This window comes from Bos javanicus, chromosome 29 (assembly GCF_032452875.1).
Source record: "Bos javanicus breed banteng chromosome 29, ARS-OSU_banteng_1.0, whole genome shotgun sequence".
Lineage (NCBI taxonomy): Eukaryota > Metazoa > Chordata > Mammalia > Artiodactyla > Bovidae > Bos > Bos javanicus.
The window spans coordinates 49,888,245-49,948,545 of NC_083896.1; the positions used below are offsets into that span (position 1 = coordinate 49,888,245).

The window sequence follows — 60,301 nt, forward strand, 5'->3', positions numbered from 1 at the left end:
GCACCGGGCACCGCCTGCCCAGGGCAGAGGATACCGGGGTCCTCCCCACTGCATCAGGAACCCCCTCCCTGGCTGGTAGCCCCCCAAATAGGGCTGCGTGGTTGTGGGTGTGGAGACAGATGCGGCCGCGAGGCGGCGGTGCAGGCGCCAACATCACCGCCCGTGGCCGCTGTGCCTGAGGTCTGATTACAGCCAAAAGTGGGAGTCTGCCCACGGTAAAGTCTAGAGTTTTCTCACATAAATCTGACGGTTCACCCATGGCTAAGGCTGGGATTTTTTCAAAGAAATCTGGGGGTTCACCCATGGTCAAAGCTGGAATTTTTCCACTTAAATCTGGGGTACACACAAGGTCAAGGCTGGAGTTTTCCCATGTAAATCTGGGGGCACACCCATAGCAATGGTTGGAGTTTTCCCACATAAATCTGGGGGTCCACCCACGGTCAAAGCTGGAAGTTCCCCATGTAACTCTGTGGGCTCACCCATGGTTAAAGCTAGAGTTTTCCTAAGTAAATCTGGGGGTACACATATGGTCAAGGCTGGAGTTTTCCCACATAAATCTGGGGGTTCACACAGCAAAGGCTGGCTGTCAGGCATGGCAGGGATCTAGGAGAGCAGGGTCATCCCAAGGCCCTAACTGAGGTGGACTCAGAACTGGAGAGCTCTGGGTCCCTTGCTGGGGCGTGCCCCCCACCCCATGGCCCCAGCACTGTAGACTTGGTGGCCAAACCCTCCGGATTGCTGGTTCCCAAAGCCCCCCTGAGGCCGAGGTGCTTGCCCCAGGGATGAGGTGGCTGGGGGGTTCAAGGCTCTGGTCTTTGTCTGGACTCTGGATGTGAGCCGCGGGCTGCGACTGCCGGGGAGGCTGTCGGGCTCATGGCCCCGGTGCGCCTGCGAGCGCAGAGGACAGCGGCACGCCTGGCCCCGACGTGGGGTCGACCATGGCGGGACAAGATGGGGCTCCCCGGCCACGCTGGGGACCCTGCCCCGCACAGGGCGCTGTGCTCACAGCAGGCTCCATCGGCCAGATGGCCCTCGAGCGGGAGAGTTGGCTTCCACCGGCCGGTGAGACCCGGGGAACTTCCCTCGGCCTCCCGGAGCCCCGAGCCCCGCATCCCGCACCCCCGCACCCCCAGCTCCGGAACCACGGCGTGGTCTCAGCCACAGAGGCGGCAGGAGGCAACTCTGAAGTCGCACGGGGCATCCGGCGGCTCCCGCCCGGACCTCCGTCCGGGGCAGCGTGTGCCCCTGGGGGTTGGGCGGCAGCCGCCTGCGGGGACACAGTGTTGAGGGGGGGGCTCTCGGGAACAATGCCAGAGCCTCCCCACCGGATGCCAAAGGAGGGGTGCGGGGACGGCTCTCTTTGGAGAATTCCAGGACGGGCGAGGTACGTGCGCTGGACCGTCCCGGGTCGGGGCGGGCCTCGCGGGGGCCCCAACACGGTCCCCGTGCCGATTGGCTGGCCGGGCAGGGGCGGGAATGCTGGGCGGGGCCGCCTCCAGTTAGAAAAAGCCCGGGCTAGGGCCCGAAGAGCAGGGTGTGGGAGGGGGGTGGTGGGAGGGATGGGGGGGCACGGGGGAAACTGGGGGAACTGGGGAAACGGGGGGAACTGGGGAAACGGGGACGCGGAGGGGTAACCGGGGGAAGACGGGGAAGTGGGGTGCAGGGAAGTTTGCGTGGGGTGGGCCAAGGATCACCTTGGACATCTGGAGCCTGGCAGGAGCGGACTCACAGAGGGGCTGGCTTGGGGAGGGCCGCGGGGCGCCCGGGAGCCTTTTGGGGATCATTTTTTGCTCCCGGGCGCCCCGCAGGCCGGGCAACATCTGCGTGGGAGGGTGAAAGACCCAAGCTAGCAGCGCGGAGAAGAAGAGGGGGGAGCCAGGCATTCATCCCGGTCAATTTTGGTTTCAGATCGTGGCGACTGGTGGACAGGGGTCTTGACAGAGGCTCGCCCTGGGGCTGGGGCAGCGGAGGCGTAGCTGGCAGCCGTGGGCAGGTGAAGACAGCGCTCTGCCGGCCAGGTGAGTCCCCTTCTCCTCGCTGGTCCTTGCTCTCCTGGTCTCCTGCAGAAGGAGGTTCTGGGGAGCGCGGGCCAGCGAGGTGGAGAGGCTGGCCTCCCGGCAGAGCAGGACGCAGGCTGGTCAGGCAGCACAGGTGATATCGTCTCAGGGGAGCTGAGACAGGGCGGGCTGGGGGCCGCGGGATGGGGTGCCGCGGGCTGCCCCAGGTGGCAAGGGCATTTCCAGAGAGCCAGGCGGGAGCTTAGCAGGCAGGGCTGCCAGCACGTGTAGGGGGCACTCAGGCCCCCGGGGCGAGCAGGACAGGGTGGGGACTCAGGACAGAGGGGTTCCCAGCCGCCACTTCACCCACTGTAATTCACTTAGTAGTAGGTCACAGGAGCGGCTCCGGCCAGGCGTTCTCAGGCCTGAGCCAGAGCCTCGAGGGCCGGAGAATGAGAGAGAAGGCAGCGCAGTGCGCGGGCAACCGCGGCGGGATGTCATCTGGGGGGCGGTGGCCGCGAGACAGGCCCGGAGAGATACCTGCAGCAGGGAGGCTGCGCGGGCCCAGCCCGTGGACGCCAGCCCCACGCGGCACTGCGGCCCGGGAGCCACGCGGGAGGGCCCCAGTGCACTTGGGGACGCTGGGGACACTTGACCCGAACCGCTGGCCCTTGGGATGGGCATGAGAGATAGAACAGCACCCAGGGGAGTCAAGGACACGGGCGAGACCAGGCTAGGTGGGGCGGGTGGGGGGGCGTGAATGTGCACTCTCGGGGGAAGGGAGGCCAGGGCACAGGCAGGGGCGAGGGGCCAGAGCCGGGCACCGAGCCAGTGGGAGGGGCATTGGACTTCGAGCTCGTGGCCAAGGCGGGCCTCTGCGGGCGATGACGGAGCGGGATCGGTGCCTCTGAGCTCGGAACGGAGACGGAGGTGAGTGTCCAGCCCGCTGCCCTCCTGATGCCCTTGGCCACCTCTGCCCACCCAGTCAGCGCCCCCCACCTCTCTCTCTCTGCCCACAGCCACGTCTCCAGTGGGGTGTTGGTGCCTGCCAGCCATGGAGGCCGGGCGGCCAGGACGCGCACAGAGGGATATGATATGGTCCGGTGTGATGGAGAGAGCAGGCGGGACCGTCCAGCCTCCCAGGTGAGTGCAGATGCGGGCGGTGCCCCCACCCGGGGCCCGCTGACCCGCACTGAGCCTCATAGACGCCTCTCTCCCGTAGGACACTGGCCCCGCGGGGAGCCCGGATATCGACGTTCCTTTAGTCTCCTGACGGAGCAGACACACCACTGCTGCTCTTCAGACACCCAGAACCCTCAAGATGACAAGGTGAGAGGGCCCGCCACATGCAGGGTGGCGGGGCGCATGGGCCCCAGAGGTGGGCGCTCACGCTCTCCCTCCCCGCAGAGATGGTGCTACCCAGCTCATGCCTGGGACTTGGAACACGGACTTCTTCAAGTCTTCTAGCTCTGACTCAAGAATATGCTGCATTTTGGAACCACTACACACCCTAACTCAGGAATCAGCTCTGGAAGGTACTGTCCCCCGCGAAGTGCCCCCGCCCCGCCCCCCGGCCCAGCCTGCCCCGCCCTCACGCCTTCTCTCTGTCCGCAGGTTGACCTAAAGGAACGGACGACCCACACCACCGGAAGAGCGGCCCCCGCGGCGACACCCACCCCGGCCCGGCGACTCCATCTCTGCGGCCCCCCCCTGCCTCAGCCCCGAGACCACCGACAGCCTCCCTCCCTCCTTTTCCTCCTTTTCTGACTCTATTTTCTGATCTTCTCTCTGCTATCCTTTGCTCAGGAGACTCAGAGCCTCCAGAGTCCCGTTCTCCCCGTCCCCCTTGAATCAATTTGCACTAAAAGTCGTTTGCACTGGTTGGGGCTCTGGAGCCAGCCCTGGTCTCTGAGCGTGTGTAAGCGCGCGTGTGTGCACACTGCTGAATGTGTAGGCCTCCTTGGCCCGTGCCCCCACCCAGCACCCTTCCCACACTTGCGGGTGCCTGGGAGGGGGCCCGAGTGGGGGGGCCCGCGTGTGAGGGGCCCCGCCCGCCCGCACCGAGTCTGGAGGCTCCGAACATCAGGAGCACACACCAAGCATGAACGTGTGTCCATCTTGCCTAGTGTCCCTCCCTGCCAGGGCCTCCTCAGATGCCCTGGACTCATCAATAAACTCAGTTACAGGAATTCGTCTCAGGAGTCTTGCATTTGGGATGAACGGGGAGGGGGGGCTGGGGGGGAAATGGGGCGGGGGAACACGGGAAGGCACGGAGGGCTGCACACAGCGTGGGGGCAAACCATGGGCGGGGCCACGTGGAGGGGAGGGGGCGGCCTGGAGCCGGAACACAGAGTGGGGGGCTGCGGACACGAGGGGGGCGGGGCTCCTGTGGGAGGGGCGGCTGAGGGGGCCGGGACATAAGGAACCAGGCAAGCACCACGTGGGGGCTGGGGTGAGGGGCAGGGGGAACAAAGCGGGCCGTCAGCCCTGAGAGAGCCCCTCCCGCTCACGACGCCCAGGCCGCTCTGAGCTGCCGGGCAGAACCCCAAGGCCTGGTCTAGGAGGCTGCTTTCTAGAATCGTCCCAGGAGAGTGGGCTTGACGTGGGATCAGGCGAGCCACAGTACTGGCAGGAGGCGGGCCCCGCCTCCAGGAAGCCCACCGCCCCCACTCTCGTCCCCAGCCCTGCGCACTGGGCCGCGGCACAGCACAGCGGCCCCCCCACGTTCTCTGCTGTGGTGGAGCGGGGAGGGGGTGCTCAGGAGGCCACAGGCAGGAGATCCGTGGAATCTGCTCGGCTGCAGTGGGGGGCAGAGCGGGGCTGGGGGGTGAGCACGCATCAGGCGGGCGACAGTGGGGTGCGTAGGAAGGGGTGAGGGTGACAGGGAAGAGGGGGTGCACAGAAAGAGCCTGCCTGGGGCTGCGTCCTGCTGGCGTCTGGCCTTGGGGGTGCGCCTGGGGTGACGGGCAGCCCCCATCTGCTGTCCGGGTGTGAGGCAGCAGCGGGCTGGGGCCGCCCCTCTGCCTCTGACCCCCTACCCCCACCCCAGGCTTCCCAGCTCCTGGGCGCCAGGCGCAACGCTGGGAACCCTTGGAAGGAGGGCTGGGTCCTTGGCCCCTTCCCGTGCTCAGGGCAGTCAGGAAATGCCTTGCGGGCCGACTGACCGAGAGGAGATAGCAGAGGCCTGGGAGACCCCCAACGCGTGCCTTTCCCAGCGTCCGGGCGGCCGGCCCTTGGCTGCCCTGGCTCCAGCCCCAAGAGTCGCCCCCACCCCCACGCACTGCCCCCCCCCCCGGCTCCGTATCTGGCCTCTCGGGGCCCAGCTCCCCCCGAGGGGAGACGTGCAAATTCCAGGGCCGCAAGGGCGGACGGTCCCAGAGCAACCGGGCGGGTGGTCGGCATGGTGCACTGGGATGAAGGCGTTTCATGATGTGCTCGCCCATGGCGCATGTGGGGGGCTCCTGAGAGCCTCCTGCCACCTACCCCCGGGGGCTTTCATGGGCCCAAGCCTGCAGCTCGTGGGCAAGACCTGTCCCTCCCTGGGCCCATGGCCCGCTGGACTTGCCCCCGTGGGTTTTGCCAGCAGGACAAAGAAATCCATCCTTGTAGTCTCTGAGAGCCAGTCTCCCCTGGAGCTCTGCAGAGCTGGCCTCAGAAGACAAAACCCAGTCTCCTGGGGCTGGAGGTGGTGTAGTGGGCGCCACAAGCGGCCGCAGGGGCCTCGAGAGTGACGGGCCGTGGCAGGGGTGAGCAGGGGGACCGGGGCTCTGAGCCCCTCCTGCTCACACCCGCTCTTCTGCTCCAGGCTCCCCCGGATCCTGAGGCTCAGCTGGGGGTGCAGGCGCTCCTCGCCAGGCCTGCCCAGGGAAACAACCCAGGCCCTCAGGACCTGCCCGACCCCGCCTCGTCCACCCGCCTCCTGCCCCGCAGACACCAGGCAGTGTCCACGCTGGCCGCCCCCCCCCCCGCCTACCCCACCGCCCCTGCTCTGCTTCCAGGCTGGTTGCCTGAGCAGCGACGAGGAGGCCCTGCAGGGGTGCGGGCAGCATGTGGGGAGGCCCGGGGTGGGCCTGGGGCCCTGCCGGGGCTGGAGAGCCGGTGGCCAGCGCAGCTCCCCTCTGGGGAGCGAGGACCCCAGGTTGAAATGTGTTTACCTCTGGCCCAGCCCCGCTTCCTGCCTTAGAGAAGGGGCCCAGAGGGGGCTGTGAGGCAAGCCGGGCCCCCACCCAAAGCCACCTTCAGATGCCCCTGCGCCGAGGTGGGTCCCCAGGCAAATAAGGGCTTGGATTCCATGCCCAAGCCTCGCAGGGGCCTCACACCTAGGCCAACCCGCAGTCACGCTGCTATGGCGCATTCAGGCTGAGCAGCCGTCCAGCCTCTGGCCTACGGAAAACAGGATTTCACACGTCTGTGTGCCCATGCTTCCGTGTCCACGCATGTGTCCGTGTGTCTGTGGTCGACATGTACGCCCGTGTGTGTCCCTGTGTGTGTGTGTTCGTCTCAGCACGTCCCTGTGGGCCTGTGTACCCGGCTCAGCTGTCTAGCTGTGTGCTCTCAGCATATATAGGCTTAACTGGCTGCCTCTCCGGGCTGTGTGTCCGCAGGTCTCTGGATACAACATGAGTGAGGAGGGTCTCTGCTTGGGGTTGTTAACCAGGCCGGTCACGGTGGAGGGGCCCTGTCCAGTTAGGGGTGCTCTGTGGGGCCTACTGGCTTTTGCTTGGCCCTGCTGCATATGTAGGCTTGAGCTGGGCCCAGATTTCATGACCTCTGGGCCCACCTTCAGGCCGAGATTGTGGACTCTGGGGTGGGGTGGGGCCGGCCCTCCTTGTAGCCCTGAAAGGTGACAGGAGAATCTCCAGTGGTCTAAGAAGTGACACCCTACCAGAGCCAACGTCACATCTGGGGCCAGTGGACAGGTGTCCTGGGAGGCTCGGTGAGTAGGGTGGGCCTGCCACATGGCTTTGTCCCAGCCTGGACTCCAGGCTGCTCCAAGTGCAGGCGCAGCAGACACGGGCCTGGGCTGGCGGCTGGCAGGGCGATGCTCCTGGGGTGAGGGGGCCAGGAGGCTTGGCCCCTGCTCAGCCCCAGGACCGCATACCCGGCCTGGGCTCGGAGCCCTTTTCTGCAGCTCCTCCTGTGTTTGGGTCTCTCCATGTGTTGTACATTTGGAAAGACCCTGATGCTGGGAAAGACTGAGGGCAGGAGGAGAAGGGGACGACAGAGGATGAGATGGCTGGATGGGGTTTGGGTGGACTCCGGGAGTTGGTGATGGACAGGGAGGCCTGGCGTGCTGCTGTTCATGGAGTCGCAAAGAGTGGGACACGACTGAGCGACTGAACTAAAGTGAACTGATGCGTTGCACGGACAAGCCCCCAAGCCAGGGGCCCCAGCAGAGATTGCGTGACTCTGGAAAGGGCAGACAGAGGCGCTAGAAGGCGTGTGGTCAGCTCAGGCCTCCCCTGAGTCCATGGTGACCATGCTGGGCCGCAGCCCGGGCCACTTGCCCGCCTCCCTTCCCGGCCCCTCTCCCCGCACCTCTCCCAGACTGTGCCTGGTGACACGGCTGGCCCTTGGCCAGGGGTTGGGGGGGACCAGGGGGCCCCTTCCTGGAAGCCCACCTGCAGGCCGGCTTGCTGGGAAGGGCCCCTCCCCGCGGCCCCCCGCCCGCGCCGTTTCCTGGAAGCGGTCACTGAGGGTATTCTGTTCCTTGTCAGCACCATGTTGCATGAAGCAGACACCGTGCTCCAGCACGGAACACCTGGCCGGACACGAGCGGGCAGCTGGGGCTGCGGGGAGCGATGGGGGCCTGGGGCCGGGCCAGTGGGCCGTCCCAGCGCCCCCCGGCGGGGCCGTCCTGGGGGCCACGATGCTGCGGGCGCAGAGCTGAGGAGGGGGCAGGGGTGCAGGGGTCGGCAGGCCGCGGGTTCCCACGCTCTGCAGAGGCCTCAGCAGGCATGGAAGGCCTGCCAGGAGAGCCTGAGGGGGCGGAGGAGCGGGGTCAGGAAGCGGGGCCAGAGCGGTCACCCTGAACCGGGTAGGAAGAGGCCCCCGGAGGGAGGGGAGGAAGGGGAGGACAGCAGGCTGGGAAAAGCGCTCCTGGGGACAAGGAACCAGGAGGGGCCAGACGGGTGGGTGCCAGGAACAGGGCGGTCATGGCCGTGAGGGGACTCTGGGGACCCTGAGTCGCCAGGGGGCTGGGCCAGGCCTGGGCGAGCTGTGTGCCGGGGGCGCGGGGCTCACCTGACGGGCTGCGAGCAGGGTGGGGGGCCTAGGCAGGGCTGCGGGACTGGGCTGGGGACATGGAGCAGGCATAGACGTTCCCGAGAGATGCTACAGAGTGTGGTCTCGGGGCCCGTGACCTGCAGGGAGCTCCAGAAGATGGAGGAGGGTCCATGGGGTCAGGGGCGCTGCAGGGGCAGGGGGGGCTCAGGGCCTCAGATCCGAGGACAGAGCAGACTCAGGACACGGGCGTCCCCACACTTCCCCGCCCTCCCGGGCATCTCTCACATGTGGGCAGGAGACAAGGCTCGGGGGAGAAGAGCATCCCTTGGGTTTATTCAGGTGGCTTTCAGACTCTGCCCCATGCGTGGCGGGGCCCACGGGGTGCAGAGCAGCGCACACAGAGCCCTGGGGGCGCCCTGCTGGCCGGGAGTGACATCACCTCTATGCCAACACCGAGGAGTCGACAGCTTCCCGCCGGGCTTTATGGAGCGGGACCTGACTGGCCCGGGCCTCCACCCACGCCCCACGACACACACACACTGGCCCACTGTTCTGGGGTCTGGGGTCTGGGGGCCCCCAGGGCTCCACAGGGCTGCCTGTTCCTGCATCCGCTCCCCAGACCTTGGTGCTCCCCAGCAGAGAGCATGAGGGAGAGTGTGGCCTGGCCTCCACCTTCACCTCCCTCTGTCCAGAGAGACCTCTTAGATGGGCCTCAGGCCCAGCGTGGCACAGCGGGCTCCAGTGGGCCCCTTCCAACACCGGCTGGGCCCCCACAGACCTCAGAGAAGCCAGAAGGGACCAGCCTTTCCCGGCCCCTAGCTCTGATGGACACCCAGCCTCAGACTGGGGGCCCCGAGGGGAGGGGGGAGAGCCACCATGGGGACAGCCGGCCCACCCAGCTTACTGACGCCCCTGCAAGTGAGACCTCTGGGGCCTCCTCTGGGGTCAGGGGGCTGGCCGGCCCTCTGCAGCCAAGACCCCCGTCTCCGGGAAAGTGTGGGTTTGGCCCGGGACACAGGCAGGGCAGCGCCTGGCCCAGAACCCTTGTGTGTGACAGGACCCCTCAACAGAGGGGAGGCAGACTCTGCCAGGTTAGGGGACCCTAGAAGGCCTGGGGTCTGGAGGCCTGGCCTCAGAAACAGGCCAGACTTCCTCCATTCCAGGCCCCCGGCTGCCACACCGCCATGCAGGCCTGCGAAGGGCTTGGATTTAAAGCTTTTGCTCCACTAAGGTTACTCTTTCTTTCCCAAAGGTTTCTGGGACCCAGACAGGATGAGTTGGCCTAGCGTGGCTAGAGAAAGCCAGGCAGGAGGGCCCTCCCAATCCCAAGAGCCTGGTGGCCTGGGGCAGGCCCTGGAGCCCCCAGTCTGGGGTGGTGGACAGATGGGTGGGTGAGTGGCTGAGCGAGGCCGAGAAGGTGGGGGATGAGCAGGGAAGGGCTGGCGGGCGATAGGACGGCTCCGGGGCTCTCACCACCCAGGCCCAGCTCCACTCAGCAGCTTCCAGCCCCCGCCTCTCTGCCGTGTGCCCCCCGCCCCCCATCCCCGCCCACGGCCCTTCCTGAGACTGACCCTGAGCCCAGGGCTCACAGCCTGAATCCGTCTGTCCCTGCAGGCCCGCTGAGGGCCAGGGGCCTACAGCCTCTGCCCCCCGTTGGCCCGTCCGAGGGTGAACGACCTCACCTGGGACGTGGGGGCAGAGGGCATGTGTTCCAAGAGAGGCCCCCGAGGGGCACATGGCTGTTTGCAGGTCGGGAGGTGTCTGAGATAAAGCGGCTGTTTTTCCAGTGGGCTCGGAGCCAGAGGGGGCCGTGGGGCCGCCCCAGCCAAGGCCAGGCCGCTGCCTCAGGCGCCCCTCTGTGTGGAGCCCCGGGGGGAGCAGGAAGGGGTGGTTGCACAAGCGGGCCCACGCTTGCCAACCAGGGGGACCAGTCCTGCCTCCCCCAGCAGCAGCCAGGCCTTCCCCCGGCTCCCAGGAAGCCCCCGCCCCGCAGCCGGCTAAGAGGGTCTCAGAGTATTAGCCTCCCACATGTGGGAGCCTGTCATGCGACGACTTAATTAAGGACAAATTTCACGGGTCCTGGATTTGGTGGGCACGGCCCCTGCCCACCGGGGCTGACACCCCAGGCCAGGGGAGGGGGCTGAAAGGGCTGGGGAGTGGGAGGCTCCAGGCCCGCAGGAGGGAGGCCGGGACGCTGGGATTAAGGGCTGACATGATGTGCCTGTCACGGATAAGTGCTTGTGTAGAGGAGGGGCGGTGGGGGGCTGGGTGGGAAGCGGGCAGGAGGGGTCTGCAGGAAATGGGCTCAAGAGCCAACCCTGCCCACCCGGCCGGCCGGCCTGGGAACCTCTGGAGTGGCAAGAAGGCCTCGGGTCTGGAAGCAGACCCCCACCACAGGCCTCCACAGCCATCATGCGGGGGCCCGGGGAGCCACCCACACTTCCGCTCCGAGCCGAGCGTGGGGCCCAGCCGAGCCAGCCGGACGCCGTGCTTAGCCCTCCCGGGGGAGGCTGGGGCTGGTAGGAAGAGGCCGGCCGGAGGGCCGCGGCTGCCCAGCCTGGAGGGAGCCCACGGGTCAGGACGGGCCCCAGACGTCCCCGCTCCCTCGCCATCCATCACGGAGCTGTCACCCAGGAACGTGCTCCAGACGCGCTCCCCTCGGGAGGAGGCCCCAGGCAGGCTCCGGTCCCCCGCCCGCCCCCTCAGCACACACCCGCGCTCTGTGAACACGGTGCCCCCTTCCCAGCCTGGGCCCGTGACCCTGCTCTCATCGTGGACATGGGCCCCCGCACAGTCCCAGCCTTCCCCCAAGGAGCCCTGGCCTCCTCCTGCTCGCTGGCGGCCTTGGTGGTGGTGGGGAGGCGCCCACAGATCCAGACCGTGTTCCCCAAGCCTCGAGAGCAGGCAGCCAGTCCAGCCTGAGCCAAGAGCAAACAGCCCACCATGTCCAAAATGGCAGTACTGTTGCTCAGGGTGTGCCCGCTGCTCTCGGGCCGGCCAGCCTGGGGAACAGCCCCTGAGCCCTGCCTCCCCCGGGCTGGGTCAGCTCGGGGGGCGGCAGAGGCCCAGGGTTGGTCCCACACAGAGCAGCCTCTCCCCAGGATCTCTGCCCAGAAACAAAGTAAGCCAGGGTTGAGGATGGAGGGGGAGAGGCCCAAGGGGGTGCTGGGCAACGTCTCCGAACTGGGGGGTTTCCTTGAAAAGGGGATGCCCCCAGCTGACCCTCAGCCCCTGCGACCTGGCCCCTGGTGGACAGAAGCTGCCAGCCTGCTGGGGGCGGCTGTGGGTCTGGTTTGCAGTCTCCCTAGGCCCTCACCCCTGGCACACCACACACAGTCTCCCTCTTTTTCAACACTTGCCCTCGGCAGACAACCAGCTTGGGCAGCCCGACCCTCCCTCAGCCAGCCCCGTGAGAGCACCCACTCAGCCTGGCCCGAGTCCTCTGTCCCCTCTGGGTCTGGTCACTCCAGACCAGGGGCACCCCATGAGGGATAGACCCAGCCCCTGCCCACCCCTGCCCACTGGGTGGAGGTGCTACTGGGTGGTCTGGGGAGACTTCCTGGGAGAGGGGCCGGGGGTCCCAGACTCAGGGTGACTCTGGTCTCCAGATGCCAGTTAGGAGTGTGCTTTGGCCTGCGGCCCCCGCCGCCAGAACCTCAGGCAGGCCTCGGGGAACGGTGTCTGCACTAACAGGAAGCTTCTCCTGCACACCAACTGCTGCCTTGGATTCCACAGGGAGGGGAGAGGACCCTGCACCCCACAGACCCTGAGGGGACCAGCAGGACGTGGACCTTGTTTGGACCCCACCTCTGGCTTTGTGTGCACTTGTGGGTGGGGGGGTCATCGCAGGCCCGGAGGGACAAACTCCAGCAGGAAGACAGCCCAGGAGTGTGAGCGCGTGAGAGGGGCCTGGGGGTGGACGGGGAGCAGAGGAGAAACCTCCTGGAAGGTCAAAGGCTCCCACGGCCGTGCCGAGAGAGGCGGGCTCTGTGTCATCCCACCACCCGCGGCCCACTCCCCGGCCCTGGCAGAGGGGGCGGGTCGGGCGGGCGAGGAGCGCGTGGTCCCTGGGTGCAGCCCCCAGACAAAGTCCTGGGCACTGACCTCCGAGCTCAAACAGGGCCGGTGGGGCCAGGCCCACCCCGGACGGACAGGCGGTCAGGGTCAGCACGTCCGCAGCGGAGGGAAGCGTGCAAAGTTGCTCTGGGGGTGGACAGGCAGCCTGTCGGCCACCTGGCCTCCCATGTCCCTCATGCTGCGTCTAGCCCAAGGGTCTCCTGGCGTGGGGTGGGGGTCTCCTGCTGCCCGTGCCCCCAGAACAGCCCAGCTTCACGCTGTCACAGCAGTGTGGTGTCTGGGGGACACGGTGGGCCACGCCCCTCGACTCTTACCCAGGAGGACCCTCTCTTTCTGAGGCCTACTGCTCTGCTCAGCAGGGGCCCTGGGTTCCGTCCGGTGGGGAGGGCCTTGCAGCCGGGTTCCCAGCTCCCTGGGGTGCGGGGGAGGCACATAGCATCTCCATGCGGCATCGGGGCCATGAGGCCCCCCAGTAAGTGCCACCCCAGGCAGCTTCCACAGGGGGTGCACAGCCTGCGAGCAGGCCGAGGTGGGCCCATGCACCAAAGCCGGCTCCCTTTTCCCCCGGCCTGTCCAGCCAGGGGGAGAAGCGGGTGTGTGTGGGAGAGGCAAGTGAGCACCGTTTCTAGACGCCGCAGGGCCACGGCAGGATTCCAAGCCATCAGGCCGGCGGGGGTCCACACGCCCCCCAGACTGACAACCCAGGGCTTGCTCACAGCTGCCCAGCGTGTCACAGCATGACCGTCCTGTGGGCAGTGGGCAGCGGGCAGGTGAGAGAGATGTGACGCCCAGAGGTCATGGTTTGGCCTAGGTTCAGATGACCCTGGGAAGGTGGTAGCTGGCATGGCTTCCAGGAGGAGAAAGTGTGGTTGCCCTAGCAGAGGCTGTGCTTGGCAGGGGGTGTGGTGGAGGGCAGCCCCCAGGAAGCCCAGAGCCTTCAGGTTCTGGAGCTCAGGAAGGAGCCTCCTACCCCCATTCACTGAAAATCCAAGAGCAGAGGTGGCAGCGGGTGGGGATCTGGGCCCCCCAGAGCCCGGGGCGTGTAGGTAACACAGAGGTGTCAGGCCTCCGGGAACCCCAGGCAGCCCCTGGGCAGTGAGACTAGCTGGGCCTGCCTGGACCCGCCCTGGGACGAGGGAGACCCCCCTCTTTCCTGGCCACCTCCCCAGCCCTGGGTGCCCACGGGGGCACCCAGCCTCTGGAGCCGTCTGTATGGTCAGGGAGGCCCCACCCTGGTGGGCCTTCTCAGTGGCAGGGCCCGTTCCGGGAGGCGGGGGGGCCAACCTGGCTGGAAGACCCTGGCCACCTGGACCCCCGGACGCTGCCTGCCTGCTGCTGCTCCCTAGGGACCTGGGGCAATCAGAGAAACGCTAGCAACACTGTTTATTTTCAAATGACACTTTTTAAGAAAAACAGCCTCACCCAAATGCTTGGCCCCGAGTCTGGAATGCGAGAGACCAACAGCTGTCCCCCCTCCCCAGCCCTCCGGGTGGGGGCAGGGGCGGGGGCCGTCCTGGGGGATGCCGTGTGCGCGCGGGCACGGCGTGGAGCCGGCCCTGGGCCCCGGCCCTCCTCAGGCTCCCGTGCCCTCGTGGCCCCGACGCCCCTGTAGACCCAGCAGGGTGAGCTTGTCTTGGCCAGCCCACAGGCCCCAGCGCCCCAGGCCCGGAGCTCTCAGACACTCGCTCCAGCTCCTGTGTGCTCACATCCCACGCCCGGGGGAGCTGCAAGCTTCCAGTCCTGCTGGGCTCCCAGCCTGTGTCCACCACGGCCTGCAGCCTGACACAACCCTCTCTGCCCTCCAAGCCCGCACCTCCAGGAAGCCCCCGGGAAGAGCTCAGGAGGGCCTGTTCCCGGTGGGTAACTGGCAAATCCTTAGCCCCACAACCCGCCGCCTGCAGCAAGGCCCTGCCCACAGGCCCTCAGGCAGAGGCTGACCAGTCGGGCACACTGGGGCCCCGCTGGCTCCACGGCTCCCATCCTCGATGATTTCCAGGAGCCCCTCCCCAGCTGGCCCTTGTCCCCCAGGTGTGATCTCCACCCATAGGCCATGGGCTGGTCTGGAGTCCCACTGGGTGGCAGCGACTCAGTGAGGTGGCCCAGGGCCTGGGGCTGCTCCTGACCGGTGCTGAGTCCCTCCTGGAACCTGCTTTCCAAATCTGGCTTCCGTGAGGCCCTCTGGCCCTTTCCGCCCTGCAGCGCCCAGCTCTTCCAGAGGATGCCCATGGTCTGGGGAGGGGTCCAGGGTGCTAGAGGGAGGCCCATGGAGCTGCCAAGGCTCCCTGGCAACCAGCCTTCCCTCCCCGGGGAGGAGACTGGCCCCTGGGTCCCCAACAACCCACCGCAGAGGGGCGGAGGCGCCCAGCTCTGCCCTAAACCATGGCTTCCGGCCTTGCAGCCCACAAGGCACTAAAGGCCAGCAGGTCCTGGGACATCAAAGGCCCCGGGAAGCTCATTGTATTGAATTAAGTATAAATGAGCCCGAGGCATGTGGCTTGCATTTCCCACAATTACCCTGCCCTGGGAGGGCTGCTGGGCTGGGGCAGGCTGGACCGGCTGGTGCCCGGGAACCCGCCCGCAGGGCCCCACTGCGGCCCCTTGCCCCTGGGGGACGCCCAGGACGGGGCATAAAGAAGCCCTGTAATGCGGACTCCATTTTGACCCATGAAGAGAGAGGACCAAAGGCCAGGATGGGTTGGGGGGGGCCCCACACTCTGGGGCCTCTGCCCACACAGGTGGGCAGCACGAAACCTCCGCCGGGCCTGGTGCCCTCTGAGCCCAGGCTGGCCTCTGGGGTCGCCTCACACTGAGTTTCCCACCCTTGTCTGAGCACAGCGACCAGTGTGCCCTGCACTCAGGGCCACGGGGGACAGAGCGGGAACCCCTCCTGCTCCCCTTGGGGGAGCGGGCAGGCAGGCAGGCGCCGGGATACGGGGGCAGGGCCTTTTCCCAGGCACCTCTGGAGAACCGAGCAGCCGGGAGGGGTGGGCAGGGAGAGGAGGCCAGTGAGGACACAGGAGGGGGCCCGGGAGTCAGTGACCCAGGGGATTGTCTGCCGGGTCTCTGCAAAGCTGGCTGAGCAAACGCCAGAGCCAGGGGTCAGGGGTCAGGGAGACGTGGCTGGCGGCCCCTGCGGGCCCCCTCTCCCTTTTCTGGAAAAAGCTTGTTTTCCAGGTCAAAATCCAACTCCGGATCCGCCCCCTCAGGGTCGGATGTTCCGGGCGGCCTGGTGGTCCTGGCGCCCTGCTCCTCCCCTCTCCCCATCCCCTGGGCCTGCAATCCGCGTGGTCACTGGTCCTGGGGGCCCTCTGTCCCCAGGAGAGGAGCCCGCCTCTGCCTGCGGGGGCGGTGTGGTTTTCTGCGGCTCTAGGGCTGCAGATTAGCTCAGGCCTGGCGGGGGGCAGCTGGAATCTCACATCCCAGTGCTGCCTCCGTGGCCCAGGGACGATCTGGTTTATGTAGGGTCATCAAAGCCCTGGCCGCCATGCTTGGTTCACTCTAGAGGGAAGGGGCGCCTCCCTGAGACCCCCGAGAGGGGACGGGGCTGGTCCAGGCAAGCCGATGAAGCTGGTGCCGGCCAGCAGGGGGGGGCGCGGGTGATGGAGGAGGTGCCCCAAGCCCCCCGGGGCCCCCACGAGCAGCTGCTGGGCTTAGCCAAGGCCCCACTCCCCCTGGTGTGAATATCCACCACAATTAATCACGGAGGGCTTAGCCCAGGGCTGGCCGAACCTGTCAGCCGGCTCCAAGCGGCAGGGCCAGCTGCTGTTCCAAGGGTTCCCAGGGGCCAGACCCACCAGACAGCGGCCTTAGCTCCCCCCTCTTACCGGAGGGGCGCCCCCACTGAGGGCCCAAACTGGGGGGGCTCCAGCCCTTGAGGAGAGGGCTGGAGAGGAGACAGAGCTGGTGAAGGAGGCGGTCAGCGGGGTTCAGCCTTGCCTGCCAAGGACCCCACGCCCCGAACGCCCAGGGCCCGTCTCAAGCCAGGGCAGCCTGCGGGAGCAGACCAGGTCCAGGGTCCAGCCCCAGCAGCCTGGGGTCGAAGGTGTCCGATGAGATGCCAGCAGGAGGGGGCCAGCTGAGGGATGGGGACAGCTGCCCCCTTGGCTCGCCCACATGGACGGGCCGCCTTCTCCCGCCGGAGCCCCGGCCGCCCCATCCGTCATAGCCCACCCAGGACTGCGTCCACCCCCCTCCTCCTCCTAATCCCCCGGCCGGCATCTTCCCAGTGCTCCAAGCAGTTGGACACATTTTCCAAATTCTCGGGCCACTGATGCTTCCTCCTCAAATTCCTCACCCCCCCCCCCCCCACCCCCGCCATGGGAAAGGCCGCGGTGCCCGGACACTTGCTCATCTTGGCCCAGGGAGGGGGAGGAGCAGCTGGCCGGGTCCGGCAGCTGTGAGGTGCGGGGGTGCCAAGGAGAAGAGCCCAGATTACGGGGGCGTCATGGGAAAGCTGCAAGGAGATGCTCCCCAGACCCCTCCTGCCCGCAGCCCCGTTCCGCTCCTTCACAGGATTTCTGGCCTCCGCGTGGCCCCTGAGGGAGGCAGATGGGGCTCCTACAGGAACCACTGCGTCCAGCTGGCCACAGGCTCTGCCCCGAGCGTCCATCCGCCTGGGCAGAGCTACCTGGCTCAGGGCACGGGGACCAGCCCTGACTCCCACTCGTGGGACCCGGGATGGGCCAGCCAGCCCTGACACAGCCTGCAGGCAGGCTCCACAGACGGGGCCCTGGATGCGTGGAGGGGGCCTCCCGTGGGGCCAGGCGCCCTCCTGGAAGGGGTAGCACATGGTCTGGGTCACAGGTGTGCACAGGGCAGGCACTGCTGGGGGCTGTGACCACCCCCCAACTCAGGCCCAGCTCAAGGGTTCCGGGGCCCGGAGGACATATTTGCACAGGCACAGCTGGCAGTGATGTGCCCGACCCTGCAGCCCAGGGTGGGCTCCCTGCCGACGACAGGGGAGCAGGAGGGGCCCGACTGCAGACCCCAGGCCTCCTCTTGCACGTTTTTCCAGGCCCGCCCTGGTCTCCATCAGCCCAAAGTTGCACAACAACTCTGGATCCATCTGAAGTTGCAAGGCCAGCACTTTTCTGCTGGACGGCGGCCCGGGGTGGGCTGCAGCAATGCTCAGGTCTCGGGCCGCAGGCAGCGGCCCCTACATGGGCCTGGACCCTGGGCCTCCCCCGGGCTGGCTGGCCCCCCCTCGCTCAGCTCCCAGCTCCTCCACCTCACAGCTCCATCTTGACCCTCTTCAGCAGCCATTTTCTAATTCTTCCTGTAATAAAAATCAGAATTCCATCTCCTGACTACTGGACAGAACCCTGAGGCAGTGTGGCATGGTGTCCACCTGGGCTGACTTCGACCTGCACCGGGCCACCTGAAATCTGCGTCCTGTGACCCCCTCGCCCTTGTTCGGGCAGGGAACCCTTTCCTCCTGCCTTTCTGAACTTCTCAGAGTGTCCCCCCCTCAACCCAGACTCTTTCCACATACACCCTGCAGGCCTAGTCAGTGCACCCAGATACTTTCCTGGAGGACAAATCCTCTATTTCCTGGGGGACGTGCAGAGGGAGCCCCGAGTGTGTCCCCACGTCCCACCCATCAGCGGCAGCTGCTGGCCTGGGCCCAGGCTGGGCCACTCTGAGCAGGCAGCGTGAGAGGAGACTCCCCGTGGGGTCAGGTGGAGCGGGTCCAGCGGCCCCAGGGCCAGGCCAGTGGGACACCCCCTTGCTGCTCAGGGGTGCTGCTCTCTGGGGAGGGTGGCGCCTACAGACAGTCCAGAGCGCATCTGTGTCACAGCCTCATGAGCGGTCTTTGCTTTATTGGGGTGAAATGTATGTAACAGAAGCTGTGCTGGGCTCATCTGTCAGGGCTGGGGTGGCGGCGGGAACCCTCCCGTGTCTGGGCAGCCATCACCACCGCTCTGGGCTCTTCCAGCAGCGCCTTGACTCACCTGGCCTGCTGGAACCTCACCCCGGGAGGCAGACAGGCAGGGAGGCCAGTCAGTGTCACCTCCTCAGGGGCCACGTGAGACAGAAATGTCAACTAGTCTCCCCTAGTCCCCAGGCTGGGTCATGGCGGCAGGACCCCAGGGGGATAGACCAGGGGGACATGGTGCAGGGGCCCACATCCGGAGGCAGGGGCCAAGCGACCCACTGCCGGATGAGGCTGGGGCCCGGCTGCCCACCTGCCGGCCAGAGGGTCGGCCACACGGCCCTGCCAGCAAAGGGGGGTCTCGCCTTGCAGCCGCTGGCTGTCATTAGCTGCTCCGGGGCGGGAGGTGGGCCCTGCAGCCAGCGAGGATCCAGGCTCGCAAGGGGCCACCTGGACCTCATTACCGTAAGTGGTCAGGTCTGAGAGTGGGGGGGGGACAGCCGGCCCCGCCCACACCCCTCCAAGCCCACACTGCAGCGGCTCTGTCATGGAGTAAAACAGAACCAGGCCCATCTCAGAGCCCCAGGAGGGTCCTGTGTGGGAGGCCGCGCCCAGCAGGGGACAGACCAGCATGGGCTGGAGGGGTGCGTTCGGGGGCGGTGAGCACAGACTCTGGCCCGACCCTTGGGGTCCCTTTGGCAGCCCGCCCCCACCCCCCAAGGACCTGCAGTATTCGGCAGTTTACGCCACCATCAACGTCCTGTTTCTGACAGGTGGGAGGGTGGGAAGGACCACAGTGCCCTTCCCGCCCACCTCACCCTGGGAAGGACCCTCCTGTCTCTCCCCCATCTCGCATCACTCCAGGAAGCCTCCAGCATGGGAGGGAGCCGGGAGAGTGCAGGGGGGACTCTGGGGCCCCCAGTCAGGCAACCCAAGACCCCAGCTCTGCAGCCGCAGGAATTACGAGTGCCCAGATCCCCTTGAGGTGAACTTCAGCTGACAGGAGATGCCTGGGTCCCAGGCGGGAAGGGGCCGGGGTCTGGGGAGGCTCGCAACTCCGGCACCCACGTGGAGCGGATATGCCCGGGAGGAAGGACCCTCAGGGCTGGGGACGGAGGGGCGGCCAAGCGAGGTCCTGGGAACTGGCTCAGAGGTGCACGCAGAGGGTCGCCACGCATCCCATCCCTCCGAAGGAGCCCTCCTGGCTGACGACAGGAATATGCAAGACGGGGCCACGGGGGCCTGCGGGCGTGGCGGTGAGGGCGTGGTGTGCCGTGGTGGGAGCGTGGCGTGGTGGGGGAAACGTGGCGTGGCAGTGGGAGCATGGCATGGCAGGGGGTGTGGCGAGACAAGGGGCGAGGCGTGGCAGATGGGGACGAGGCGTGGTGAGGCCGTGGTGCGTTGGGGCATGCCGTGCCATGGTGGGGGCGTGGCGCGGTGATGGGCGTGGCATGGCGGGTGGGGGCGTGGCGTGGCGGGGGGCGTGGCGTGGCGATGGGGGCGTGGCGTGGTGGGGGCGTGGCATGGTGGGGGGGCGTGGCGTGGCGATGGGGGCGTGGCGTGGTGGGGGCGTGGTGTGCCGTGGTGGGGGCGTGGCGGCCTCCGAGCCCGCTAGGAAGAGGGATGGGAGCGCGGCCGGGCTCCTGGCATCGCCACCTCCGTGTTTGTACCCACTGAGCAAATATCCACTAAATGAGACTCAAACAGGCACAGCCAAAGGAACGGCCGATTCTGTCCTTTCTTCTTAATCCCTTTGGCTTAGGGTTTCCCGGCCTGGACAGCCTGTCCGAGGGGAAGGCTGCCCAAGGGCACCCGGGCATCCGTCCGCGGACATTCAGGCAGTGACCAATCCCCGGCCGTCCTGGCATGCGCCCTGCATCGTGGGCCATTTCCCAGCCGGCCAGTGGGGAGAAGGCACTGTGGGTCCCTGGGTCTTGGTGAGATGGTCAAGGATGGACCTGTGATGGAGACCGGCGTGCAGCCATGTCCATGCGTGAAGAAGGCACTTGGGTTTGGACGGAGGACATCTTTGCCGTCCCTTCGGCCAAACCATGAAAAGCAACCCTCTCCCCCCATCCCCCAGCACCAAGCCGGAGACCACCTTGGGCTGGAGCCCAGCACGGCCACCGCCTCGTCTCGGCTATCCAGCTTGGGACAGGTCAGTTCCCAGATGTCCAGGCTGGAGCTAGTCCTTGAAGAGCCTCAGGTCCAGCCTGGCACAAGAGGGCCAGGTGAGGGCCTCTGTGGGCTCTAAGGATGTGACCGGGGGTGCTGGGGTGCCTGCTCTGGAGGGGGTGATGCCTCCCCTCGGCCATCGCTCCCTGAAGGAGAGTCCCAGAGTCCCACGTGGAGGCGGCCGCCCCTCTGCCAGCCCCCAGCTGGGACCCTGGCACCCAAGTATCCAGCCGTGGCCCCTGGGGGAGCTCAGCCCCACCCCGAATCAGGAAGTGTCCCCAGTCCCACGCAGCGTCAGCCTGTTTCCCCCCAGCCTGGCTTCCAGGAGGTAGGGAATGCAGCTGGTCCTCCAGAGGCTCCCTGGTCCCAGAAGGCTGGTCTATTCCACCCTCTCACACCCTGCTCCCACTGGACAAGTGGACCGCTGCCACAGGCCTTGCGTGGAGTCTAATCGGCCTCGGGGATAAGCAGACGCCATCAGGGAAAGGTCCCTGTGCCCCTCACCCTATTTCCTGAGTCCCCAACCCCACGGGGCTGGGGGCTCTGATTTAAGCAAATCATTAGCACCAGCTGAACAAAGGCGCGGGGGGTTGGGGCCCAGCCCTCCACCTTCGTCCTGCGCACCACCCCCCGCCCCCACTTGCTGCCCCGACTTGGGCCTTGAATGCCACAGTCCTGTGCATTTTGTGGGGTTTCTCCAGACAGCGTCCAGCCCCAGCTCCATGGACACAGACCGTCCCCTCAGGTGAGAGAACAGAGGCCCAGAGAGAAGGGGCCCGTGGCCTGGTGCGGTGGGGTCCGCAGTGGGCTGCAGGGCTGGGGCCCCGCTGGCCCTGAGGGCAGTGCTGTGCCACCCTGGTCAAGTGGAGGGTCCTGGGAAAGGGGCGAGGGTGAGGGGGCAGCTCTGGGTCTCTAGAAGTCTCCTCAGTGTCTCCTCTGTCTCTTCTGATTGAGCGACTCGACACCACCTGGCCCTTGGGATGAGGCCCCCTTCATCCGGACCCCGGTCCCCACACCCTGCCCTCAGCCTGGGAGGGAACACGGGGCAGCTCTGGAGACCAGTATCTGTCCATAACCCCGCCTTCCCCGCCCCAACCCCCATGTTGCCCAGGGACACCCCAGCCTCTGACGGGGCTGCCATGAGGGCAGAATGTGGCCAGGGACTCCCAGCCCGTCGCACGTCCCCCACCTCCACTGACAACCTCCGAGATACACACATCTCTTCCAGCTTTGTGTCCGCCGCTGGACGGGACCCCCGCTGCCCATGTGGATGGCAGGGGACGGGGGCGCCCAGGGCCCCCACAGCCACACACGGCTGCACAAAATGGCTCCCATCTTGCTTCCTCAGCAAGAAGGAAGATGCTGCTCTTTGGATGGACGGCTGCTGCCCACCCCGTGCCCAGCCGCTCCTCTCCCCTGGAGTGGCCGTCAGGACGCTCTTCCCTCGGCCACGGGGCTCTGTTCCCTGCCCCTCCCCACCCCGAGTCCTCTGCCTCTTTCAGGCTCGCGTTTGTCCCCTTCCCCAAGGCCCCGAGCTCTCTCTCCCCCAAATCCTTCCTCTTCTCCTCCACGTCCCCTTGTCCCCACGGAACACCCTCTGCCCTTCCCGAGCTCTCTATCACGCATGGTGCAGTTTCTGTCTGGCCTCCTGGCTCCCTCCTCTCCCCAGAGGTGCTCCGGGCCACCCCGAAACTCTCACCCCCTTCCTGCTCTGCCTCCCAGAGCAGCGGGAGGGCAGCAGGCAAGAAAGATGTAGTGAGACTCTGAGCTGTGATGGTGGTGGCCTTGGGGTCCTGGGGGTCAAGGTTGCTGACTGACGCCCAAGGAAGCCATGCCGGCGGGTGGGGACGGGTGCGTAAGCCATGGGGGCCAGGGGCTTTCTCTGTGGAACCGCTGGATGGAGAACCTCAGCCAGGGGCGGCTGCAGCCTGTCCTGGGACAGGGGCGGGTCTCACCTGGCGGGGCCGTGTCTGTCCTGGGCAAGTGAGTGGTCACCGCACTGGGGCCTGAGCATCTCAGGAGGGGCAGCTGAGCCCTGGCGGCTGTGGGGACCTTGTGAGTTTGGCCGAGGCCGCCACGTTCCGGCGCCGGGTGAGGGCGTGCTGCCGCTCACCGCCACGTGACCCTGGGGCCCCGCTGAATTGCTCATGAGCCTCAGAACCTCGGTGGGATTGGACTTGGGGTCCCTGGAAAGGCAAGGGCACTGGGGATCCAGAAATAACGCGGCCCCCCAGCCAGCAGGGCCACGGCCTTACTCGAACAGGTCTTCCCGTCCCAAGAGACCTGCTGCCTTTGTCTGGATCCTGTTCCTGGGAGCCACGGCCGCCTGTGGGGCTCCAGGCGGGCCCAGGTGCCCTCCTCCCAGGGCTCGCCTGCCTCTCTCTGCAGCCTGGCCAGCAGGTGAGGGGGGTGGGTGCAGTGGGGAAGAGGGTGCCCTGGCCACTTTGCTCCCCCCAGGAGTGGGGGAGGGTCTTGGGGTGGCCAGGAGGGGCGAGGAGAGACAAGAGCCCCAGAGAAGCGTGGCGGGAGGGCCCCGGGGAAGATGGCTGGGCCGTTTGCTGCGTGCGGGGTTTGTAGCGAGCGCGGAGCTCTGAGCCCACAGGCCGGGCCCAGAGGGGACAGGAAGGAGGCGGCTGCCCGGCCCCGGGCACTGCTGCCCCGTCTCCCATTTCCAGGGCACCGGGGCCACCAGCCCTGGCGGCTCTGTGCCTGGGGCGGGCATGCCTGGTCACTCGGCCGGGCTGTCCGCGTCACTAGGGAGAGGTTTGAACGTCGACCCTGCGTCAGACGTCCCGGGTGGGTCCCTCACTCAGGCCTCCTCCAAGACCCTGCTCCGAGCACCTTTCCCCTGGGAGCTGAGGGAGGAGGAAGGAAGCGGATGGAGCTGGAGGCCCTGCCGGCCCCGAGGGCACCTTCCCACGTGCCCCCCCTCCTGCCCGTCCTCTGCCCCCAGTTCTCACGGGGCCCCCTCCTGACGGAGGAAGGCTTGACCTCAGGGCTAACTGGCGCCTGGAAGACGGGAGCTGAGGGGCAGGGCTCGGCCCCAAGGCAGGGTGGGGGCACTGGGGGGGCTCGCAGAGCAGCCCAGAGGCAAACCCCCAGGGTCTTCCTGCAGGAGGAGGCCTGGTGGGCACGGGAAGGGCCCGAGCATGCCCCAGTGGTCACTCTCAGTGGGTCACCGCGGTGAGAGTGGGCAGCACTGGGGCAGGAAGTCGAGAAGGGCCAGGAGCTACAGGGCCGGGAGGCGGGTCCGTCAGGGACCCCGAGGGAGAAAGAGGGGAGGGCTGGGACCACAGATGGGTGAGCTCACCTGGAGATGAGGTGAGGGCAGCGTGCTGGACCTCGGGGAGACCTCTTCTGTGTGCTGGCCGTGTCTGGGGCTGCGGGGAGGTCCCAAGAGGGAAGGGGGTCTCGGATCAAGCCCGATAATTCCATTCCCCGAGGAACAGGCTGTGAGGGGCAGGACGGAAGGCCCAAGAGGGACCCTGGCTGTAGAGGAGCGGCTGGGGAACCCGGGGCGGCGGGCTGGGCAGGGTGGGGGCCCCTCCGTCTCACCAGGAGGGGTGTGCGGGGCTCAGTGGGGTTGGAAGGAGGCTCCTGGGAGAGGGGCTGCACCTGAGGCTGCCCCTCACACTCGGGGGAGCGGGCAGGGGCCCAGAAGGCACAGGGCCACGTCCCAAGTGGGAGCAGGCCCACAGGCCGAGGACGCGGGCCTGGCCGACGTTGAGGATGCTCAGGACGTGGGGAGCCCATCTGGACTCGGGCCCCAGAGGCGCCGGCTGGCCTGCGGGCGATGAGGGAGCCCCTCTGCTCAGAGCTCTGGAGCTCGGGTGGGGCTGGACCCGCGGAGCCCGCAGCCCCCAGCCCACCCCGGCTGGCTGCCCCGCCCCCACCTCCTGCCCGCCACCTGCCCTGGGCCTTCTGGATCCCATCAGGTGTCACAGCCGTCCGGCTGGGACATAATGAGGCAGGCCGGGGTCAGTGGGTGACCTCTAGTGGGCCCGACGTTCGGAAATCCCCAGATCGAAACGACCCAACCCACGAGTTTGAGACTAGGTTTCCCAAGTAGGCCCTTCAGCCTCCCGAAGACACAGTTGGGCAGGAACGCTTTCCGTAGCGGGGACCCCGACCACGGGGGCACAGCGCGGTCTCCAGCCCGAGGCTCCCTCAGCACACCTCTCCTGGGGCCGGGGGCGGGGGGTATAGGACAGCTGGCTGCCTGCATCCCGTGCAAACGCGAGTGTGGCCTCCTGGGGCTGGCGCCCAGGATGAAGAACAAGGTGCGATGCTAAAGCCCTGCGACCTCACGCCACCCCAGGCATCCACCCCGAGCCCAGGGACCGGCAGCTGGCAGGACTCGGGGGGCTGCAGGGGTTCTGGCCGTAGCCGAGCCCCAGCGAGGAGGTTTGTGTGGCCGGAATCCATAACTCAAGTTTGGGGAGGGGGAGGGGCGGCGCGGCAGGGAGCGAGACTTGACGGATGGCAAGTCCCTCCCACCCCCAGGTTCAAAGTCATTTTTTAGCAGACTTAACATCCTTCTTGTCCTCCCCTCCAGGTGTTATTTGGGGGAAAAAAAAAACTTTTCAAACTACATGCTGAAAACTTCAGCATGAAAATTTAATGTCAGAAACACCATAATCTCTTTCCCAGAGATAAGACGCAGCCGTGCAAGGAGGGCTGAACTCGAGCCCTTAACCCGGAGCACCGACGCAGGCCGGAAGGCAGGGGCTGGGGGCCGGCTGGGGCTGGGGAGGGGGCTGAGCCCGGGCCCTCAGTGGCCAGGCGTCCACAAGGCGGGCACGCTTGAGCACGATGGGAAACGCATGTGGCTGCTGGCTGCCCTGCTGGACGCGCCTGTGGCCACGGAGGCTCGGACGTCCTGTGATGCCTCAGCCCCTGCGTCAGACCCTGTTTTAGCCTCGCGCAGGGTTCAGGTTGCCGACAGCTGGGCCGGGAAGGGCAGCGCAGCCGTCACCGCACACGACCTTTCCGAGCAGGCCTGGCTCCCTCCTGGCCAACAGCGCCGCCCGTGGGGGGCATGACGCACGCACAGTTGAGAGACACCGTCTCCCACCCGAGCCCTGGCGCTGGGTCCACCCAGGCCGTCAGCCCTCCAGGGGTCCAGCCTGGGTGCGGCGGGTGCTGGGGCTCTGGGCTGCCCTGGTCGGCCAGGTCTCAGCCTGCTGGGGGGCATGGAAGATGCCCCAGGCTGCCCAGACCATTGGCACACTCCCCGCTTTGCAGAAAAGACCCCTCTAGGTGGTCCCCAGCGGTCTCTGCCCTGAACCAAAGCCTCCTCTTCAGCCCTTGGCCAATCAATGCCCAGGTCACTGCTCAGGCCAGGCCAGCACCCCAGAAAGGCGGGTGGGTGCTCCTTGGGCGTGTGGGTGCCAAGCCCCGGGCCGCATTCCTGGGGAGGGGGCTGTAGGAAAGGGCTTCTCTTGGGGGACAGGGCCCCCAGGCTGAACACTGGCCCCGAACGCGCTCAGGGTGTGACCCGCGGCCTCGCCAGGCGGCCACCCTGGGACTCCCCCTACTCCAGGCATGCTCGGATGGCCCAGGATCCTGACAGCCTGAGTGGCAGGGGGACCTGCATTGGGATCACTGCATCCCTATTTTAACGGAAGGAGAGGCAGAGTGCTGGGAAGGAGCTTATCCATGAGCCATGGGGCCCAAAAGCCCCCGGAATCTGAGTTTGAAGCAAGCCAGGCCCCTCTCTTGACAAAGAGACAAGCCCCAACATTCTGGGGTGCCCTGAACCTGGGGGGCCTGGCCACCTGGCTCCAGCCCCTCAGCCCTGGTGCCCTGGCCCCCGAGTGGCTCCGGGCTCTGGGCCAGGCGGGGCAGGGCTGGGATGGGGTGCGCACATCCCAGGGCAGGGCTGGAGCGAGGCCAGCCTGCAAGCTCCTTCTCCCAAACTTGGCAGTGTCTCTCCGAGTGTCCCACCCCTCGAGGGGACGACCAGGAGTCAGGGGGCCACTCTGTTTGGGGCTGTTTGCAGCCCCTCCCGGAGTCGCCATGGCAACGACACGGGGTGCGGCCGGGGAGCCATACCTCAGAGGTGACTAAGTGTGTGTGTTCCTCCCGTTATAGCGCCCGGCGCCCCCCGCCCCCCACCTTGGGATGCACACACCTCGGGCCCCGGCCCCCTGCAAGAATGTTCCATGAGCCCCGTGGGCAAGCATGTGGCCCGCATGCCAGGCCCAGCGCGCCCGGCCGGCGCCTGGCCCCCTCCTGCCCCGGGGTCACCGCGCGGCCTGCGGCCTCTTCCTTGTTGCTCTGGGTCCCAGCTTCCTGCTGTGAGGGCCTTCCTGGTTCCCTACCCCTCTGTCCCTGCATACGGACCCCGGGCGACACTTCCCATCCTGCCTCCCTCCTGCCCCCCACGCCCTGTGGTCCCCCATGGCCTTGGTCCCAAGCCCGCCCCACAGTCAGTGGCCAGGGCTCTGCCCAGGGCGGCGTCCAACACTCCGGCCTGCACAGGGTCTCTGGGTGGAGAGGAGAGACCGGGAGGACGTCGGCCGGCCCTGGGAATGGAGGCCAGGCCTGCCGCCAGGGCTTGGGGGTGGCCGGTGTGGTCACTTTTCGCTCCCCTCTGGGGGGCCCCTCCGGGGGCCCTCCCAGCACCCTGGCAAAGCCTGCATTCAGGGGAGCTGGGACCCGTTCCGGCCGGGGTCATCTTGACTGACGTGGACAGCTGCGACCCACCTCCCGAAGCTATTTGAATTTCAGCAGGAGCCGGGCGGGCTGGCACGCGGGCCTAGCATCCCGGCGGCAACTCGATATTTTCAGATAAAGGGCGTCGCTCACCACTCTCCTCACAGCTGCGGCTCCCCTTACCCCCTAAGCCCCAGAGGAGGCTCGGAACGCACAGTTTTCCTGTTTTGTACCAGCCGAGGGGCCAAGGTGGATTTAGCTGGGGTGAGGCCGGGGGACGGGGAAGCCGGGGACGCTCGGGAGGTGAGGACAGGCTGGGGACGGGAGTGGCAGCTGGTCTTAATCCCACTGGCCTCCTTCAGGACCGGCCCTGAGGGCCCCGTGCCCGACCGTTATTTTTAGGAGACACCTTGTACCACTCGGGCCGTCTCTTCTTGGGGACACAGGACAAGCCCTGTGTGCTCACGCAGCGGGCGGCCCCTGACCCAGGGAGACCTGGGTGCCGTGGAGGGGGGGGGCACGCCAGGTGTGGTCTCTGGGGACAAGCGACATGGCCCCCAGCACACTCAGCGGCACCTGCACCTCGGGAGGCGAGGGCTGGCGTCTGTCCTGAAGCCCCTCGAGGCCCGGGGGGAAGCCTGGCAGGGCGGTGGGAGGGGAAACTTATGAGCCCAGAGCTGAGGGACGCCTGGGGCCAAGGGAGACAGCAGGAAGGAGCCCAGGCACCGAGGGCCTTCTTAGGTGGAGGCAGAACCAACAGCAGCACGGAGTCCACGGGGGAAAATCAGGGCACCAGGCGGTTCCCCGGACCACAGGGCGGCGCAGCTGGGGCGCTGGGAGTGCCAGTGGCTGGCCGGGCAGCAGGCGGGAGCGTGAGGGGCTGGGGGCACCCCCAGGGACACTCTGTACGCGGGTTAGATTGCCCGCGGTCTGCAAGAGCAGAGTCCCTGGAAGTTGCTCTGGAGGGACCAGCAGCCAAGGCTCCGTGGGGGTCACGGGCCAGCGAGAAGGTCACGGGCCAGCGAGAAGGGATGTTTCTTAGACCAGCAGGACAGGTGGCGCTTCCGGGGCCATGTCTGATTCGGGGCCGCCATGCCGGGCGGTGACCAGGTGCCCACTTCCGGCACAGCCTCTCCCGACTGTCCCAGGCCTGGATGCCCCATGGGCCCTCCCACAGCTCCACTGACCTCCTGGGGCCTCTGCCGTGCCCACCCCGCCACTCCATGGCCATGTGCGGGAGTCACGCCCCAGGGCACCACACCTGGCAGGGACCCGGGGTACAGTGATGGGCAGCCGTGGGGACGGAGCCCTGGGCTGGGCAGGGGTCTGCAGGCGGACACGCATCTGGGTGGAGAAGGGTGTTGGAGAAGGACGAGGCCACAGCCCGGGCTTCCCGGCACCAAGGCCAGCAGCTCGGGGGGGAGGGCCGGACGCCTGGGCCTCGAGGCCCTGAAGCGCCAGAGCGAGGGGCCGCCCATCCCAGTCCCCACGGCAGGCCTCAGTGGGGCTCGGAGCTGAGGGCCCACCCGCCACGGTACCCCTCACTCAAACTCTCGCTCACACACGCGCACACACACCCACGTGATAAGCAGCCTTTCTACCTCTGGCCTCACACGGCTCCCCCTCTGACCGCAGGCGTGGGGTTTTATTAGGGCTACAAATCAGATATCCCACGGTTTGGGGCTGACACCGGTTTTTCTAAAAGTTATTTAGGGCTCTGGCCGCCAGCTAAGTCCAGAGAGACCCCAGCAGCAGCGTGAGCCGTCCCGGCTGTCAGGGCTCCGGCGTGGCCTGGGTGGGGGTGGTCTGTGAGGCCCACGCCGCCCGCCTCCGATGGGACGCGAGGCTCAGCCCAGAGGCCGTCCTCCGAGGGCTGGCCTGCTGGGTGGTCGGCGGGCACCCTCCTGCCGCCTCTGCCCGCGGCCCAGAGGCTTGTCGCCAGGGTCTGTGGCCACGTGGCGTGCCACGGGGCTGGAGGAGGCACAGTGAGGGGGGCATCCAGAGAGCCGCTCCACATGCACATCAGGAGCGGGGTGGGGGCAGAGAACCCCCCAACACCGTCGGTGCCGACTCCACGAGCATGCGGGCACTTGCGTGTTCTCCCGATCAAACAGCAGCATCTCCTGTTAGAGCCTGTGCTGTCCCCTCTGCCAGCTTCAGCAGCAGGAGGGCCGGCTCGGGGCAGAGGCTCGGGGCGTGAGCGGCTCCTGGGACTTGGGCTGGGAGGACTTAGGGATGGGTCACCCAGGAGGGCAGGCCAGAGGAAAGAGGGGCTGACTTTGGCCTGCAGAGTGGCCTGCTGGGCGCCCCAAACCGGGACGCTCCTCGAGGACACTCTTGGGAGTGCCTTCATGGAGACAGGAGCACCCACCCAGGGGAAAAGGAGGACCCCGGCGAGGTGACATGGAGGCCGGGTCTGAGGGCCCCCCTTGGAGGTCATGGGGGCCACGGGGTAGGGAGAGTCTGGGTGTGAGGGGCGCCCCGGCCCCAGCTCTGCAGAGGCAGGACCGGGGACACGCCTGCAGAGCTGGGCCCAGGCAGGGTGCAGATATGGGGGGGAAGGACAGGGTCTCCCGGGCGCCCTGGGGAGGAGAGCGGGCCGGCTTTCCTTCCCTCCGCCGCAGACTCAGGGGTCCAGACCCGCCTGAGGAGGCGGGGGCCAATCAAAGCCAGATGTGGGAGCAGCACAAGAAGTGTTGATCATTTTGAGCAGGGAAAGCCCTGGCCAGAGAAAGAACGAAGTGACCGGGGCAACAGGCGCTGGGGGCGATCGCAGGCACGAAAGAGTGACATGCGTGCCGGGCAGGGAGCCGGTGGCCCTGGGGTCCCTGTGTCTGCCTCGGGCTGTCCAGCCACACATGTGGGGCAAGGCTCCCCCTGGCCGGGGCGGGTGGGACGCTGGGAAGGAGACCCAGGCTCTGGGACATCGTGCCGTTTCTCCCAGGGAGCTGAGCGCCCCCAGACAAGCCGGGCGAAGTGGAGGAACTGCCCGGGGTGGGAGCACCCCGAGGATGGCAGGACACGCAGGGAGAGCCAGCGTGGCTCTGGGGGGAGGTGGGCACCTTTGTCAGGACGGGACTCAGCGTGGGTTACGAAGCTGAGGCAGGAGAAGAGGGCCGGAGCACACGTGGGGCTGGCAGGCCTTCCGAGGGCCGGAGCCAAGTGTGGTCTGCACCCGGGGTGTGGCACTGCAGGCAGGGAGAGGGGCACGGGAATGCCGGCCCGGGGATGGCTGGAAGCCCCCTCCCCAGGCCAGCCCCCCGACCCTGCCCCTGGCCCAGTGGAGCTCCCAGGCCCCGCAGGTGGTGAGCTGGGGTGAAAACCCCATCCAGGCCTCTGCAGCCAGCCGCGGACTCAGCCCCTCTCCCCACAGCCTTCGGGGACTTTCAGAGGCTGATAAATAACCTGGGTGGTGGTGAGACAGGCCCGGCCTGCCGTGAAACATTCCAGGCTAAGCTCCCACCCCCCGAGCGGGGAGAACACGCACGCCGAGCACCCATGGGCAAACAGGACATGTGAAGTCCACTCCCGCACGCAGCGGAGTGTCCCTCAAGCTCAAAGAGGAAGGAAGCCCTGATACCTCCCAGCCTGGGTGGACCTGCAGGGCGTGACGGTGAGTGACAGAAGCCAGACACAGGAGATCATACCCGCCGGGACTCCACGGCCATGCCATGTCCAGACAGGCAGGTCCAGAGACAGAAAACAGGCTCGTGTTGGCAGGGGCCGGGGCGGGTGCAGGGCTGCTCTGTGGGTGACACCAAACTGCTCAAAGTGATGTCAGCCATGGAGACACCCCCGCCTGAACACTCCGTGGAGGGGAGGATTGTAGGACTCGAACCGCACCTCCATAAAGCTGTTGGAAACACAAAACAACCCTGGTGGGCTCTTCCTTCCTGCGTGATATGAGGAGGGGGAGGCCTGGTCTTCGCAGCTGGGGGGCAGGAGCCACAGCCGCCATCCGCAGTGAAAACCGTGGCTGGGGGCCGAGGAGGCGGGGCCCACCCGGACCCCAGGCCGGGCTCTCCTGGGTGGCCTAGCCGACGTGCAGGACTGGGCGGCTGACCGGCCAGGGAGCACACACACTCAGGCCTTTGTGCATGGAGCTCAGAATTACACGGAAGTCGGGAGGGGGGGACCCCGCCAGAGGCCCACCGAGGCCCCTGATCTGATTTCTTTAGTCCCCTCTGTGTTTTAAGGCCTGGCAGGGGGCAGGGGGGGTGCGGAGTCGGGGGGGGGCAGGCAAGGGCAACGACTGTGTCCCTGTCCTGGGCCCCCCGGCGGGGCGGCCAGGGAGCCCACCCAGAGCACAGTGGACAGAGCCTCCAACAGGCAGGCTTCCTTGGACTCAGGCAGGGGTCCCAGTGGCAGGAGGGGCAGTGAGGAGCCAGCCAAGCAGTGGGCACCTGCAGCGGGCGACTCCCGCCACGTGCGTGGGGCGAGGACAGCGTGGGGCAGCCCCTGGGGGACCCTGGCCCTGGGAGAGGAAAACCAGACGCTGGCGGAGGGGCTGCCGCCAGATGGGTTTCCGCTCCATCCTGGCAGCCTTGCCTGGCGGGCGGGCCTCACCTGGAGCTGCTGGGGGGTCTGGGATGCATCCCGGGGGCCACGGGCCAGGCTTGCTGCAGCCGTAACTCAGCGGCAGAGGCCCGCGGACTCCAGGCAGGACCCAGCACTGCCCGAGGTGCCGAGAAAGTGGCTGCCCCAGCCCCCGCCCCCAGCCCCTCCCTTCGCGGGCTCATGCGGTCACACAGTAGATGGGGTCTTGGGGGGCAGCGTGAAGGGCTCTCCCCGAGCGTCGGCCCAGGGTGCTCCCAGCAGGGCTGTCTCCACAGGGAAGGGAGTCCAGGTCCACTGCTGACGAGGACACCCCCCGCCACGAGGCTGACCAGCAGAGGCCCCAGCAGGCCCAGCCCAGGGGTTCCTGAGACCCCCGCAGGCCCTGTGTGTGGGGAGCAGAGGGGAACAAGCTGCGGGGCCTGCAGTCTGCAGCATTGCTGTCTCCCAGCTGTGGGGGGAAGTGGGAGCCGGGGTCTCGGAGAAGGCAGCATGGGGCCCGCATCCTGGGGCAGGGCCTCCCGAGGCGCCGGCTGTCTCGGTCAGCCTCCAGCCTGCAGCCGGCGAGGGGCGGGGGGGTCACACAGCCCCTTCTCCAGGCTCCGTGACGGGGGATGGGGCGGGCAGCCCCCCGGCCGAAGGCCCACTGGCTTCCTGTTCCTGCGCGGCCTGCAAGGCAACCCCCACTCCTGCCTGGCCACCCGCGCCCTGCCTGCCTCCCTCCCGCCTCTGTCCCAGCGGGCCCGTGGTCACGCCATCCCACCCGCCAGTCCTGGGGGTGCCGAGGAGACTGGGGGTGGGGGGCGGCCCCCTCCTCCGTGGCCGTGACCTGCCGATGCCGGGCCCTGGGGGATGTGGGGGCCCCCGCAAGCGCGGCGGCGGGCCGCCGGGCGGGGGGGCTCTGGGGGCCCGCATCCGGGGGCCGCCGGCTCTGGACGTGCAGCGGATGAAGGATGGGCTTCCTCCCCTGGCCTTGAGTCGGGGTCCTCGGGGCCGCGGGGCCCCATGAATTATCTCTCAGGAAAGCGCCGCTGCCTCCGCGCTCGGCCCCCTCCCGACTCCCCACCACGTTAAATCAGCGCTGAAGGCTGCAGCTTGCCCGGGCCTTCAGCCTCGGGCGAGGGGAGCTTCAAAGGCCCACGTGATGCCTCCGGGGTCCCTCGGGGCGGGGGAGGCCGACGGGCTGGCTCCCCACTGTCTTCCCCACGGAGGGAACAGCCCAGCCCCAGGACGGGCTTTGGGGACCCGGGAGGCCGCACAGGGGGTGGTCCCCGAGCCCTTGTGGCTCTCACCCGGGGAGAACACAACCTGATTCCCAGAGCACCCGCGATGCCTTCCCGCTCATCTCCCAGACCCCCAGGCCCGCAGACACTCAGAGCCAGGCCCAGCTGACCCCCCGGGGGCACTCGAGGAGGCTTCCAGCGGCAGCCTGGTTCCAGGAGACACCATGCCGTGGGCAGCTCCTGGGCACCAGGCTCCTGGAGGCCCGGCCGCCTCTGCCCCCCGCCCCACGGTCCCCAGAACCCCTCCTTTCCTGCCTGCCCCTGGGTGCTGACCACTTCCCATCCGGGAGCCCTCGGCCACAGCCACCTACCCAGCGGGGTCTGCTTCCTGCCGGGGACCCGCCTTGCTCTGGACTCAGCTCTGCTTCCTCTGGAACCCCGCCCTCCACGCCAAGACCCCCGACTGTGTCCCATGGGACCCCCCAGCCAGGCGGGCTCCCTCCCGTCACCCAGACCCTTGCCCTCAACACTCACTTTCTAATCCCCCACCACCAAACTGGCATGAACACAGGCTTTTTAAATGGAGTGGCTCAGGGTGACTTCAGGGCCCGGGGCAGGCGGCCTCCCTGCTGCTGGGGGTTGCGGGGGGGCAGTTCAGGGCCAGCCTGGCTCGTCCCGGGGCCTGCAGGAGGACACAGGCCTGCACACACGGCGGGTCCCTACGCGGGGCGGGGGCAGAGCACGGAGCACACAGGCCCGAACCGTCTCCACAAGCCGCACTTTATTTGAGCGTGATGGCTGGCTCCCGTCACAGGCCAAACCAGCTGGGGACGCCCCCGCGCCGCGGGTCGGGGCTCTGACGTTGCTGCTGCTCCTCCAGCACCTGGTCCCGGAGGTCCTCGTCCGCGGAGCTGCCGCCGGGCCGCTTCCCCTTGGGAAACAGATCTGGGAATGTGAAGGTCTGCCCGTGTGCCTGGGGAGAAAACAGACGGGCTCAGCCAGGGACCCCCGCGGGGAGGTCCCATCCACGGGGAGACTGAACTGCCCGCCCCACGCCTGCAGGACAGACGCACAGCCAGAAGACAGGTACACGGGCCAGGCCTCGGCCTTCGGCAGCGGAAGCCACTGCTGTGACAGGCCCTTTCTCACTGAGGCTGGCTCTGGAGGAGTGTCTGCACTGGGGGAGTCCAGCAAAGCCCCTACTCCCGGCAGGAGCTGCCAGGCCAGGTTGCAGGCAAGGGGGCAAGGAAAACGGGCACGACTCGCGTCTGCTGCCTCCCCGGAACATTTCCTATCCGAAGCACCTACAGGCTTTCACCCACGTTAAAGACTAAGACCCCGCCCGGCTCAGCTCGGCAAACAAAAGACATGTAATATACAATGAAACGTACGTGCCAAGTAGGCCACAAATCAAGACCGGCTTTGCAAATTAACTGGTTTTACATCTTTCACTGAAAGTTCAGAATACAGGAGGGCCAGCTAAGTCCCAGCCTGGACCCCCAACACACGGCCGGGGTACACCAGCCCCGCCCTTCAGGGGGCCGGGGAGAGGAGGGGACCCCAATGGCGGGAAGTGAGGGGCCACCTCCGCACATGGCATGTAGCAAAGCGGCTCCAAAGATTGGGGGGGGACCCCGGCGATATCCCCTGTGCCACACCGTCCACCTCTGGACGGGCAGAGAGGGATGGGGGGCCGGCACCCGGATCTGGAAAATTTTAATAAGTAAAATCAGTGAAGTGAACTTGGTTCTTGGAGACCCTTGTTTTGTGAAGAAGTTTGGATTCGGGCAGGCGGCCAAGCGTGATCTGCAGCAGCCCACAGCGCCGGCCCCGAGAGTGGGGTGTTCACAAAGCCCGCTCACGCGGCGAGCGCAGGCCTTGAGCCATGAAAGGCCGCGCCTGTGCGCGCGGTAGCCCGCCTGCAGGAGGGGTCGCTTACACACTTCAAGACTCTCTTTCTTCTTCTTTAAAATACCAAAGGGCAACAGTTTACATGCAGGGCTGCTTGCCCAGAATGGGGGATTTATGTTTAATATACCGAGGTGATGCTGCTAGTTTTCTGAGGTGGGGAACCCAAAGTGACATTTTTAACTATAAATACAAAGACGGCAATCCGCAACAGCCTGGGAGGGATGGAGGGCGCCACGGAGAGTCCCCCACCGCCTCTCCCCGCGACGGGGCTCCCTGCCTAGAGAAGGTCACCCTGTGCTTTCAGAAATAACACTCTCCACCCTCGTGAAGCTGATGAGCAGAAAAGCATAGGAGGGGGTGGGGGCCGAATCCAGATTTCTTTACAAAACAGGGGTCTCCAAGAACACGCAGCCTCTGTCCCTGGCAGGCTGCAGCTGCAGCTGGGGGCCGAGGCTCCTTGCTATGGGGTGACCCAGGCTCGCTAGCTCCCCAACTCTCCACCAGAAAGACATTTATTGGGTTGTAGGGGGAACTCTGGGACCCTCACTCTGTGACACCAGCTTTCTCAAAGCTGCCAACCCCACACGAGTCTGGGGACTTCACTCGTCCTTTTGGCCGACGCTCGGCATGCTCCACCATCAGCTCTGATGAGGGGCTAGGAGGGAGGCCTCCAAGCACCCGTGGGGGACAGAAAAGGGAGCCCTTCAGGGGGTGAGGGCCCAACCTCCCGGCCGGTTTCCAGGCAGAGATCTGCTGGAGTCAGCAGGGAGGGAGTCCGTTACGAATTTAATTTTGGAGCAGAGGGAAGCGTGCCCGGTGGGGACGCGCTGGGATTTCACAGGGAAGAAAGGCGGCCGGGTGGCAGCTGCAGATACGCGGCTCGGCTTCCAGAGCGAGGTGGGGCCGGGAACGCTGGGGCTCGGATGACTCAAAAGCCACTTGTAACTATAGCCCCCGCTCAAGGGCCTCGTGGCGAATGCCGACATATGGGGTGTCAACCGGCTGCCATGACAAAGACAGATGGCCCGGCTGAACGCAGAGGACACAGGCGTCTTTATAAGGCCAACGGCTGCTCTCCCGGCCTGGATTGGCTGATTTTATGCACGGCAAATATTAGGCCAAATAATTACGGGGGCCCCCATTTAGAACAACTGTGACTGGTTTTCAGAAAAGCTGCCATGCTAACTGGGTCTTTCACCAAACTGCCTCCTAAGGCCCGAAACAGGGCCCTGGGCGGAGGCGTTTTCATAGCACCACCACTGCCACCTAGCGGCCGGCCCGCGGGCGCCCGCCCGACCAGGCCACTCACAGGGAAACGGAAGGGGTTGGCAGACCCCTGCCCCCACCCCACCCACGCCAGGGTTTCAGACGGCAGCTAGCCCTCCGTGCGCGGGTCCAAGGTCACCTGCCCCATCAGAGGGATCCCACCTGGAGCCCGTGTGCCTCGGTGCCGGCGGCCAAGGCTGCAGATCCTGACTCCAGGGGCTCTCTGTCTAGGGGCAGCTCAGGCCGGCAGGAAGGGCGGAGAGGGGCTTTGGAAACGTGGGTCTTAGTCTCACCAGCTCGGGGTTTCAGTCAGCAAAGGCTGAGCTGGGTGCTGGACCCCGTTCCCTCCCCCTGCCAGGCAGGAGACCATACGAGACCCTGGCCGGGGTCGGGGAAGGCAGACCCCACAGTCCAGTCCAGGGGAGTGGGGGTCAGTCAGGACCAGGACTCCCCACGCGGTCTGCCCCGGAGACGGGGGCCCCTGCAGCCACCTCCACCCCAGGCACCGACCGCTCCCTGGCCTGGACGCTGGTTACTGTCTGAGCCGACCCCCAGGCCAGGGAGCCTGCTTCTGCCCTCAGCACATTCTCAGCTGGCCCCCGAGAAGTTCCCCAGAGCCCGCCCGGCCCCCGCCACCCCAGCTGAACTGCACCCCAGCTCCTCCAGGGGCTCCGTGCAGGTCAGAACCAAGGGCCAGCCTGGGCCTCGGGCTCCGCCCGCCCCGGGCACGGCGCGGCTGGGTGCTCACCAGCTGCACGTAGGCCACCTTATAGTCTGGCTGCTTTATCCTGACGTTCCTGTGATCCCTCCTCCTGTTGGAACCTGTCGGAAGCGGGAGAGACAGAAGCCTTCACTCCCAGCAAGCAGCTCTCAGCCCACTACCCCAGGAACCCGCTTTCTAGAAAGAGGGACACACGTGGGCACCCACTTCTGAGGGCAGCAGGCGCACGCCTGTGGGCACCAGCCTTTGCTCGGTGCAAACCCAAACGGGCCTAAGACAACCGGAGAGCCGGCGTTCCCTCGGTGTCATGGAGGCTCTTGCAGCCTGACCTCCTTTTGACAGAGGGTCGTCATATTTACAACTAGGCAACCAGGGGCTGGGAAGCAGGGGTCAACAGGAAGGAATGAGAAAGCCCAGCAGAGTAACATGAGCACTTCGCGGACCGACGCCAGTGTGGGGGCGTCAGGCGGGGGCCCTGCTCTGAGAATTGAGCGGGAACCAGGCCTCCGAGTCCCAGCCCCGGGAAGGAGGCCCACTCTCCCCCGGCGGGCCTGTTTCCTCACATGCAGAGGACCACGTGCTAGAGGGGCTGACGGGGGCCAGGCCAGCGAGGCTGGCAGCCTCCCTGCTGAGCTCGGGGCGGAAGCCCCGGCCCGGGACCCACCGTGCTGCACCCTCGTCCGCACGGCGGCCACCGGCACATTGTAGACGCGCTCGAGGTAGTTCCTGAGGTCCACTCTGGTCATCCTGGGCAGGAGGGAAAGAGGGGGGCTCTGAGCAGGGTGGAGAAGGAAGCAGCCTGCCGGGCAGCGTAGCTGCTGAGTGCAGACACCGGGCGGGAGCTGGCCAGGGGGGCCGGGGCTGGGGCTGGGCCCTGCTGACCCTGCAGAGGCGTCTGGATGCAGCGACGTGGGGGTGACAGGGGACCAGCCCCCAGGACTCAGTCCTGTTGCCCTGCCTGGGGGCCAAGCTGACGAGCGGAGGGGAGGGACGGTCTGCGAGTGCCCTCTGGCTGCCGGGAGCCACCCGCTCCACAGCTGCCACCCTGTCCACGGCACCCACCCCCCACCCCCCCCGCAGGCATCTCCCAGAAAGGATGGCCAAGGCGGTGGCGGTGCTGTCCCCTCTGCCCGACAGGGCCCAGCCTCTCCTGCCCTGGCCTCCGAGGCAGACGGCATGACCCTCAGCTCCTATGGAGGCTCGAGCTGAGGCCAGAGCCCCGAGGCCTCAGCACAGGGTGCAGAGAATCTGTGTCTCCTCAGCAACGGGGGCCTCTGTGAAGCACCCACCCAAGGGCGGAGGCTTTGGGAGCCGGGGTCAGAGCCCAGCCTCCTGGGAAAGGCAGCCAGGCCGATGCAAGGAAAGAAGCTGGGTCTCTGAGGCTGGACTTCCCCAGGGTGGCGAGGAGCCCAAGGCACCCTTGCCCGAGGCTCTGCATACACCAGGCCTTGGTGCAGGGCTGCCTGTAGAGTTTTTGTGGTGGGAAGAACCTTGCTGTGAGCGGGATTCAGCAGCACCTCCAGAGTCGTGGGCCCCTCGGCCTGAATCCCTCTGGGGCGGGGGAGGCTTACTCCATGGGGATCCGGAACTGCACGGTATCCTCGGGCTGGGCCGTGCCGGGCCGCACCAGCTGGATGAAGAAGTTGGTGCGGAAAACCCGGAGCTGGGGGTTGCCCAGCTGGTACAGAGGGTACCTGCAAAGGGGGGGTGGAGAGGGGTCATGTCAAACGCCCAGAGCACGAGGTTCCCGGGATGCCCCGACAGGGTCCACAGGCCATCACGCCCACGGGCCTGAAGAGCCAAGGGGGCAGTCACCCTCAGGTCAGCCCTTCCCTCACCCGGTGTGGGGCAGCCAGTCCCGTCCCCAGGGCAGTGTGGCCTGTTGACCCTCGAGGTCGGCCTTTGGAAAGAACCAGTGAATGATTCACGAACAGACGACGTGCCCACCCTGCCCTGTCAAAAGGCTCAGAGTCACGTGTTTGTTCAAAGTGCCAGCCGCACAGGCACTCGGCCCCCGCATGGCTGTCCCCCCGGAACGGGCCCCCAGCTCCCTTCCGCTCAGGTGAGGTGGGATCAGTCAGAACCAGCTTAATCCGCACTGGCTCAGCCCCGGTGAGAGGACAAGGACAGGGCCACCTCCACCCCCGCCCCTGCTCCCCCTGTGCTGGAAGCGCCAGCTCATCCTTGACAAGAGTGAAGATCAAACGATAAAGGGCGAACAAACAAAGGGAAAACAAGATAAGGGGCTCAGGCGAGCAGTGTGTACAGGTCAGCGGTCATGCTCACTGCCCACCTCCCTCATCCCTCAAACCCCCAAAGGGGGGCAGAGACATCTAGAATGCATGGGCAGCCACCACTTGGGCTCCACCCCACCCATTCCAACTGGACCTACGCCCCCATGGGCCTGGTGGGCGAGGAGGCCACACTGCCAACTGGACCCAACCAGGCCTCGGGGCTCATGGTCCAAGGAGGTGGGGGCCCAAGGTTGGCAGGGCCTGTGAGGGATCAGGGGTCCAGTGGGAGCCCAGGAGAGGTGTTTCGGTGGAGGGTGGGCACAGGGGCTGACGATGCCATCAAGGGTCCTGGTGACCAGTTTGCAGCATGGCACACGACCTCTGATCTGGGGGAGCAGCAAGCACAAGGGAAGGGGGGCCCAGTGAAGCCAAGTCCCATGATGCCTCTGGGCCTTACAACTCTGGGGAGTAGGACCGGGGCAGGGGCCGAGGTCCTGGGTGGGGCATCCTGAGGGTGGCAGGGGCTGGGGGCCCTGACACAGGCCGGGACGCTCGCAAGCAGACCAGCGCTGAGCTGAGTGCCAGCTGACGTTTACTGGGGTCTCCTCGTGACCCCGTCGCACGTGGCAGCTGCCGGGACACCAGCAGCAGCACCTCCCGACGGCAGAGCGTCGGGCGCGGGGCGGGCGGGCCGGCCCACGACCGAGCCTCGCCCTGTCCTCGTGGGGGCCGGGCCGGCGAGTGGCCACCGGGCTCGCCTCTTCCCCCTGGTGACCGGCCGCGTGCACTGCAGGGGCCACGCTCCGGGCCCCTGGGGAGCTGCCGGGGCGGGGGGCGCGCGCAGCCCGCGGGGCCCGAGGCCCGAGGCTGGCGCGGACCGGCCGCACCGACCTCCCGCCCGCCTTCGCCGAAGGCCAGGCTCGACTCCGGGGGAGGCCCGGGCCACGCGGGCCCCGCAACGACCCCCGCCCCGGGCCCGCCCCGCCCCCACGGGCGCCCAGACGCCGCGCGTCCCGCCTGGGCCCCGGGTCCCGAGTCCGCGGCCCGGGGCCCCGAGCCCAGCCTGGGGGCGGCCACGCCCCCGACCCCGCGCGCCGGGACCCCCACTCACAGCACGTTCCGCGCCATCGCCCGCTTCCGGGGCCGCGGGCGGAAGGAGGGGCGGGCCCAGGCCGGGCCCGCCCCCCGGCGCAGCGCCCCCTGGCGCCCGGGAGGACGCGCGCCGCCCGCACACCTGGGCCCCACCTGGGCCCCACCTGGGCCCCAAGCCCTGCGCACTCAGCGCCCTACTTGTGCCCCGCAGCACACCCTCGTGCCACCAGGCCCATACGCCCTCCCTCCGCTCCGGAGCCCAGCGCACCAGTGGGCCACCACGGATACCGCCACGGATGCCCCCAAGACTCCAGCCTAGTGCCCAGGGACACTGCTGGCCACTCACCACCCAGAGCCTGCCACCCTTCCAGCTGGTGGCCCAGGTGGGAGACTGGGGGAGTGGGGAAGGTGTGAATTCGTGGGAGGCCCCAGTCAGTAAGGGATCCGCCTGCCACTACAGGAGACCCAGGTTCAATCCCTCAGTTGGGAAGATCCCTTGGAGAAGAAAATGGCAACCACTCCAGTGTTCTTGCCGGGAGAATCCCACGGACAGAGGAGCCTGGTGGGCTACAGTCCATGGGGTGGAAAGAGCCAGACACCACTGAGCGGCTAAACCACCACCTCTCTCCACCTGGCCCCTGTGGCTGCCTCCCTCTGTCCTGGAACTCTACTGCCCCAGCCCAGTCCTTCCACCCCATGGCCAACTTCTCATGCCCTGAGACGACCGCCAGGGACCCTCAGCCATGCCTGCCCCCCCCCCCCCCAGCCTCCCTAAGGCCGTTGGCTTCTCCAGGCCGCAGCTGGCCCGCCCTGCTTCCAGCCTTGGCACAGCCCTCACTGGGGCCCCGTCACAGAGCGGGATCAGAGACCCTCTGTTGCTCCCCCCACCCCCATGTACGGGCAGACCCGGGGGGAGTGGGGCTCCAGGCTGGGGGCGGGACGGCAAGGAGGCAAGAGCAGGGGAGCCTGGGAGGGCACAGGGGCTGCTCCTGGGGGCCCCGGGGCGGGAAGGGCCTGGAGGGCCCCCCCTCACTCTCATGCTTGGTGCTGGAGACCCTAAGTGGGCTCTTCTAGGATGAAGAGACTGATGGTGGGCGCTGCTGCTGGAGGGCTCAGCTGTGAGTGGGGGGCGGCGTGCCTGCGGAGGAGGGCAGGGGAGGGCCGCAGCCAAGGCCCAGCGAGGCTGATGGTGACTGTGGCAGAGCCCTGGAGGTGGGGAGAGGGCGGGAGCTGGAGGACGGGGGTCCCCCAACCTGGAGGCCGGGGAACTTTCTGTTTCATTTGTAAAGCTTTCACTAAGCAGCCACGTGCCAACCCAGAAGCCTCCATGTCGCTCCTAACATGGCTAGAACACGCGGATGGGAGGCAGCGTGGGTCGGCGTCCTGCTGGACCTTGGTAGGCGACACTCTGATCAGTCAGGCTGAGAGCGTGGAGGTCCTCGATGGGGTCTCAACGGTGCGGACCCCACAACACTAGACCCCTTCTCTGATTGTCTGCCAGCTGGATTCTTCCCATTCCGGCCTGGGACCTGTGAGTGTGAGGTGGGTGAGTCTCGACCCCCACAGCCCGGGAAGCCGGCGGGTGGCCTCCCACCCCGCTCCCCCCCACCCTTCCCCCAGCCTGGGTCATCACCTCCCCCCCTTCCTGAGCAACACACAGCTTCGGGGGCTGAGTCTGCCAAACAGAGGAGAGGATGCCAATTAAATTCAAAGCTCAGATAAACAACTGTCTTTATTGTTTTTTAATAGCGTCTTTAAAGAAAGATTTTAAGTTTATAGGGAAATTGCTGAGAAAGTCCAAAGGATTCCCATACACTCAGCTTCTCCCATAGCATTAACACTTACACTAACGTGACACGCATGTGGCAGCCGATGGAGCAACGCTAATATATTGTTATTAGCTAAAGTCCATAGTTGGCTTGGAGGTTCACTCTTGGTGGGCATTCTACAGGTTTTGCCAGATGTTCAGTGACATGTGTCCATGTGCCAGCACCTAGGGGGAGAGTTGTTGCCCAGAAAACCCGCGGAGCGGCTCCTGTCCACCACGCTCCTGACCCCCGCAGCCGTGGGTTGTCCTGCTGTCTCCGTGGGTCTGCTTTGCCAGGCTGTCCTCCAGTTAGGGCCCCACGTGGTAGCCTTTGCAGACTGGCCTCTCTCTTGCATTTACGCTTCCTCTGCATCTCTTCACGGTTTCCCCGCGCCTTTCCCTTTAGAGCTGAATGACACTGCATCGGACGACCGAGGATGAGATGGCTGGATGGCATCACCGACTCGATGGACGTGAGTTTGAGTAAACTCCGTGAGTTGGTGATGGACAGGGAGGCCCGGCGTGCTGCAGTCCATGGGGTCGCAAAGAGTCGGACACGACTGAGCGGCTGAACAGAACTGACTTGATACACCATCACCTGATGTACTGCGGAAAGGTACCCACTCCCCCACTGAGGGGCATCTTGAGGCTTCCCCATGTTGGCCATGATGAATAAGCTGCCGGACTCATCCAGGAGCAGGTTTTTGCATGGTCTGAAGTTTTCAGCTCTTTGGGGTTAGGAACCAAGGATCGCGGTGGCTGAACCGGGGTGGGTGTGTGTGCCGAGTCGTAGGACGCCGCCTCACGCTCCCACCAGCCACGAGGCGGTATCTGCTGGTGTTAGTGTTTCGGTTTGGGCCTTACAGATGTGTAGGGACATAGTTCTTTTATTTTAGGCAAACATTTTCCTGTGTTAGATCTGACATCCTGACATGGGCCCCCCCACTCCAGAGCTTGGTGCCAGGGAGGCCCAGCAGTGGCCCAGGGGAGGAGGTGCCCCCACAGGCAGGTGAGGAAGAGGGTGGGCAGGAGCCCTCCCAGGGGGCAGCCTGCCCGCTGTGCTTTGCACGCCATACTGGGGAGCAGGGGCTTCTTCCTGAGAGTAGTGGGCGTCCCTGGAGGGCTCCAAGTTGGGCGGTGCGGCGGTGGGGTGGAAAGATAAGACGAGCCTGGAAGTGCCTTGGGGCTGCTGCTGAGAACCACAGTGCCTGAAAAAGATGCAAGAGTGAGACGCACTGGACCGGCTGGGGAAGGTGCGGGGAGCAGGGGGGCAGAGGTGGGAGGGGGCTGTGGTTTTACAGGAGGCCGTCAGAGAGCCTCACGGAGGAGCCGGCATTCCCAGGGCACGCAGAGGCTGCGTGCGAAGGCCCCCAGTCACGTGACACAGGCAGAGGGTGGGGTGGAGGGGCGAGCCCTGGGCCCGCAGGTCTCCCCAGGTTCACAGGCCCCGAGGCCGAGAGGGTCTCTCCCTCCTGGGGTCGGGGAGGGGGGCTTCATCACAGAATACAAATGAGTAAATCACTGGCCACTGACCGTGCGCTCACCCTCCGGCCTGTCTCGCCTCCTCGAGGCGGTGAGGGTCCTGGAGTCACTCCCGACTCAGGGTAGGCTCTCCTGCTGTCAGCTCCCTTCCCTGGGTCTTTTCCCAAAGCTTCCCTGTGAACGTCACCCCAGCAGCACAGAAAAGGGACTTGCTATGAGCATAAACGACTAGGCACCCATGTCTGCTTCACGACTCTCGGGAGTTTCAGGAGCTGGGGAGAAGACAGCAGGCGCTGTGACCAGTGATGCTGTCGTGGATCTCACTGCTGGGGGCTTCAGGGCAGGGAGGTGTGGGCCGGGGGCTGGGGGCAACACCAGACATACGGGTCTCATGAATCTCAGCATCACGGCCTGGTCTTGTAACCTGGGAGACTCCGAATGTTCCAGAAAGTTCCGAGGGCCATTCTGAAGAGGGAGGGGGAGCCCAGTACCCTCCGATGGAGGTACGTGCAGTCGAGCACACGTCTCGTGGAAGATGTTTGCAATGGTTCTCGTGCCTTTCTAGGCATGAGGAGATGCAGGAAGCCGGGTTTACAGCATGTTCTCCTGGAGCGCGGTCTGCAGGCCAGTCCTGCCAGCTTTCCCAGGGTGCCTCATCCTGCCCTTTGTCCTCAGCTCCTGCAGGGCGTGTTGCTGGCCAGCGCCGGTGGTGGGTGATGACTTCATTCCTGTAGAACTGGATGGTGGGCAACATTCCTTATTTTACAATCCCTTCCTCTTCCGTCTTCACTTCAGTCAAGTCTCCGAGGGCGCCGCGTGACCAGCCTGTTTCGTGGCGAGGATTTCCGTGACGGGTGGCTTGGGTTATGTGACTGCACTGGACCCTGTTACCCCAGGCCTCGGGACCCCCAGTCTGACTCCTCTGTCATGGGGCTGGGAAACGGGCCGCTCTTGCTGCTTCTTCCTGCCCCTAGAGTTTTACTCGGATACAGTGACTGATCTGACTGAACTGTCCGTCCGGTCAATCCTTTCAAGTCGTCTGTAGTCGTCATTCATTTTATCTGAGGCTCAATCGCGTTCTTTTTGATCAAAGAAACAATCGTCTTGTAAAATAGGCCGAATACACATAATATAACGAGGGGCGTTGATAAGGTCACGAGCGCGTCCTTAAGCTCAGAATGTCTGTTAGGCGTGGCCCTGTATCTCCCCCGGTCATCTGGCCAGTCTGTTCTGTACCAGTTGCTATCTTTAAGGGAAATGATACACTGCTCATAAAGTCCACCAAAGATGTCTGCACGTCCGAGGCCAGCGGTGGGCCATCATGACCCCTTACAGGATGGAGAAAGGAATGTTATCTTCTAAAGAGTTACATGGTTGACGTCAAGACAAGAAAAATAGATTTTTATGGTTGAGCAGGTATTCCTTTCCTTGGGGAGGTCTGGTTAATGCATAATGCAGATGCATAATGCCCGCCAGAGGGGAGCGGGGAGGCCAAAGGGCAGGGGGAAAAAAATGTCATGTTAAAATTTTCCTTGCCTTGCTTGAGAACTTGAATTTTTTTCCTCAGGTGTCTGCCGTCCATGTTGAGAGGTACTGGTGTGGCCTGGCTGGAGGATGTCCGCTGAGCCCCGCAGGTCTGTCCCCAGGAGGTCCTGGCACCGTTGTGGAACCAGGTGTCTGGCTTCCTGGAGGGTAGAGGGGTCGCCTCTCGCTGGGGTCTGCACACAAGCACCAGGGTCCTCAGCAGGGAGGGAGCGGGGGTGGGAGCCGTGGGGAGACTCGACGCCCCAGTTGTCTGCACTCGCACTTGCTTTGCACACCTTTCTGGCGTGTTGCTGGGTCACCCGTGTTTCTGACTCTGTCACCGGCCCGTCATTTGCTCACGGTCCCCTCTGAGGCTCTGTGATGGGCTCTGGAGGTCCTGACCCCCAGCACCTCAGGACGCAGCTGTGTTAGGAGCGGGGCCTTTGCCGAAGCAGTCAGGTGACAAGGCAGTCACTAGGGTGGGCCTGCTGCAGGGGGACCCGGGTCCTTGTGACAAGAGGTCAGGACACAGACAGACGCAGCAGGACGGCCCCGTGAAGACTCGGGGGAGCACGGCCATCTGCAGGCAGAGCAGGGAGTCTTCAGGAGGACCCAGCCCTGCCCACACCTGGGTCTCGGGTTTCAGCCTCCAGGAGAACGACAATAAATGTCTGCTGTTGAAGCTGCCCAGGCCATGGGCCTTTGTCATGGTCACCTAGCAAACTAATGAAGGTGTTAATGTTTTCCTTATGGATTTCCAAGTGCATTTAATGTATTAATTGTATTACCCCCTCGGGGCTTCCCTGGTGGCTCAGTGGTAAAGAACCTGCCTGCCAACGCAGGAGACACAGGTTTAATCCCTGGACGGGAAAGATCCCCTGGAGAAGGAAATGGCAACCCACCCGAGTATTCTTGCCTGAGAAGTCCCACAGATAGAGGCACCTGGCGGGCTACAGTCCACAGGGTCACAAAGAGTCAGACACGACTTAGTGACTGAGCAGCAACAATCACCCCCTTGTCTGTCACATTTTAGCCCAAATATTTTCCCGCTTTTCTCATTTGCCATTTAGTCAAAGACAGCTCCGTTGAGGTGTAGTCGGCGTGTTAATGCAGTATACTGCCCGTTCTAAAACGTCCCAAGTGCTGACCTGTGCAGACACCGTGAGACCGTCACCCCCGTCAGGATGGCAGGCACGTCCGTCACCTCTAAGAGTGTCCTCTGGGCCCTGCAGCCTCTCCCCCCACCCCCCCATGCTGTGCCCCACCCCCAGTTCTTAATAACTAGCGGCTGTGTCCGTATCCATTTTCTAGGGTTTTCTATAAATGGAAGTACGTAGCATGTACTCTTTCTTGCCTGACCTCTGTCTCCCAACATGACTATTTTGAGGTTCATCCGTGCCTTTTCATGCATCAGTGGGACATTCCTTCTGATTGCCATCGTATGGATACAAAAAGAATTTTGTTTATCCGTTCATCTGCTGATGGACATTTGGCTTGTTTCCAGTTTTTGTCAATTAAAAATAAAGCTGCTATTTACATTCATGTGAAAGTCTTTGTGAGGACAAACATTTCCTTTTCTCGTGGGGAAATGCCTAGAAGTGGGATTACAAGATCACATGTACACTTAACTTTTACAGAAAAAGAGCCGCTGCCAGACTGGGTTGCTTTATGCTTCCAACAGAGACGTGGGGCCCCTCCTTGCTGGCCGTTTGGACGGTCAGTCTTTTTGACTTTAGCTTCTCTCCTAGAGTGATGTCCTGTGACTCCATTTTGCTTTTCCCCGGTAACCGATGGTGCCGGGCACTTTTCACATCCTGATTTGCCGTCCAATTATCTCGTTTGGTGAAGTGTCACTTCTAAGACTGCGTTTTCCCCATTTTCAAAAGTTGGTTTACTGTTGTGTTTTCAGAAAGTTCGTTATCTACTCTGGATCAGCCCTTTATGAAATGTGTGCTTCGCAAAAAGTGGCTTATGCTTTGATTGTCTTTACAATGCCTTTTGAAGAGCACATTTTAAAATGTCTTGATGCATTTCAACTTATCCATTCTTTTTTTTTTTTTTTTTAGGGCTCATGCTTTCCATATCGAATGTAGGAGACCTTCGCGTTGCCTGAATTCACAGAGATTCTCCCCTGAGTTTTTATGGCTCTAGTTTTACATGTAGGTCTATGATTCATTCACTTTGAGTTAATTTTTGGATGTAGTATGAGGTATAAATCCAAGTTCTCCTCCTCCTCCTCCTCTTTTTTTTTCCTTCATTTGCTTGTGGATATCTGATTTATTGGAAAGGCTGTAACTTCTGCACTGAATTGGCCCTGCACCTGTGGATAATCAAGTTTTCCATGAATTAAGGAGTTTCTCCTTCCTGCGCTTCAGCCTACGTGGCTTTTTCTTCTTTCTTGATTGCACTAGCAAAAACCTCGAGTACAAAGTTGGATGGAAGTGGTGAGAGAAGACACTCTTGTCTTGCTCCTGGCTCAAGTGAGAAAACATTCAGTCTTAGACACGCTTGTTGGGCAGAGGAAGTTTTCCTGTATTCCTAAGTTTGCTGAGAGCTTTATTTATTTATTTTTTTTAAGAAATCAGGAATGGGTGTTGAATTTTGTCAAATGCTTTTTCTGCACCTACTGAGATGATTATATGGGTTTTATTTTTCAGTTTGTTAAAACGGTGAATTACTGACTGACTTTTAAATGTTGTCCCAGCCCTGCATTGCTGGGGTAAAGCACACTTGGTCTTGATGTTGCATCAACTTATACATATCGAGTTCTATTTGTAAACTTTTGTTTGGGACTCTTCTGTCTGTGTTCATGAGAAACAGTGGCCTGTGATTTTCTCTTCTTGCACTGTCTTTGCTTTTGGTTATCAAGGCAACACTGGCTCATAGATGAGTCGACGATTTTTGTAGAATTTGTGCATTGTCGTTCAGTAGCTCAGTTGTGCCCAACTCTCTGTGACCCCGTGGACTGCAGCACATCAGGCTTCCCTTCCACGCTCAAACTCATGTCCGTCGAGTCAGTGATGCCATCCAACCATCTCGCCCTCTGTCACTTCCTTCTCCTCCTGCCCTCAATTTTCCCAGCATCAGGGTCTTTTCCAGTGAGTCAGCTCTTCACATTAGGTGGCCAAAGTATTGGAGCTTCAGAGTCAGCGTCAGTCCTTCCAATGAATATTCAGAGTTGATTTCCTTTAGGATTGATGTAATTGCTATTAGTTTTTCTTTAGCCATTTGGTATAACCCACCAGGGAAACCATCTGGGTCTGGAGCTTTCTTTGTGGGAAGGTTTTAAGTTACACTTTCAATTCTTTAATAGATACAGAGTCATTCAGATTATCTTTGTTTGATTGGTCTTTGGTATTTTGTTTTGAAAGACACTTTCATCTCACTTGTTAGGTTTATTGTCATAAAGTTGTGCATAATATTTCCTTGGTTATTCTTTTAATAGCTGTACAATCTCTGTTGGGCTTCCCTGATAACTCAGTTGGTAAAGAATCCACCTACAATGCAGAGACCCCAGTTCAGCTCCTGGAGAAGGGATAAGCTACCCACTCCAGTCTTTTGGGGCTTCCCTGGTGGCTCAGCTGGGAGAGCATCTGCCTGCAATTCGGGAGGCCTGGGTTCGATCCCTGGGTTGGGAAGTTCCCCTGGAGAAGGGAAGGACTACCCACTCCAATATTCTGGTCTGGAGAATTCCATGGACTGACAGTCCATGGGGTTGCAGAGAGTCAGACACAGCTGAGCGACTTTCACACTCTGTATTGATGTCACCTCCTCGTTCCTGATGTCGGGCACTTCATCTCTCACTTTTTCTCTTTTCCTGATCTGGTTTATCAGTTTTTATTGGTATTCTCAAACAACAGAGTTCTGGGTTGGCTTTCCTGCTTTCTCTATTGTTCTCCTGTTTTCTGTTTCATCAACTTTTTCCTGGTCTGCATTATTTCCTTTCTCATGCTTACTTTGGGCTGATTTGCATTTCTTTTCCTATTTTTCTTAAGGCAGAAGCTGGGGTCACTGATTTCAGCGCTCGCTTGTTTTCCATGTAGGCGTTTTTGCAGGAGAAATTCCGCCCTGAGTCCTGCTCTAACCGTTTTGCACAAGTTCCCATGTGCTGTCTTTATATTTTCATTCTGTTGAGAATCCTTCCTAATTTCCTTTTTGATTTTTCCTTGACTCACGGACTATTTAGAAGTGTGTTATTTAAATTCCAAATGTTTGAGAATTTCCCAAAGACTTTTTCCTGTTATTGATTTAAAATTTAATTCCATTATGGTCAAAGAATATAATTTATGTAACTTGAATCCTTCTCAACTTATTAAGCCTTGTTTAATGGCCCAGAACACGATCTGTATTGGTAAATGTTCCATGTGCACTTGGAAAGAATGTGTATTTGAATGGCATGCTCTATAAATGTCAATCAAGTCAAGTACTGCCCTAGTCTCCTAACTTCTTGCTGATTTTTCTGCACTAAACAATTAATCATTAATTTCCAATTAATTATTGATAGAGGGGTACTGAAGTCTCGGAGTGTAACTGTGCATGTCTACCCTGCCAGTTACAGCCCGTTTAGCTTTATGTATATTTCAGAGGTCTGTGATTCCTTTAACCTTTGTGTGTCTTTATACTTAAACCGTGCTTCTTGTAGGCAGGACACAGGAGGATTCTTCCTTCTTTAACCCCAGTATAACCATCTCTGCCTCTTAGCTGGGGCGTTTAGACCAGCTGCACGTAACGTGCTTGACCGCGGAAGGAAGCAAGTGCACCGTTTCTCACCCGTGTTCTGTGGGTCCTGCCTCTTTTTCTCTCCCTCTTACCTCTTCTGCGTCAGTCGAGAGTTTTATTCCATTTTACCTCCTTTGCTGGGCCTTTCTGTGTTGCTGCTTTGGCTTTAAGGGGTTTGCAGTGCTGACTTCTCGCAGTTGTTTTTGATTGATTGGCTCTCCTCCTCTTATGGCTCGCTTTTTCCTGCTTCTTTGCCTGTTTGCTAATTTTTGATCAGATGCCAGACATTGTGTGTTTTCCCCCTCGTTCGTGCAGGACCTCTTTCTACTCCTACGAACGTTCTGGAGCTTTGCTCTGGGGAGCAGTTAAGTCACCTGGCCATGATCTGATCCTCTCTGGTCTGGATTTTTTTGGGTTTGTAAGGTGGGCCTGGGGAAGTGCCCCATTCGGGGTTAACTGCCCCCAGGGTAATGCAGGAATTTTCCAAGTGCCCAAGGCCCCGTGAAGTGTCCATTTTCTGAGTCTGGTTGGTGGGAACGGACCCTGTTCCCAGCCCTGCCTGAGCAGTGGGCATGGGCCCCCGCCCCTCCTGGTGGTTCTCTTCCAAGCCTTGAAGAATTTCCTCCGAGGCACGTGTTGCTCTTTACCCGACTGGGTGTGTGAGTGGGCCCCTCTGCGGGCCTCCAGGGCTCCCTACGCACGCACTCCTCTCCAGCGCTCTGTGCCATGAACTTTCGTTGCCTGGGTCTCCCTGGACCCTCAGCTCTTTCTCATCAGTTCAAGGGTCCCACTGGGCTCCCCCCACTTCCCCTTCCTCTCGAGGAAGCAAGTTGAGCAATTCTGAGCCTGAAGCTTTTGCTTCTCATCTCCTAGGGACCGATGTTCTTAACTGTCTGATGTTTACTGTCCTGAAAAATAAACTGTTTCGTGTACATATGTGGTTTCTTGATGATGCTGTTTTCTTTGGAGAGTTGCTCCAGGCAGGAGGATAAACGTGGTCCTTGTTTCTCCATCTTGCCCAGAAGCAAATGTCTGCCTTTTAATTTGGATGAGCATTTTTTGATATACAGAAACAAACCTTTTAAGCAATGAAATTTACTGAGTCTTTTCTTCTACGATACTTTCATTGTTTGTAAGCTTAGAAAACTGTTGCCAGGATGAAAGCAGATAAATACATACCTATATTTCTCTCTAGTTTTACTTTAAACTTTTTTCCCTCACATACTGACCTTCTGTAACTCTCCTGGCTTGTGTTCTGATATTTGGTATATTTGGGCCTGGAGTAAAAAAATCTCATTACCCTTTTTCTCGTCCTGAATACATTTCTGATTTTTCTCAACCTCCTGATTAAATATCCTGCAACCTCTGATGGAGGTGCTGCCAGATTCTTACGGTTTCGTGGTCATCAGGATGATAGATGTTGTAGAATTGAAATAACGTGTGCGACCTACAGGAGACGACGAGGGGCTGCACACCGCGGCCTGTGCCTGGCGCCTCTGCTGCTGCCGTGTGACCCTGGCATCAGCTCAGCCCACCCTGAACCCTGTTTGCTCTTCTGGAAAATGCAAGTGATGGGAGCGTTTGCCTCCTGGGGCTCCTGTGAGGGTTTCCAGAGACAAAGGCGAGGCGCTCTGCCTGGCTGCTGGTCTGCAGGGAGCCCTCCACACACATCAGATATGCTGCCTCCACTTCTGAAATCTGCTCTTAATTTTCAAAATTTTCTTGGCTCTTCCTGCCTATTTTTCCTTGTATGCGAATTTTAGGTTTGTCTTGCCAACTCCCTCCCCACCCCTGGCTCACCCCTCACCCCCAAATAAATCCTATCAGAATTTTGGTTGGAAATCTGGCGAACCTATACATGAATTTGGGAAGATCTGATGTTTGCAAACGTCCTACCCAAGAACGTGGCGTGTTTTCTCTTTCTCTCTTTTTCAGACTTCATGTTTTTATTTCTCATTAAAGTGTGTTGTTTTCTTCCTACAGATCCTGAACATTTCTGAAGAAGGTTTTAGCAAAGTATTTTTTATGTTCTTCACACCCCCTCTCCTTTTTGTTTGAGAATAACATTTTTTAAAATTCTGCTTCATCTTATAACTGGTGGTTGCTAGAAAATCATAAAAATATTAATGTAAAATGTGTATTTTGCATCTGGCGCCTTTCCTGAATTCTCTCATCCATTCTGAGCTCTCTTCCGCTGGCTCTCTCGGGGCTCCTAGGAATGTGGTATTTTGGTCTCCTCCTTTCCAGAAGTTGCACATCTTATTTCCGTTTAACATCTTTTGCATTGTCTTCGGTTTATGGAGCGGGGCTGAGCAGTAATGATGAAAGCAGGCGTCCTTGTTTGGTTCCTGTCTTGGGCTGCGGATGCCTCTGCGTCCCACCGTCCCGGGTAGATAAAGGAAGCGCTTATTTATAATTTTCTATAGTTTATTGAGCTTGGTGTTTTGTTCTCAGAAATAAGGATTGACTTTCAGCAAAGATCCTTCCCCCGATGTTTAATGATCATGAACTATTTAAGACCTGCCAGAAACATAAATAAAAGTAGGAAGAACCTGCGTCTGCCGCCCACCACTTGGCTTAAGAAAGACGAAGGACGTGAGGAAGGGTCCCGGGGCTCTGAGTGACCCCTCACCAAAGAAGCCCTCCCCTGCAGAGGGGACCGTTCATCTGAGAGGTGCGTTCCTCACAGGCAGGCCTATGGAACTTATGTCCATGTATTGAACCACATTTGGGGAGTCCCATGGCCCTGTGTTTTTCCTCTGGTGCCTTTCTCAGCGCTCCCAGCACTGTTTGGGAACCTCTGCCAGGGCATGCATGCAGCTCTGGGTCATTGTTTCAACCGTGTCAACTCCACTCACAGATACTCCCCAGCAAGCCTCCTCTTGGTGGAGGATTGGAGCTGCTCTAATTTTCCGTAATTACCAACAAGAGTGTGCACTCAGCAGAAACCAGTGGGCCTTTGCAAGCTGCCCAGGGGCGGACAAATGAGTCTTCCAGGTCTCATCCTCCAACGCCTTCTCCCAGGATGAGCGAGCACGCTTCAGCGAACACCTCTCTCCCCAAGCCCAAGAGGGAGGTGCAGACAGGAGTCTTGTGAGACAGGGCCCCCCTCCTGGATCACGCCCCCGGATCACACCACCGACACGGGGCCTCCAGCGTTCCGGACACGATCAAGGCCACGCACCCCGCTTGTCCGGCCCTTTCATCTCTCTTGGTCTGGCAGAGGTCATCACTTTTTTGTTGCTCTTCTCAGTCACTTTATTAACTTTTCAGATGCCAGTGTCATAACATTCTTGTTTGTTTACAATTGAACATAACGTTGCCAGATAGCCATTCTTCTCTTAAGTAGCTGTGATGAAACCGTTGTTTTCACATGGTATTTCCTTGCTCCTCCACCCACGTTCATGGTAAACCCAAGTGTAAAAAGATTACAGACAGCAAACAAAGTGTATGCGTCCTCGTGTGAATGCTATATTTTGTAGCACCCAGCATGCATCATTTACGTATTTTCACGGGCGTGTGGTTGGTTTATAAAATTGAGTCCGTTACTGCTGTATAACAGTGATTCGGTTTTACGTACGTACACATTCTTTTTTTTTTTTAATATTCTCTTCCGTTATCTTTATCACAGGGTATTGAATACAGGTCCCTGTGCTACGCAGTAGGACCTTGTCATTCATTCGTTCTTTTTTGCCTTGAAGGATCGGTGACAGCTGTGAAGAGTCTGGGCCGGTTTTCTTGAAGAGGATCTCACAATCAAATTGGCTGGACAGTTTCTTCACGGTCAGACCCAGGCTGAACTTTGGGGCCAGAGTACGGCCTCAGTGGCACTGGGTCCTCTGGGCTCTTCATGGCCAGGTGCCCGAGGCCTGAGGCTCTCGCTGGTGATGGTGCTGAGACTGATCACCAGCTTCAGATGAGGCTCACCAGTATTCCGTTTCCAGGTACAATTTTAACTTGAAAAATAATGGGAGAAATGTTCACCTCTAGGGTGCGAGGCGCTCATTCTGATTTAGCCTGAATTTTATGCTAAGGAAAGCAGCCTGTCAGTGGCCTATCAAACGTCCACTCGATGTCTGTTTCAATCTTTCAAGGACAGGGTGCACTGACCAGAAGGAGAGCATGTCCGTGTTAAAACAGAGATGAAGCACCTCCCTTCCTGGGACACCAGTGCTGCTCCTCCTTCAACAAGACGCCCTTCCGGGGGCCAAGGCCACGCTGACTCGCTGGGTGTGCGCTTAGTCCCCGAGTCGTGTCCGACTCTTTGCAGCCCCATGGACTGTGGCCTGCCAGGCTCCTCTGTCCGTGGGATTTTCCAGGCGAGAACACTGGAGTGGGTAGCCATGCCCTTCTCCAGGGGGTCTTCCTGACCCAGGCATCCAACCTGGGTCTCCCTCATTGCAGGCGGATTCTTTACCATCTGAGCCACCGGGGAGGCCCATTTTATAGTAAAATGGAACTTTAAAAAAGAAGTGGGGAATTGTGCTACCAGCTCCCATCAGATGGGCAGCGCCCACAGGAGCCCTGGCTGGCTTCTATACCTGGAACAAATCCCGTCCTTGCCAGGCCTTGTCTGGCCCTAAAATGGCCTGGATGGGGACTCTGGATATTTCAAAATGGATTTTTTTTTTTTTTTTTGCACTTATAGTTAAAGAAGGCTAGCTCTGTAAAACATCCCTTTCTCAAGATTCTGACCCTGAGAGAACAGAAGTGCTCCCGGGAGGAAGCTTGGAGTTAGAGCTCTTATCACGCCCTTGAAATGCAAGCACAACCCCCATTGCTTGTGACTGTAGCCTTGGCTCAGCTGCTGCTGCTAAGTCACTTCAGTCGTGCTGACTCTGTCCTAGAAGAACATAAAACTGAAAAAAAAACAAGGGGGAACTTTTAAATTGAATCAGGAAAACTATGAGATCTTTGTCTGTGTCTATCTGGATGTACGTACATCTTTGTATACTTATAAAAAGGGTCCTTTGTTACTTGTGGTTAATATTACCAAAATTAATTTGTAAAAGAGCTCTATTTAGATGACTTACAGTATAGGCTTCACTGGTGGCTCAGACAGTAAAGAATCTGCCTGCGACCTGGGCTTGATCCCTAGGTTGGGAAGACCCCCTGGAGAAGGGAAAGGCTACCCACTCCAGTACTCTTGCCTGGAGAAGCCCAAGAACTTAGGAGCCTGGTGGGCCACAGTCCTTGGGGTCGCAAAGAGCGACTGAACTGAACATACACACACGCACGAGTGCTTACACACTAAATGTGTAAATATTTCTAAATTAACAAAAAACTAATCTAAGTTTTTAGAAGGAATCATGTGATATAGGATTGATCTTCAATAAATGAAGATAAATGTAAGTTGTTGGTTTGATTACCACAGGCATGTCCTTAGGGCCATGGACATTAAGTATAATTAAGAGAACAGACTTCTGGTTGCCGAGGGGGAGGGAGGTGGAGCAGGGATGGAGGGTGAGTTTGGGGTTAGCAGATGAAGACTATTATACAGAGAATGGATAGACAGCAAGGCCCTGCGGGCTAGCACAGGGGCTACATTCAATAGCCTATGATGAACCATTATGGAAAAGCATATTAGAAAAGAATCTGTGTGTGCGTATAACTGAGTCACTTTGCTGTGCAGCAGAGATTGGCGTAACACTGTAAATCAACTACACTTCATTTTAAACCTGAGGGGCTCCCCGGCAGTCCAGTGGTTAGGGCTCTGTGCCTCCAGTGGAAGGGGTGTGGGTCTGATCCCACATGCTGTGGGGTGCAGCCACAAATTTAAAACTTAAAAAATCAAGAAAAAGGATAATTGTGTTTTATGGTATGTCTACTTAAAAACAGATTCTCCAGATTTCGGTAGTTTGAAACTTTAGTTTTGCTGGATTACATTCAATGATGGGAATTCATGACACAGCCAGACCGCTTCCAACGGAGATACAGCGCTAAAACAAAACCGCTAAGCGAGTCCGAGTTTACCTGCTGCGTCTTCTTAGCAGAGAGAACTAAAGCTGTTTGCGTTTCCTGGACACACGTCTTATACCACACTGAGAAAATAAATCGTGCTGAGGGGGAACGGACGTTTCTAGAGGTTACAGAATAGGTTTACAAGTTTGCCAGGAGACATCGTGATGACGAACAGTTCACGATGGCTTGCTTCTTGGTTTTTGCTAAAGATTCAGGTTTTTTAAGGGCTACAAATTATAGTATATATATAATTAACGCTACTTTAACCCGGATGCCCATCGGCGGATGGACGGACAAAGAAGCTGTGGTACATACGCACGATGGGATATTACTCAGCCGTAAAGATGAACACACTGGAGTCGGCTCTAATGAGGTGGATGAACCGAGAGCCTGTTACACAGAGTGAAGTAAGCCAGGAGAGGAAACCAACTATCGTATGTCGACGCGGGTACGTGGAGTCCAGAAGGATGGTGCTGATGAAGCCTTCTCAGGGCGGCGGCGGAGATGCAGATGTGGAGGGCAGACTGCGGGCCCAGCGGACGCGAGGGCGGGACGCGTGGACGGAGCAGGCGGGAGACGTGCACACCGCCGCGCGTGAGGCCGGGGCTCCAGCCCGGCGCTCCGGGACGACCTGGGGGGGGGCACGGAGGAGGCGGAGGGAGGGGACACACGTATGCCTGTGGCCAGCCCGTGTCGCCGTGCGGCAGAGACCAGACAGCGTTGTGAAGCAGTCGTCCCCCGGTTAAAAATAAATACATTTTTAAAAAGCTACTTTAAAAAGGGAAACATTTCAGCACACAAGGAGGAAACTACAAAGGAAAATAATAAGATGCATGTGTTCAGTAAAATAAGGTATGAAAAATGGCAATAAATTAAGGGCAAAGAGTGTGATGTTGTCCTGAAAAATTTCAAAGAGAGATTTTTGTGTGGCAGGAAGCAGCACAATATTGTAAAGCAAATATCCTTTAATTAAAGATAAATAAATTTAAAAAATAAAGACGTTAAACTAATTAGGCTTATTAGGATGTTAAATTACATGGGAAATATTATCAAACAAAGAACAACATTAAGCCTTCTTTATGTTATGTCTATATAAATAGATTATACATTATGTGTTCCAGAAATTACATGAAATTCCTGGAAGCCTTGTGTGTCCTGACATAAAATGTTATCTGACATAAAAACTGAGGCTCCCACTGAAGGGGCTGAACCCAAGAATCAGGGTTAAAAAACAGAATCTGTAAAGTTTATGGCACGTGTAGACAAAGTCCACTCTGCGTCTACAAAACTCAGCCCTCGCCGTCAGACGTTTCCCATCCTGATGACCTTGTAAAATGGTAATAACCTGCTCCTGAATCGGAGAAACCAAGATGGTAAACAACCGCTGTAAATTAAGTGAACAATCAGGCTGTGGGAAACCCAAGACTGCCGCGTGCTTCCTCCCGTCTCCCTGACAAACCCTATTTTTCATTTGATGGAGTAAAACCTTCCCTTGACGCAAGGCTTATGGCCTCACGATGACAAAGAAACAGTTTAAGAATGTGTGTTCCTCTTGGCCTTTCCTTTCCACAATCTCCAGTAATCAAGGCTCCCGCTTCACTGGGCAAATCATACGAGTCTTAAAAACAACAAAAAAAGCCTCACAAACGTCTTGAAATTATCTGTATTCCTATCACCCTCAATCATCAGGCGAGGTCAACAAAGCTAACGGAAAACCTGGACTCAAACAGGACAAAAACTAACTACAGGCATTGAGTGACCTGATAAGTATGATTACAATTTTTATGACTTTTTGTTTGACATGTTACTGGCTTTTAATCTTTGTTTTCCAGATGGAAAAGAGCCTCTCCCCTTAAGCTTATTGTGACTGGAAACAATTTTGTGAATTACCACCTTTGTAAACAGAGTTGAAGCATTGATCTCTTCTCTCTACCTGATCCCTTCAGCATTAGGAAACTCGCAAGTGTCCAGCAGCCTTTCCAGGTGAACAGGAAGGCCACTTCCTGGCAGGCACAGCAACCTCAAAACTCTCTGGACCTCGAGAAGACAGGAGTCCACACAAACCTGTAGGTGCTGCTGGCAGAGTCTGGTGGCAAAGCTTTCCTGGCCACGGGAGGCCTTTGAGAAGTCCAATTTGAGATTCTTTATGAGTTAGTTTCAACACAGCCAAATTTGAAAGTGCCCATAACCTCAAAGAGGGCTTCCCTGGTGGCTCAGCTGCTAAAGAATCCACCTGCAATGTGGGAGAGCTGGGTTCGATCCCTGGGTTGGGAAGATCCCCTGGAGAAGGGGATCACTGCTGCCCACTCCAGTATTCTGCCCTGGAGAACTCTATGGACTGTGTAGTCCATGGGGTCACAGAGTCGGACGTGACTGAGCGCCTTTCACTTTAACCCCAAAGAAGACGTACTGTCGGCAAACAGCACATGAAAAGGTGCTCACACCACCAGTCACCAGAGAAGCAGAAGTCAAACCCCGGTGAGACGTTGCCTCGCCCCCATCACCACGGCCGTCGTCAAAAAGACCCCAGCGACAGTGGTTGGCAAAGACATGGCAGAAAGAGAGGCCTGGTTGGTGGAAATGTCAGTTGGTACAGCCACTATGGAGAACAGTATGGAGGCTCCTAAAAAAACTAAAAATAGAGCTTCCATATAATTTAGCAATTCCACTTCTGGGTATATATCCACAGAATGAGAAGAGACACGTGCACCCCGGTGTTCGTAACACCATTGTTTACGATATGAAAGCTACCCAAGTGTTCACCAGTGGGTGAGTGTCTGAAGACGGTGTGGGGTATGTATGTATTCTATATATTTAATATACACAGTGGAAGGTTTTGTTGTTGTTGTCGTGTCCGGCTCTCTTGTGACCCCGTGGACTGTAGCCTGCCAGGCTTCTCGTTCCATGGGGTTTCCCAAGCAAGAACACTGCAGTGGGCTACCATTTCCTTCTCCAGGGGGCTCTTCCTGACCCAGGGATTGAATCCACCTCTCCCACATTAGCAGGTGGGTTCTTTACCACTGAGCCACCAGGGGAGCCCCCGTGGAATATTACTCAGCCATAAAAATGAACTTCTGCCATTTTTCAGCAATGTGGAGTAACTTAGAGAATCTTATGGTTAATGAAATAAGTCAGACAAAGAAAGACAAATAGTCTATGGCATCATCTTTATGTGGGACCTAAAAATACAGCAAATGAGTGTACATCACAAAACAGAAACAGACTCACAGATATAAGGAACAAATTAGTGGTTATCAGTGGGAAGAGGCGAGATAGAAGCATGGGGTTCAGAGGCACAGACTGCTGAGAATGCAGTGAATCACCAGGGTCTCCCCGGTAGTCCAGTAGTCGAGGCTCCGTGCGGCTCACGCAGGGCACCCAGGCTGGGCCCTGGTCAGGGAGCTGAGAATCCACTAGCTGTACAGTGTGGCAAAGAAAAAAGTGGAAAGCAGATAACCAACAGGGATATACTGTCCAGCGCAGGGAAATACAAGCACTATTTTTGATCACTGTGAGTGGAGTATAATCTATAGAAATGATGAATCACTATGCTGCCTACCTGAAACTAATATAATATTGCAAATCAACTAACCCTCAGTAAAAAAGAGAGCCTGTGTGTTCAATTAACTGTAGGTAAATAATCAGGCCACGTTTCTTGAAACCAGACTTATTTTTTGCAAACAGTCTTAATCTGCCTACACTTGATGGAAATAAGGATGATTTTAGAGACAAGACATGTTTCAACAGAATACCTTTGTGGATGCTAAGTTCTGGTGCTATTGTCTTTGAGGTTTGCTATTTTCTGCTTAAAACTCATTTCCTAAATGACTCCTTGCTACTGTGTCACAGAATTGTAAAGTTTAAGTAAATTATTAAAAGGATGTTCTAAGCTGCTTTCTGAGGCTGATTAACTTTGGATGAAGGTCAGACACCCTATGCCCCACACCCAGGAGATTGTGTAGACTGAAAAAGACATCATTTAAAGGACTTTCTCTCCAACCTGGATGGAAGAGCCCTCACCAGGCACTCTTCACGGGCTCACGCACAGTGAGACTGAAGGGAATCGACTCGAGTTTGCATTTCCCACGTTACAAAGGCCTCTGCATCAGGCTGGTCTGCAGAGAGGACTGTTGACCTCGAACTCACCTTGAAATGGCCACCAGGACAAGAGCCTATGACTGCGGTGGGGACAGCTGCCCAGGAATCCGGGCCAGGCCTGCACGACCCACCCTGTTAATTCCGTTGAACTGCCATGCAAATGTCTGTCTCCCTAGCAAAGGAAGAAGTTATTGTTCTGGCTATGCTTTTACCCCAATTTCGGGATGGAAAGAAAATTCTTTGGTAAAGTTGTCAGTAAGTACCTCTAGGGCAAGCAAAGTAACTGACCATTGGACCTGTCATCGAATTCCTTGGTCAGCGCAAGACTGAGGTAGGCGTCTCATAGCAGCTGTCACTGACATTTCAGATGCTCCGCAGATAACCGCTCAGCTAGACAGACCTCCCTCTGGCCTGACCTTTCAGGTTCAAATTCTTCAGCATATGAATATGTCCTCCTCTTGTCTGATATTTCCCTCTGTTCTTAAGAGACCGAGCACAACTTCCCTAGGACACCCCCAGCCCCACTCTGACCCTTTCTTAATTAACAAGTGTTGTCAAGAGAAAAACACAAGTAAATGAAGCCAGCAACTCCTCCTGTCAAACACCATCGCAGATGGCGTTTGGAAAGACTGTGGAGGAAATGACCCATGGCTTAACACCGTGTTAACAAAACTCCCAATTAATGAGGCTATCAATGAGGGCTCTC

General features: G+C 61.2%; 1 protein-coding gene and 2 long non-coding RNA genes across 8 annotated transcripts; 2 read left to right on the forward strand and 1 right to left on the reverse strand.

Moving 5' to 3' along the window:
* The first annotated feature begins 1,646 nt into the window (after positions 1 to 1,646).
* On the forward strand, positions 1,647 to 4,186 carry LOC133241619 (uncharacterized). The gene is made up of 5 exons (XR_009734650.1): positions 1,647 to 2,927; positions 3,017 to 3,140; positions 3,220 to 3,326; positions 3,405 to 3,532; positions 3,612 to 4,186. It is a non-coding gene; the product is annotated as an uncharacterized LOC133241619 (long non-coding RNA).
* Positions 4,187 to 33,539: 29,353 nt separating this feature from the next.
* On the reverse strand, positions 33,540 to 40,102 carry MRPL23 (mitochondrial ribosomal protein L23). 3 transcript variants are annotated; one of them, XM_061407419.1, is made up of 5 exons: positions 40,024 to 40,102; positions 38,250 to 38,372; positions 37,343 to 37,425; positions 36,706 to 36,779; positions 33,540 to 33,753 (listed from the first exon to the last, which is right to left on the reverse strand). In XM_061407419.1, the coding sequence occupies exons 1-5, from the start codon at positions 40,038 to 40,040 to the stop codon at positions 33,589 to 33,591; spliced, it is 462 nt and encodes a 153-aa protein (XP_061263403.1). In that variant the 5' UTR covers positions 40,041 to 40,102; the 3' UTR covers positions 33,540 to 33,588. The 3 variants fall into 3 exon arrangements, with proteins under 3 accessions (XP_061263403.1, XP_061263404.1, XP_061263402.1); XM_061407420.1 differs by lacking the exon at positions 40,024 to 40,102 and having other exon boundaries at positions 38,169 to 38,258; XM_061407418.1 differs by lacking the exons at positions 38,250 to 38,372; positions 40,024 to 40,102 and adding an exon at positions 37,561 to 38,136.
* LOC133241628 (uncharacterized) lies at positions 40,026 to 54,888 on the forward strand. Of its 4 annotated transcripts, none has more exons than XR_009734654.1 (8): positions 40,026 to 40,387; positions 40,465 to 41,546; positions 42,218 to 43,796; positions 43,969 to 44,002; positions 44,089 to 44,709; positions 44,861 to 44,927; positions 46,884 to 46,976; positions 53,238 to 54,888. It is a non-coding gene; the product is annotated as an uncharacterized LOC133241628 (long non-coding RNA). The 4 variants fall into 4 exon arrangements; XR_009734652.1 differs by having other exon boundaries at positions 40,031 to 40,387; positions 42,218 to 42,427; positions 43,696 to 43,796; positions 43,969 to 44,709; XR_009734651.1 differs by having other exon boundaries at positions 40,027 to 40,387; positions 43,969 to 44,709.
* The last annotated feature ends 5,413 nt before the right edge of the window (positions 54,889 to 60,301 follow it).

Excerpts from the sequence above, each read along its gene's own strand:
- MRPL23 (XM_061407418.1), bottom strand. The coding sequence starts at position 37,856 with ATGCCGTCTGCCTCGGAGGCCAGGGCAGGAGAGGCTGGGCCCTGTCGG. Across the intron at positions 37,426-37,560 it reads CATCCAGACGCCTCTGCAGG|GATGACCAGAGTGGACCTCA; the intron begins GTCAGCAGGGCC and ends CCTCCTGCCCAG. Across the intron at positions 36,780-37,342 it reads GCGGACGAGGGTGCAGCACG|GTTCCAACAGGAGGAGGGAT; the intron begins GTGGGTCCCGGG and ends CGCTTCCGACAG.